Below are 72,089 nucleotides of genomic sequence, written 5' to 3' on the forward strand. Positions count from 1 at the left end.
CCAGTTTCTGAACTGTATGCCCGCAAATATGAGGAGCCTTTTTTCGGGGAGAGTATTTCCAGATCACCTTGGCATTCGTGACGTCATAACAAAGTCCTTCGAATCCTGCCACTCCATATGCCGTGCGATGATTCAGGCCAATAAAGATGTTATGGTAGAGTCGTTCATATCAGGCGTTCGTGAGCACGATTTTCAGATGTAACGGCCGTCGATTGGCCCTCAATGTTGTTCAAGGTGCGATTGATGTATCATGATGTACCAACAATGACGTATCGAAGAGTATATTTAAGTTGTTAAGTGCATTTGCGAGGAATATTGTTCACATAGAGAAGACAGTGGTAAAAGGCTTATTCCTCGGAGAAAAACGAGGAGAATAGAGATATAGATGCATTGATGTTTCGGCAACGTGGCCTGTATCGAAACGAACAGCGAAGCGAGTTCACTTCGCTATCTGTCACGTACTGCACGACGCTTGAAATCTGCGTTTGCTGGCAGTCACCCCTCGGCCCGCACTTCTGGTCACGCAGCCAGTCGCATGTTTCGTAGCCGGCCGGGGCATCGTGGCCGGCGAGACGGGCACTTGCCGCTGAATGTTACGGCGGGGAGGTCGTGGCGAGCCTACTTACTCTGTCAGATGATGATATGAAATACAGCATCACCCGAACTATGCGTTTGTCGTGAGTGGATGTGAAGGGGACAAATGAAGGAGAACGTACGTTGAAAAGACCAAATAGCCCTCGTCGCCCGGTTCACGAATGCTTAATGTTAAACTGTGGGTCTCTTTTGCGGATCAGGTAGAACCGTGGTGACGACGCGCTGCATGACATGCAGAGTGAGAGCTGTGTACACCAGAAGTGAGGCGTCTATTGCATTGAGAGGTAATGGGGTCCGTCGAGAGACGTGGTTTGATCAGGTGCGCTTGGACAGACGAGCCACTTAAAGGAAGGTGTAGTTAGATCGGCAGAGTGGGCGACAAAAACGAGATGTTTCAAAACCCAAAAATTGTGCAGCTGTTGGCGTGCTTTCATGGCAAGCGATAGATCCGTCTTTGTCTTGCACCTCCAGCTCAATTAGGGGTCAGACAGACGTTATCTCTTTGAGACGTTACGTTTAGGACAGAGTAACCAGGGAAGAAAGGAAGAGGTTGCCAAAGATCAGTGTGTGACAGTGGGGAGGGAAGGGCTGAAAACGGCCGTACATGCGTAACGAAAGTTGTGGACGGCCCGGGAACACCTAAAAACCATCTGACCCGGAGAACACACCGCGGCCGACCTGGATGAATGGGCAAGAGTGTGGTGCTGGACGCTAGTGCCTTCGTCTGGGGTAGCTGTCAGACCGACCGGGGACTTTTCTTGGGTTTGCGGGGCTTTCTGGGTTTGTAATGGGGCCAAGGGTGGATCATTTCGGGCCTCCTGCCGACCAAAAGAGCGTGATGTTGACTATCTTGAGCCTTTTACAGGTCAGATGTTTTCTTCTACGTGCCTTAACCCTCACCCTGGTAGGAGGGGGGGGGGGGGGGAGGGGATCATACATCCCCCCTAAGGTCTTTGAGGATGCCTCTCCGGCATGTTGCGCGATCGCGTCCAAGTTTTCAGTAACCCGTGAGGCATCTATTTGTATGTTTTAACGCCAAAGTCGTGTACCTAGCGTTCTGGTTTCGGAGCAGGTGGCGGTTTTGGGGGAAAACTTCACGACAATACACGGCCGACGCGTGCGACGGGACAGCAACCAACGATGCCGTGGAATGCGCGCGGCGGACCGACATTGTCACATTGACGTAGGCGATATGCCACAACTGTATGCTCAAAACACAAAAATACACCAGTTGTACTCAAAATGGAACACACAACACGTCTGTTAAGGTTTTGTGACGCCGCAAAAAAACCTTCATTTTATGTACAATGCTGCAAGGCTGAAAAGGTGCAATTGCTTGTAAAGTGCGACCTTGGACCTGCCATAATGGGCTCAATTGTTGAACCAACAGCTTAAAAATCTAGTAGCCAGTCGCGAGATGCCATTGAGACCAAACCAATGGTGTTTTCTGCCAATTCTGATTGCAAACGCGAGGGAGTTCGCATACCTCGCCCATCAGTCTGCGTTAGAAAAACGGTGAATCGAGGCGAGGATAACTGGCCATTCTTTTGATTTGATGGAAGTCCATACAAGACTCGAGAACAACGTGAACACGCGTATGGTCCGCCGATGACGTCGGCAACGATCTTCTCGTATTAGGCCCGCTTGCCGAGGGCGTGTTTTCAGCAAAGTCGCTCCAGTACCCGGGGCCATATTGCTAGCAGAACACATTTCACACATGCCAGTTCCAGACCCTGAACAAACCGGTTGTCCAAAGAAGCTTTAGTCTTGTAACATCTCCCGTGTCAGGAATGCATGAAAGCAACGGCAGTACCAGCAGCTTTCTATTGCAGAAGGGTAGAATAGTGCGCGCTAAAAGTGTCACTAGCAGTAATGCGCTTTCACGTTAACCAGCGCTGGATGCCACAGTTACAGCGGAGCGGCAGATGATCTTCTGTTAAGCAACCATCCTGGCCGATTGCAATTATTGGTGGTGACCCATGATAAGGTTTGAGGCTCAGCCCTGGTAGAATTTAGTCCGACGGCATTTCAAAGCATTGTGACTCCCCTCGCCAGATCAGATGGGGTGAGGTGATGACCTTCTGGTTTACGACTGATCTCTCCACCTCTCCGCTGCGCCAGGCGGGGGAGCTGCACAGGCCGCCGCGCCCGGAATGATGGCGTCGGTTCCCGTGCGTTGGCCAAACGCTATGAACAGCATGACTGCCCGCATGCACCAGGAATCTTTCTGAGCTTAAAGTTTTGTCTGTTGCCCGGTCAGCTCCTGTCGAAGCACTAAGACCTAACATTCGAATCTTTTCTAAACTGGAGACCGATTCGTAACAAATTTTGAGAAAACGCGGTCATTGGTTGTTTAAAAACTGATTAATTTCGCTACCTTAAATATTTAGTGTGATGTTTAGCCATCGTGCAAGAAGATAAACACGTCTTATGTGTTCATAATGCAGTTGAGCACCAAACGTTTGAGAAGGTAAACACGTTACGCATTCAAATTCGTACCACTACATCTCGGCATGTTTCCATTACATCTCAGCTTGAAGTGCTTCAATTTGATTCGTTATCTGTTGTTTTTTCTTTGATTGCAAATGAGCTGGGAATAAAAAATCCCGGAGATTAGAAGTTAAGTAATGGGTCCTTTCATACGATGATGATGATGATTTGGGGTTTTAGGGCGCATCGACTACTGTAGGTCATGCAGCGCCCAGGTGTCCTTTCATAAAGAGCACATCAAGTAAAGGTAAAAAGTTTAATAAGACTTTTCAATTTTTTAAGGAAAAATTACGGAGCTATGTAAATCACGAGCTACCAGATTCGTGTGTTGGGTTGTGTTTTGCGTCAGAGCCAACGACTGCTATATTGCCGAGACGCACCGATAAACATCACTTTATCAGTCGTGGTCCCATGGACTTAAGATTGGCTTTGCTTTGGAAACCTAATTTTCTGTGGTGGCTCGCTGAATTTTGGAGCTAATACAAAATTTAGACCATGGCTGTAAAGGTCGGTGCAAGTTGTTTATTTCCTATGACCTACCTGTGGGTGCCGAAAGTGCATTGGTACACGCATCTGGTGAACTCCTGTGCTTCTGGGGAAACCAGAGGTACGGGGTTCGAGTCCCTGCGGTGCCCGTCCTTCCTGCCAGGGTAAGAGGCATGTGACGCCATAGAGCCTCAACAGCTAAGTGAGCCGTAATGCAACAGTGACGACAACGACCTGTAACCTATCTTAATGTACGTACAAGTGTGATGGCTTTGTTTCCAGTTGAAGTCATAACTGTACCATTTTTGATAAACTTTTACACAACTCTAACTTAACTATCCAACTTTTATCAACGGCCAACTTTGTCAGCCTATGGATCAATACGTTAAGAAAGAAACGGCAATTGACAAACAGTGCTGAGCAGCGCGTCCAAATATGCGTTAAGTGCGCGTCGGCGAGTGGCCAACAGAGCAAATTTTAAAGTTGCTTGCCTTTTTTGGTGTAGTTCCTTAGAATGTTGCTTGTTGGCTAATTCGATTTTGAAACAAGATAACTACTTGCCGTTCATCGTACCTAAAAGGTGCGAGCAATATCTAGGTTATGTAAGAAACACAACAAAAAGTTAAATCGGATCACATAGTAATGTCGAACTGAAGGTAAGGAGATGACCCTGTCAGATTTAATTTTCCTGAAATACGCGACTAAAAAATATCATACGTCGGAGTCCGATAGACCTATTTAGATGTTAAACACTTCAGATGAAATATTTGGAATACGTGTTTCTGTAATCAACTGGTTGGTTTAAAAAAAACATCTTAAGCTTCCAAGAGTATAGAAAAGAAAACGGTTTTTCCAATCGTCCAATTCCAATTCCAGCGTGCAATTTTTCCTGCGTTCATTTTCGCGCATGAATGTCTAAAATTGGCCTGTTTGTGGTACCCTGGTAATCGACCCAACCTAGCTTGAAACGTCGACGTACCAATTAATTTTCACAACCGACATCCTGCAGCCCGTCAAAATTTGTGACAAGTGGAAATCGACGCATTTTTAGAGCTGCATAGTACATTTTGATATCAAATGATAAGGTACCTATTAAGCTCGTAACTCGGCTCCCTTACGACATGGAATGACCCAAATGATTTCGATTAAAGCACAATACAAAACGCTATCTTTTGTAGGAAACATGGCTTGAAGTGTTAGATGACTCGCTTTATAATATCCAAACAATATGTATAACACGGTAAAGATAACTCCAAGAGCTCTGACTAATGTCAGAATGCGAAAGCTATCATAACAAAGAATGTGAGTGTATTTTCGTGCTTTACGTCTTGTCACACAATGTCATGTCCGTGACATGGTGAGTGAATTTCCAGAAATAGAACTGATCGCCTAATTTGATCTCCAGCCACCATTGGAAGTAATATTTGTTGCTTGACCAATAGGCCAATTTCCAACTCATTTTGCGGAGACAGATTGTGCAAGAAACGGCACATCGTTCCACGCTGAGCGTGCATGAGTGACCGGGATCGTAAAATATTTTGTTTTAGAATAGCCGCTATCGACAACCATACTGTACGTGAATGTTGTGTTTTGTGGGGATTGTCGGTGCTACAGCCAAAAGCTGACTTTTGTGTAGTGCTATTGGAAAACGTTTCCTCCGTGCTTTACATGCGTATCAAAGCCTGAAAGCTTATAACCGGCGCTCCGATACGCACATTATTGGTTGCAATGTACTCGGCCCAGTGTGACGAGAGCGGCGTTTCATGTTGATATCATGATATTGGAGGCGGGTGACCGATCCTTGATACTTACAAGCGCCAGACATGCACTGTGATCTAATTTCGTGAAGCTGGGACACCGCAGCGTAATAAAGTTGGCTTGTTTTCAACATAAGGGATCTTCTAGGTCCACGTACGGGCGCAGACAGGGGTGGACCTAGAGAGGGTGGGAGGGGTGGAAGCAGGCATGAGGGGCACGTGGTCCCTTCGGTGGCTCGGGACCCAGAGGTTCCATTTGGATTGACAATCAACGGCCCGATTACAGGGCTCGAAGGGCCGAAGGGCTGGCCGGAGATCTCCAGCCTGAAGGACCGGGGCCCTGTGATGTCAATCAAAGGGTCTGTGGTGGTGAAAGGGGCCCGTTTGAGAAAAGACCTTCACTTGGGTCGAGATCACCAACAATCGGCCCTTTGTCGGACTAAGGCCCATTTTCCAAGCATGGACAAGGTCTGGGCCAATGAATGCCATTCAGAGGACGTCGCAAGTCGCATTGGTCGGGGTTCTCTTGTCGGACACGATATCCTCTGATCACAGTGTATACATACAAGGAAATTTTGTGCCGCTCGATCTGGCCAGAGGGCCATTTGGTACCCATCACAGCCCACCACAGGCCTTCTCCGTTGGTTCGGACCCTCTGAGAGCGACAGAGGATTGGTAGCAGTGAAAGGGTGCACAATGAGTCAACGAGACAGCTTAAGGGCTCCGATTCTCACAGGAGGCCTCAGTAACAACTGGGAGCCCTCTACCCCCTTCAATCAGTGGCTCTTTGAGTGGAACTTGGTCCCCTGTGCAAATTGTTTGACCCTCTGCGCCCGTATGTGATCTTTTTTGCATCAGTGAGAGCCGCTGCGTCGATCCGGCTGCAGCTGCCCCGGTGAGAAGATAGCTTGCGTCGGGGAGAGGACCGGTATACAATACATTCCCTGAAGGCCTCGGAAGGAATCAAGGGGCCCCGATTCCCACGCTGCGGGATGGTACCTGGTGAATACCTTGCGCTGGGATGGAAAAGTTCTTTAGCCACTGACCGGAAAAGGTAATATCCCTCCCCCTGGTGTGCTACCACCTATTAGTGTGTAGTACAGCGTGCTATGCATCATTATATCTACCATCCTAGTGTACTATCCACGTCCTCCTCCGTACCGCGTATCCGACGGTCTCTTCAGTTTGTAAAATCCATTGATGTCCTCTAGGAGCGCGAACGCAGGAGGAACCAGATTATAAGATGAAGGAAATTAGGTGAATTCCGGTAAACCTTTGAGGACTTTCATCAGGAGCCTTTATTGCGCTGTGTCCTCCCTTTTCAACTTACCCATACTCTCCTCTATAGCACATCATTCTCCAACGCTGTTCTTGTTCTCCTAGACTCTTCCTAAAAACATTCCTTCTTCTTTATAGTTCCACACAGCCCCAAACTTCGTTGTGCTCTACAAAATTTCCCGAAAACTCCGCATCTGTTTCCATTGCGCAAATTTCGATGTCACCTCCTTTCAGACACAATGTAGATACACATCGAAGCACAATGCACCATGCGTCACAGCATTTATTAGTAACCCATTGGCTCACATAGAATATCGCATAGCCCATGCCTGCCACAAAGTACACTTAAACGACCACACACAAGCTGCATCTCTGACCTGAATGTACGCGGTCCACCACATTTTTATGAACAGGAAACATGCCAACAAACCTGACCTAGCGGAGGAGATCGCTGTGCCATGCTAAAGCTCCCAGCATCGCACCTGAGACAAAAAGGCGGTTACAAAGCACATCTGACGCCCTGCGATGGTTTTTGATGCAGAGCGTCGGAGCCAGTGCCGTCACAATGACTTGGCTACAGAGCATCAACTCTGGATACCCAGTGGTATGCCCAGTTTAAGATAAGTTAGTTTTTCGAAGGAGGCGGCACCTGCTACATCTCGTCCCGCTGTGCGTGTGGGCTGCCCGAACCAGTCCTTGGAATTTGCAGGCCGTAAGAATTCTAAGATTTGTCAAGAAGTGATATGACAGTGTTTACGCAGCCCTTAATCGTGATAACACGAAGGTGACGGTAACGCGCCGAAGACGGTGAAACTACATCAGAGCTGGTGGCATGGTGCTGTTACTGACGACACCGCGCCGGATCTGTAGGCACGACGACAGAGCCGGCCACGACGGAGCCCGTGAACGGAGGAGCCCGTGCACATGGAAAACATTCAAATGCATATGAAATTCTAAGAGTGAAAACAGGGAGCCATAACAGAACGGCACGCTCGGCAGACAAAGCCATGGTAAACTTGGGTTTGCTTGTAGCTGAACCTGGGAAATTCCTTCCACTGTCTACAACACAAATCATTCCACACCTCCAAATGATTTATAAACGGATGCCTTACCCGTCCATGACATACGTTGGAAAAGGTTTTGATAACGCACATTTTTTCACACTTTGCGAACCCTGACAATATTGGGGTTAAAAAAACGTTGCAGCTTGTACCGTCGTGACAAACATAATATTCTCGACCATGGTCTGTCTTGTTCTACAGTCAGGCCGTTCACACCACACGAAAATCTCTACCTTAGGTTACCATTAGACGTCACATGAGGCGAAATTCGTGTTGAGATAAATCGCCTGGGTACACCCGTTTGAGATAAATAGGGCGGAAAATAGAAGTGATAAATACCTCAAACATGCTCGTCCGAATCCATGACACGTGACCGGAAAAGCGGAACAATTGCACTGGATGAACTAGCCTGGCCTGACATGATCTTAGCCTGAACTGCTATCACCTTAGCCTGAACTGACGTGAACTTAGCCTGAACTTACACGACCTTAGCCTGAACTGACATGTTTCTTCAAAATTCAGTGCTCAAAAGGTATAAACAAAAAATTACAAAATTTAGTTTCGTATTTTATGGTATGATCCTAACGGACAAGGATACGCTCGTTCGTTTCACCTAGTTACGCAGGTCTACGCTCAATATTGCTGGTATACTTGTTCTGATATTGGTTTGAAAATACTGGTTTCAGTTGGTCTGAGGTCACTGAAGATTTCAATGATTTCTAAGGCAATCTGCACTGCCTGTAACATCGTCAGGCATGTCATATATGACACATCAATACTTGGGTGCGGTTGCACGGAACAAACACTGAATTTTTTTAATTTGACGATTTGACTCTTAGATACCATGGACACAGCGTACTGTTGGCGCCGGAACGTTAGGGGCTCCGTATTTCTGACATCAATCTCGAGCGAACCATCTGGTGTGATTGTGTTTTTTCCTAGTGTGCGTTTCAGACCACATGACAATTTTTTGTAAGTTAAAACGCAAATTAATGGAGCGTTCCTTTCACTCATCCTGCTAGTAACAACGTTGAAAAATCGATTGTAGGTAAAGGCCACCGTGTGCATGTTCTGAAGTCAGAGACATAGCAAGGACATTCTCCTGGCGCAAAAGCTAGATACCGGAAGCGACGGGACAGGACGGGACTAACGAAACAGCAGAGCACACGGTATTGCATGACAGATGCCACGGTAGGACAAAAACTTAGGAGGGGGAGGGGCGGGACGGGGGGGATCTAAGGATTGAGTACAGAGGGCAGAAAGCGGAGGGCAGAGGACAAGACGGCCAGAATAAAGACAGAAGACAGATCAACACAAAACCCGTCCGCCCTGGCCAGCGCAAACTATAATGTTCTGTTCAAGACAAAACAGGACGGAACAGAACAGAACAGGACAGGACAGGACAGGACAGACCCGGCCATGACAGGCTCGGCTTTATGGGAGTTTTTCACCTTCGCCCAATGATGGGGCCTCCCCGAAAGATGTTGGAAACTAGCAGGCTATGGCCACGGTAGACACGGCATCGGAAAGCTCTAGTCAAGCTGCATTAAATAGATGTGATTGAGTATGGGGTGAACGTAATATCAGTCAGATCAATCAGGTCGCATGCATCTAATTAGAACGCCTAGCTGCCTCTTCTTATGTAAAGAACTAAATTTGCTAAGACAATGCAGATGGGTTCGGAAAGCTTTGTCAGAGGAGTACAAATAGTGGACGTCGCCAGGTGTGACCTGTGATGTCGTTTTCATCACTTGGCTTTTACAGCGCACTCAAATGCTGAGGCTATGTGGCGTCGCCTGCTTCCCATCCTGGCAGGAAGAGTGGGCACCGCGAAGAATCCAACCCCGTACCTCCGATTTCCTAGACGCGCAGCCCTACACTATCGGTGCCCATGCGATATAGCATGCCAGATCAAAGCGGGGAAGGCTGTTGTTGCACTGACCCACCCAGCGATATAAGGGAACTTTCATAGCTTTAACACTATTTAATGCCACATAGGAGCACCTTCAAAAAGCAAATGTGCTCACAGAAATCATAGTTTGACCTAGCTTGACCTTGGGTCAACACACGTGACAAAACAAACCAGAAAGTTATCAATGCACAACAGCGATATTGATATGCGATTCAAGAGCCAAAGGTCATCGCCATTGTCATTAGCTCAGCATCCGCACCAGGACATAAACACTGCCATCTAGTTCTTTGGCTATTCATCCCCTCAAAAAAGTACCGTTTACATGGGTGGCCGAAGGTGCTACCAATTTAGACTGGAAGGATAATCCAACCAAGGACCTCTCATCTGCGTCAATGCAATTTCTGTCATCACTCACAAAGCTATGCGGGATGTTGTCCTTTACATCTCATAGGATCATACACCCAGTGGTTTGTAATGGAGATCCTCAGTTTGGGAACTGACTCCAGTCGGTCTGCACCCTTTCTTTAAATTGCAGGCAGGCCTTCCAAACTGCGGACTGCTAAATTCAGCCAAATTCTCAATTATCTTGGTATGCAAAAAGCTCAAGTATTTCATCCATGCAATAACTCCATCTTGTTCATGTTGTACATTAATCTTTGCTTCACCCGATATCTTCAGCGTGAATGCACACTTTAAGTTTAAGTTCACATCTACGACTCATACTTGCGACTCGACTCAAATCAAGTTATAATGTCAGGACATATGTGCATGTTAGCCAGGCTTGTGTTTGACTCAAGCTCAACCATGAACGCACTCAGGAGTCAAAAAGTTAAGGATGAGTTGTGACCTGAGTCAGTTCACTGGAAAAAATGATACTTTGAGTCATGGGCTAATCACATTCTTCACAAATGTTGTGACCTTAAACATGAACTGATAATTTCTACCAATGTTGTGTGAGTGGCTGAAATTGAAGTGGCAATATCCAGAAATATGTTGATGGCTGAAATTGAAGTGGCCATATCCAGAAAAACAGCAGGCATTTGAAAAATCTCAGCCAGAAAATGGGGATGTATATATACTATACATTATATATATGCATATATATATATATATATATATATATATATATATATATATATATATATATATATGAAATAACTGAAATCTAGTTGAAATGTCAAACATGATATACTAAATATTTTTTCAACAACACAACATGACAAAATAATGCCAGTTTGCCTGACGTCCTCACCATAACCAGGTAACCATTTACTAAAACGCAAGATTTCACATATATATATATAAACATGCTAGCCAGAACTGTGCTCAACTCAAGCTGGATTGGGAATCTGCTCATGAATCAATCATCTTGGGGTGAGTTATAGGCTACAGCTGCTCATTAGGAAAAATGGTAGTTTGGTAATGACTTAATCACATTTGTCAACCATTTCATCAGCTGAGCCATGAGCTAATCATTTCCCACAAAGTTGTATCAGTGAGCAATATGGCTGAAGTCAATTTGGCAGCGCAAGGAAATATGGTGCGCCCTAGGCAAATCCATATCTTATTTCAGTGTCAAAATTAGCACGGTGCTGCATAAGTTATAAAACTTCTTGCAGCCTCCGCACAGAATTATTATCACAATTTATAAACAGAAAAGCCCATGTTGTTCATCTTGAAGTTTCCAAATCACAGCCAGAAACCAGAGGACACACACACACACACACACACACACACACACACACACACACACACACACACACACACACACACACACACACACACACACACACACACACATATATATATATATATATATATATATATATATATATATAGCAATCATATGCATACAAATGAGCCAGAGCTTGATATTTGATTTTGCAAGTCACGAGTGAGTCAAAGCTGTGTCAAATGAGTCACGAGCTGAGTCAAATTCCACAATCCGTGAGCCAGTCCGGAGCTGGTTCAAGACGTTCGAGTCAAACCCAAGTCTGATACTAACCACATCTCGAGACTAGTCGTTTCCAATGCCCTGTAGCCCAAGATATATCATTACCATGCTCAGCCGGTAGATAACACTCTTACGTAAATTACGCGCGAGAGTCTCTCCCGGCACGCTTCCCAAATACTTCCACCATCCCCCCCCCCCCCCCCCCCATTGACCACCAACCGACCGACCTCGCCGCGCACTAGGAGCAACTCGCATTCAAATGGAAATTGAGATTCCAAGATGGTGACGGCTTTCTATTCCCATCGAAAGAAACGAAATTCACGACGTCCACCTCTACACAGCCTCATTTTCTCTGGTCAGCCTTGGGTTACCGGGCTGCTCTGTTCAGCATCTATGCGTGCTAAACCCCGCCACCTTTAGGACGCATCGGTACTAAACACCGTTCCCGCTCTTAGTAAGGATACGTACTAAATATTCTCGAGGATGTGTTGATCCCAAACCCCAGTTCCTCGCTGTGAGCAGAGTAATTACAAGTAGAAATGGCTACAGAACATGCTTAGAGGGAAACTGCTTTAAAATCCTTAGAGTCAGATAGCATATAGAAAAGTCAGATAGATACAAAAGTTTCCGCTCAAGCCAAACAGCACGCGGGTATTTGTTTCCAACCAGGGGCGTAAGAATGTTTCAAAAATTGTGGGGGGGGCAAGTTCAGGGTGTACCTCAGGAACTTTTTCTGGAAAACAAGCCCGACGACCAAGGGGGGGGGGGCAGAGATAGAGGTTATCGCTTTTTTATTGCAATGACTGCTATTCTAGATATGCATCTAGAGCTGTTTCTCACTGGTGCACACTCTTGCCTATCCGACTCGTCTGTCATTCTAGAAATAAGGCTTTCCAACCTCCTAAGGTAGCTCTTCCATTTCAACGTTGTCTGTTCTGGGCGGTCAAAATTCCACGAGCGGGCAGGTATTTTGGGTCATTGAGGAGGCGTCTGTCATCACAGGATATATGCAAAAATATGGCCTGAGCATAGGATGGTGAGAATTTTGAAAGTGAAACAATGGCTCACAGTATAACAGGTTTTGCAATGCGCCTTCATTTCACCGGCTGATTTTCAAGAGATAAGACTTGTCGCGGCGTTTTAGCCGGAAACAAATTCGGAAGCTTGAAACTGCCAAAAACTATGTGACAAAAGCCGCAGAACTGGAGATTCTCCTCTGAAAACCAAGCCACAGAATGAAGACTATTCTGTCATATATTCCTTGTCTGAGCTCGCTCCCGCCCGCCGTCAGTGGCCCCTGTCCTGGCCCAGCTGTCTCCGAATGACTGACGGCGAACTGATGGCATAGGTGCTTCGTTGCACATTTCTGGATCAGCATTGCTGCTAACTGGGATGCAAAACATGTGTTGTACACATGCAACAGTACCTTTTTCCGAATTATCTTCCCTCACACCACACCACCCCAGAAAAATGCCGCCGGGAAGCTGTCTACTTTAGGAATGAATTGGCCCAGCGGACATTGAATTGCCCATCATTCAACGTAGAGGACTTGATCTGTGTCTGCGTGTAGGCAGAGGGTAGTCAGAGCCTTGCTAAGAGGAACACAGGGTTGAAAAAGCCCCCTTTATGGTGGTGATCCCCACACAAAAAGATATCCCCGGATATAGTTTGCTTGTTACGAGGGATACGGATTTCTTCGTTTCATTGCTATTTTTACGTTATAACCAGGACAGAAACCACCAGCTATCGCGAAATCAATTCTGTTTACATTTTTAACACGCGCCCGGGTGGCTGGCTAGACCCCCCTCGCTCGGGTGGGGGTCAATTTGACCCCGCTGAGATCTCGGGACCTAGAAGAGCTAGAGACACCAAATTCACAGAGTGTGTTGAACTGTACGTGAACTCACTTAGGTCAAAGTTTGAGGTTCCTAGGTCATGACCTTCGGGTCAAATAAAGCTAAACAAGGTCTAACTCCAGGTTGGTCTCTAAAGTGCACCCAGAACCTAGGTAACTGTAAGCAAAAAATCACATGTTCATTTAGGGTCAGTGACCTTGTTTGACCTTTTGAAGGCGGTGGTGGCCAAAGTCATACAAGACTGCTCTTAGTTTTGCATTTGAATAAGCGACAAAGATTACGCTAGCCAGTCTGTTTCTAAAAAAATAAATGTTGTCCTAGTTCAGTTTAGATCAATGACTTATTCTGACCTCCAAGAAGTCCTTGAAAGATGTATAATGTGGTTTCTGCTATCAGTAAATTCGAAATGAGCACCGGAAACAATCTCATACAGCAAGCCCTAGAGTCATAAAACAGGTTGGGTTTGACCTTGGTCTGACCTCTTTACCTGACCTTAGGTCAACGTAATTTGCTCATGCAATATTTGTGTTGCCTAAGAAAGCATCTCAGAGATGTATGGCTTCGTCTAACATTCCATTATTTCATCAGATTGAACGACTCCCTAGAAGTTGACTTCGCTGAAACCATGGTCTGACTTTGTCTTGCCATAGACCAGCGATCTTACAAAGTACACCTAAATTGTGTTACGCTAAACGATCCGCTATTTAATTTTCTACAGCTATGCAAAACATGGCGCGACTGCGTCGTGCCGTTTGGAAACATTCTGGAAAACCCTTTGGGGGGCGAGTCAATTTGACACCCACCCGAACGCGTGTTGAGGTCAATAAGCTGCAGAAATCAGGCGTTTAACGACCGCATGGAATAAATCACCGGTGTCCTTAATTTGTCACGGCTTAGTGGAGTCATTCTAAGCTGATAGAACTCAGAAGATTTTTCATAATGTTTTATCCGTGTTCTAGGAACATTACGGATATCGCGAAGGTAGATTGTAGATCGATATGTTTGATCGAAATTTGCGTGTAAAAAATTTGATTGTGAATCGAGTGGTCAACAATGTGTATTACCATCGCCAAGCCATGTTTGTCTGGAAATGTTTAAAATTCAGTTAGAATCTATTAGTGATGTAGGTTATATAACGTGGTTTTTAGCATGCGCGCTCGCAAATCTTAGCAACAAAAACCTCGACACCAGGCGCTGCAGTCTCCATAGTCCATTGAAAATGATGACGCCTCTGAAAGAAGTGTATTTGAACGCTTCAGGACATCAAATCTTACGTCTACAAGGCAGTCTGGGCGCATCTTTTACGTGTGCGTTTTTTAGACTAACGATAAGAACAGCTTGGCCCTTAAGGCACCGCGAAATGGTGCTGGAATCTGGTGGTGGAACTGGAAGAGTAAAGATAGATTTTCTATTTTTCGTGTTTCTGTAACTATTAATCTGTCCAGAAGACAGATTAACATGGCACCCGCCGTCTGATGGCACTTGCAGTGGCCGACGACGTTCGGTATTACGGAATCTGCAACCCAGACTATCGCTGTCCTTGCTCTCGAGGTTGTGGGCGGGCATGTTCAATCTTTTGATACACTTTTCACTAATCCATTCTGAAAAATGAAGGTTCTTAGGCAAACAAGGGATGGCCTTGCTTGTTTTTAATATTTCGACCTACTCGATTCAACAATAATGAGAGCTCCACTCTTCTCAACAACAATGAGGCCCCTTATTTCCTTCCTGGCAAGAAGCCCTTGAGTAGAACACTAAGGACACATTACCGGTTCCGGTCAAGAGCTGAAGGGCCACGCCGTCCCATCGCGAAGCATCTTCTGGTTGTTATTCGGGCGACACGGGGCGGGATCTCCTGGTCGATCTGGAGGCCATTAAAAGGGTATATCATATCACATTGTTCCCCTTCCTGACACTGGAGGCTTTCTGACCCGCGCAGTCACCCCCGGATCAGCACAGGAACCCTCATTGATGCAATAACATCCCTGATCGCCAAAGGTGGTCCGATAATTGTCACACAGGCTCAGGTTTCGTGTTTTTCTGTTGTCTTCAGAGATATTGAGGGATCCCTGAACATAGATTGTAGATGAAATGGGATCCTAAGCTTGTATTAACATTGCTAATCCATGTTCGTCTTAAGATGTTCGAGATTCAGTCAGAATTGGTTACTGATAAAAACTATGTAATATGGTTTTGAACATACGCGCTGGCAAGTCACAGCAACAACAGCCTGAGCACCCGACGTTGCAGTCTCCATAGGCCGCGTGGCGTTGGCCTACTATGACACTAGGTGATGGCCAATAAGCAAACGAAAAAGATGACGTATTTTGAGGAAGATGGCTGGTGGACTACTTACATCAGCATGTATATTTAAATATGGTGCAAAGGTAAACTAAAAACAACATTAATCTGAAAAGTGTGAGGGGGGGCAGTCAACACTGCTGCCCCCCACCACAAAAGTGGGGGGGGGGACATGGCCCACCTGCCCCCCCCCCCCCCCCCCTGTTCCTACGCCCACTGTTTCTAACCTCAAACTCAATTACTGGCTGGACGGACGCTCCCCATTTTTTTTTTTGTATTAGGCAGCAGAGGCGCGAGAACGTTTCAAAAATTGAGGTGGTGGTGTGAAAGGGGGGGGGGGCAGTCAGGATAAATTTCAGGATATTTTACCCATGAAGCAAGCCCGCAGCCAGGGGAGAGGAGGGGAATTTCGCCTGATTTCTGATCGTCGATGTTGGTCCTACTGGAAGCCGTCACATGCTCGGATGCGCTGGCACTCGCCTGATGACTTACTCTGGAAAAACCGTGCACTTGTAAAGGTTGAGAGCCACATGACCGATGCACGGTATGCCATGTATTTACTGCGAATCATCCCATATGCATGGTTTGATATTTGATTCGAGCCAATGGTACGAAAAACTACGGAATGAAAACGAAGACGCAACGATGAAAAATGCGTCGAGAATGCGTCGAGAGCTTGAGAATGGCATGCAAAATCAAACCAAATCGTTCTTTTCACAATGGTCATGTTTAGATATGAGTGCGGCATGGCTACGCAGGCCACCACGGCCGGCGGCAGGTGGTTCTAGGACGAGGCCGCATGATATGAAAACACCCTGCGCGACATAGTTGGAAAGGGGGTAGCTCTAAAGCGACGGCCGCCGATGACCTCATGATGCACTCACAGCAGTTCGAAGGGTGAACAGCGAAGGAGACTACCACGGGGGCACGGAGGCATTTAGGGCCCTGAAGACATCAATCTGGTCACGGCGTGTAACAAGATCACTGATTCGCACCAACCCAGCGACCATACGACTGATGAAATATGATCTCAATCCTGCGCCCCCGAGACGATCCTGGCCGCGAAATTCGAAATATTTTGTAGCCGGTCGAGGTAGTAGGCGGCGCCCCAGCCCAAGACTGGGAAGCAGTATGGGATGTCAGTAAAACATAGGCCTGGATAAAGAGTTCGCGAGCTTCGGGTGTGAGACGATGATGAATTGTATTTAGACAAAATTGGGTGGGGCTGCACTTTTTAACAAATTTAGATATGTGCTACTCCCAGAAAAGGTGCGACCGATGGTCGCTCCTGGCATCTTTGCAGACGGCGAGGAGGTTAATATTAGGTTGGATAGGTTAGGATGGAAGGATGAGGCTTTTGCCTCCGTACGGCTCATTTTCAGCGAATTGGCAGTGAAATAGGATTGGAGGACAAGGATGATTTCGTCCTCACGAGATTTCAGGGCGGGCAAACAGTCGGGGTGGGAGGAATCGCGGAGCTGTGCATCGTCAGCGTAGGAAGTCAGACGCCCGTGAGGCAGGCAGGATGGAAGGTCGTTCGTGAAGATGCTGAAGAAGATCGGACCCACCAAGGGCCCCTGAGGCACACCGTGGGACAAGGGAAGTGGAAGTGAATCACCACTCACCGCCCGCCGCCGGCCATCGTTATAATTTTTAAACCATCGAGGATCGATGCCGCACCACTGCAGCTTGGTCAAAAGCACGCCGCGGTCGACGCTGTCGAAAGCTCAATTTAGGTCTATGGTGGTGATGGCGACGACATGTCCAGAGTCGATCCGACACGTCATCCACTCCACGGCGTCGACCGCGGAGTCCTCTGTTGGGTGGCACGGCCTACACGCATGTTGTGAAGGGACTAAGAGACCGTGGACATTAGGATAAGCCGACAACTGCTGACAAACTTTTTGCATATTTTCGACAACATAGCTGAAATTGATGTAGGCCTTAAATTGCCGGCAACATCACGTGCACAGGACTTGCGGAGAGGAAGAGCTGAACCTAACTTTCACGCACAGGGGAAGGCGCGGTTGACGGTGGAAGAATTGACTAGAAGAACTAAGTGAGATCCTTATCCTGTGAAGCACCTCTTAAGCGCAACGAGCGGCACACCATCTACCCCAACAGCCCTAGGTGAAGACGATGCATGAAGAAGTAGAGAGTAACTTCTGCTCTACAAGGCGAAAACACAATAAACGATCCTGATTTTACAATAAAAAACGAGAGGCATAGTCTGAGTCCGTAGTAGCCAAGCGGTTGCGGCTACTACCCGCACTTCCCCTGGGATATATGGGAGACGCAAAGGATGCACTTCAAAACACTTAGTGTGGACCGAAGCCCTCCTCTCCCTGTTATGCAAAGGAAAAGCACATCAAGACAGGTCCGTAATAGGACGTGCCCCGGGTTACGGGGCCAGCCAACCCGAGGCGACACAACTACAGAGACGGCCGGCCGCGCGACCCGCGCATGGATCGATGCGAAATGCCTGGCCGCGGCCATTGTGCAACATGACAGACTCCACACGTTCGCCCCAGGTGTCCACCCCACGTGTATCCTGAATAACCGGAGGGCAATGTTCACGCCACTGTTATTCTCATCAGGCTCTGGTGCAAAATATCCGAGATGCTCAGTCAGATTAAGGAGAGATGCTTTAAATCTCTGAGCATTTTAAACTATGTGGCACGTTCTTCTCATCCCGGCATTGACCAGGCTGCTCGGCGGCACACCCATTGACCGGAGGAGAGCAGATTTGCTCCCCCTGCTTATCTCAAGAACGACTTTAAGTGTGTATTAAGGCCACAGGCCAAGATCAAATCTAGAAGTGTTTACTTTGGAGCATCTGGCCGTTCCTATAACGTATTTCATTTGGAAGTGGAAGAGTGGGGTGAAATCATTGCGCTATGACCAAATACGTTACATAGAAAGATATTAAATATCATTAGCGTCGTACCAGGCCTAGAGACAAGGTCACGTAACGTGCAAATGAGATGTGCATGTTAATTGTCCTGGTGTATGTCCACATATCCTTGGTATACATGTCTATTTCGGCCCATTATTTCCATCATATTTAAGCCATCTACACGCGAAGTGAAGGAGCTTAGTCGCAATTATGGCCAGCATACACGTGAGCAAGAGAAGTTAGTTGCTCATAAACTGCCTAAGGTTAATGTCAAGTGGATGACATCGGTGGTAAATAAGCGATTGGCTCGATTTTCGCGTTGTTTTGGACGGTTTAGGCATGCCGACGGAGCTGCCTGACACCCTTTGACCTCGCCCTCAGTCACGTGATCGTGATCAAGTTGTCAAGTCAAGTTGAGTTTACTTTTTGTTACCATGCTATTTGACTCGTCAATATTTCAGTGCGCAATATCGAAACAGCACAACAACAAGCCATGTGAACGATGAACTACCTGGTTCACATTTCGGTTTACAGATGTCAAATATGCTCTTTCGTTCGGCTTGTGTCAATTTGCCTTCGGCTATGCGCTTCTGTGAAAAATCGGCAAACATAAGCGTCACTATGGCGTCATGCACTTTAAACTATTACGGTCTCATGTCATTATTTTGGCACAAAATGTGGAGTTCATCAATTGACAGGTACTAAAAATTTCCAAGGACATTTCAAAACAGTTTTGAATTATCGCAAATATTGAACAAAGGGAGGGGGCAAATTTGATCACTCGAACAATGCCGGTGTATAAAAACACCTGTGTTTTTATATCGCGCTCTTGTTTGCTCTAAGGTTGACTTTCCATGTTTCATCTAGAACCCTGCAAACCGTAAGCATTCTTTAAACGTCATTTACTAAGCCGCGCTCTGCATCATCACAGGAATGTTCCGAACATTAACCATCCGTCAGCCTACTAACGGAGGCCAATGGACAGCCGCTGTCGGCTTGGCGGCAAATGCTTGATATCAGATATGCGCTTAAAGGTAATGTTTCGCATTCGAAGACGTTAAAGCAAGCATCGCATATGATGGAACAAGCACACTTATGACTGTTGGTACACTTTTTAAGTGAAAAAGACTGCTCCAGACCGCACAATTCTTTGTTCAGCAAGATGCTCCTAAATGTGTTATGGTTTGATTACGTTATCGTACTTTGCACAACATTGCTTGAGAGCCAATTGACGGCCGTTACTTTTGAAATCGCGCTCGCGAACGCCAGATATGAGCGTCTCAAGCAATTATACGTTTCCCCTTGATTGTCACATTGCCGTATGCCTTGGATGCCAAGGCAACTTTGAAATACTCTCCCCGATATAGTTTTCCCCAAATTCGCGGGTGTGTAGCTCAGAAACTCAAGGGGCTTAGGTCTTAAGAAGGGCAGGATTGTGAACAGCACCGAAAGATCTTCAAGATGGCTATTCAAGCTCAAAGCCCCATATATATGTGGGACATCTCCTTTTAGCTGCGACAGTTTTGCTCTCATAGTGGACATGTAACGCAGCTCTCCTACACCGCACAGCAGTTTTGTTTCGTGGTGAACCCGGGACCGGACGAACGCGCCACCACTTTTGCTGCCAGGTTTGCTGCAAGCTCTACCTGACGCGAGCGCCATTTCTCTTCGTGCCGTTATGCGGATGCAACATATTCATACTCCTCCCTGGCATCTGATTTCACCTGTGGTAGACCAACGTTGGCAGAAATCAGGAAGAGCACGACCAATGGCACCAGATCCAATCCGCTCGAGGGAGCTAGAACATCTCATGTCATACGAAGCGCACACATTGACGTACACAGACGGATCAAAGGCGTCAAAGGTGTCGGCAGCGCATTCTTGAGTGGACCCGTTACCCGATCACTCACGCTGCGGTACGCATCGGTCTTTACCTTCGAACTGGTCGCCTTTATCGCAGCGCGATGCGTTATTGAGGCGGGGGATGACTACATTGCACCTCATTTTGACACTCTCTGAGCAGCCTGTTGGCCTTGAAGAGCTTTAATCCGTTATGTCCTCGTTTACACAACATATTGAAAAAATCTCCCACTGCGTTGGACTGGGCTGGAAGAAAGCCACCACTCGACAGGATTCCCAGCAATGTTGGCATCCTCGGAAACAAGTTTGCAGACTCCGCCACAAAACGTTCTTCCCCGGCATCATGTGAACGCGCATTTCGTCTTCCAAATGACAATTTTTATCCATCCATCTTAACATTCCTAGAACGCAAGCGGTAGCACTGGTGGTATATATATATATATATATATATATATATATATATATATATATATATATATATATCTGCACCTCGCTAACCAGATCACACTGGCATGTGCGCAATATGATCTCCGCAGTCGATACGCTCAAAAAACCCTACTTGTCAGCAATAGACATGTGGTGCATCTTCCAGCCTCGTTCAGTGCGAATGCTGTACGTAAGGAAAAGAGGACGACTCACGTCAGGGGCAACGAGAGCGGGAGGCCACTTATAACGATGGAAACAACGCAACGTTGAGTCACTATCCTGTGGGACACCTTTTTCTCTGACTGAGGGCTACCTGACTGTCTGACTGACACGAAGCTGTCTGAGAGACACGAAGCGACGCGGACGCGGCAGTGTCAATTATTCAGAAAGTTGGCCAGGAGATGACTCATATGTACCCTTATGCCACAATTATTAAGTGTAGACAGTATACCTTCCACGCTGTCATACTGTTTCGTATGCCCATTCCACTTCGAAGAAGAAGGCAGTGGTGTGTTGTCTCGGATTAAGAAAAGTCTGGTGCGTGTGCCTAAAAATACCAGGTGGTCAATCGAGCTTCGGTTACGGCGAAAATCACTACGTTCTTTGCTAGCAGACCATGTTGCCCCAGAGAACACAGAAGTCGATGTCGACCGTTGTTTTAAAAAAAACCTACCTAGACACGATGCTAGCAAGATTCGACGAAAGTCGGATTGACTTGCCAGTTTCCTCGCGAATCAAAAGGCGGAAAATTATCGTTTTCCTGCCACCGGCCTGGGAAAGTACGGCTGGTCTATAGATAGCTTAACAGTGCAATAATACCCAAAAGAGACTTCATACACAGCCGAATCAGCCTCTCATTGCACATATCATCAGGTCCATGTGTCAGGCACATTTTATGACGAGGTGTAGACTTCAGTTCTCTACCGAAAACGCGTCATTACTGGCGCTATCCGTCGCCCTGAAGTGGATGTGGACCCGCTCGGCCCTGCTGGGGGAACTCCGGCTCTGGCACACGGCACCTGTCAGCGGGAGCTCGACCAAATTCACTAGCCACTTCAGTTGGAATATTGACGGGTGATTCAGCAACTGCCGATGTGAGAAAATGTGGTGGCTTAAACCTTTTCGTAAGCCGGTGCACCGGGGCCAGCACTTCTGTGAGGGGGTAAAGTGGTTAATGCCTGATATGTATGACGGCCATGTCAAACGTTTGGCCTCGCGGACCGCACGCCACGTGTAGCAGCCTGCTTTCTTAAACAATATGGGGTTAGACGGGGTGCCTAACTTGTTAAGGCCCTTGGACGCCGTCTTTCTGTACTGAACTCTCAGCACTCAGGGACCAATCTGACTGGGAGCTTATGGTGCACTAACAACTGCCACCCCATCGCGTGCTATCGTGTCAGAAACAAGGTTTTCCATACATCGTGTGGCTTACCACCCGCTAAGAGATGTTTACCGACAACTTTGTTCCATGTAGGCAGCCCAAACTCTGGTGCCTTAAGGTGGAGAACATGTTGCAAGTCAGTAAAATTCGCTCGGAAACCTCTGCGATCTCGTTGCAAAATTAGTGTCAAGAAGAGAAAGTGTATGGTCGTCTAACGAATCAATCTGAAAATGACCATCAGCTCCTGACTAGCGGGGGAGCACCGTGCCACCCTCGCGACCTTCTCGGCCCTCGGTCGCGAAGGGAGCCCGGCCGATGCCCTGGTGGGACCTTCGAGCCTCCATTCTCCGTCGGCGAACACCGACCAGGGCGGCGCGCGCTTGGTTGCGCGGCCGACAGAAGGGGAAGATGAGCCAGATGAGCTCCACACCCGGACGTCTGGTGACAAGGCACCGTCCCATGTGTAGACCGAGCTGAGCGCCCAACATCTCAAGGTTCAGGGCCGCCAGACGAACGTTCAGCCCCGATGTTGGCTGAGATGGAGGAGCTTACACCGGGTGTGACTTGTTTCTCGCTGACCCACAGGCGTAGGGCGCCGGGACGCCGATACAGGGGCCTGCGGGGAATGGGAGGGGGAGGGGGGGGGGGGGGGTGGACGGGCACGTGACCAGCGCCAGGCTGGCTGGCATCTGTTGGGGAAGGCGAGAGCCACGGCCCCGCTGCACCAGCGCCCATCTCCGTCGCCAGCCCTCACACCACCTGCCAAGTTCGTTTGGAGCTTCCTACCACGGTCGGCCTGCCTCGGGAAGTGTTTTTATGAACACAGGCCCTGTCACCGAATGCACTTGCGCTGATAGACCTTATTCTTTACATGAATAAGTAGCGGTGCCGCCGGCGACACTTGCAATGAAAGAAACGTACACACTTATACCAATCGACACAAGAACAAGTGCTGAGCAAACGCCCGGGACAAGGACGTCTTGGATTATGATGTAATGTCACTTGCTTCTCTTGTGTTGTCCTTTGCTCCTCCTCCGCTTCTCTTGCCAGGTGTTAGGCAACTTCGATCAGGCCGCCCTGGTGCCCGGCCTGCACGCCTCTGATGCTATTGTCAGCCAACAGGTGTCACTGTCGCCATGGTTGTTTTTCACCGGCTGGTACGCGGTGGAGGCGGCCGTAAGCGCGGCCGAGAAGCAGGGGCTCGTCGCACAAGGCAAGTGGCAGCGGCTGGAGCGGGGCTGGCGGACTGGCGGCGGGCCGCCGTGCCTGACGGTCGCCCGGTTGAACACGTGCGTCGCCCGCGTAGACGCCTGCTCCTGACGCGATCGTGGCGTGTGCCGGAGACGCCGGCCGCGCCAGACGACCTGTCGGCCCGTGCCAGCCACCCACAGCTGCGCGAGGCGCTGAGGCAGGTGCCTCATGGCTCAAAAGCTCTGTAAATTGTAGTTCGATGATGGGTGAAAGAGTGTTCCAAAGTCCTGCAATGAAAGAAAGTTTTTCGTGTGATTTGTGGTAAACGATTATCTGTGGAAGAAACTTTTTCTGCAACGATTGGGGTATACCGACACTGCAGCCATCGTTTCAAAGATGTCAAAGGAAGCATCATTGGTATTCCTGGTAGTATCTACGGTATCTGAGGATGTAACCGTCGAATTGGAAAAAAACAAACTACTATTGAAAGCCCTGCTTAATTTATCAGGAATAATCGAGGTGACACTTCTCACATGATGCACGGCGTCAGTGGTCACAGGTTGCTCAAGACATGTTAGGATGGGGTTGAGATTGTTCCAAAGTCATGACACATAATCGTATTTAAACTTTGGGTTCTTCCGGCGCACTTGTCATAAGAAATAGCAGTATGAAAGGGTTGGTAACATGCATTTATTGATCACAAAATGAACGCAATACCTATCACATTAGTTCAACATCTGTTAGTTAACTTAACATGTCGTCTCATGATGGCCAGATGAGACCTAGTCTGGTGCAAATGGAGCTTGCTGACAGATAGGCGAATGCATGTAAAGAACAAAATCACCATGCCGGCCTTCACCCATTATGTCGTGTCCCAATGAACTGACCTTTGGTATGAAAATTTAATTCAAACCTTTTGAGTGAATGAAGTTCTGGGATCAGAGTCCACGCTAAGCAGTGCTTGTTGTGTGAGCCCTGACCTCCACTATCCGATGGTGCAATTCCAGGCCAACGGCAGAATTTGGTTTAAAGTTTAACGTGACCTCATACTCGACACGGTCCGTCCAACTCTCGGACGGCACCTGACCTTTAGCGCGGCCGCCGCCACCGACCACAGATCATATCTGCAAAGGACAAATAGCGAGTGCCTCAAGCGACCTGAGCCCATCCTACCACCGGTGGGTGGGCCGGCAGGCAGGCACTTTTCCCGCTGTTTAATCAGGACCGACAAGGTTAATATTAAAAGCCCTAACAAGACAAATGTGCTTGCCCCGGAATGTACCCAGTCCAACAATTCTCACGTGCTCGCAGCTTGCTGGCTCTAGCTAGTGCGTATGGGTGCGATGCGGTCTCCTACCTGGTGCAGTTTCATGTAACGTAACGTTACGTGTCCTGTAACGGGGTGGGGTGGTAGGATTACAAACCTACAACTACCTACTACCAGTGTTTGGTTAAACAACAACAATGCAATATCTCAAATAATGATTACGTTAATAGTCATAGAGGAGTATGGCAATCTAAATCGGTATGACCAGTGAGCAGGTATCAAGCTGAAGTTATCACAAGTCTGAATGAAGAAAATGAGCTTTCGTGTTTGTCTGCCGGCCTGTGTCCTGAGGGACCCGTGCGCTCGAGCTTGCATTTTCCGCATCTTTGGCGCACCACCATTCCCTGTGAGTGCCTTGAATAAATTTAGATACATAATGCATGATCAATGTGCCGGTTCGCCTTTCAAAATTGCGGAAGTTTTAATGAAGGATTTCAACCCGACGAGATTGTGGCCGAGATGACTTCATCAAAGAGCGGGGAAGGGCTAACCTCGGGGTATTCTGCGACAGATCGCTTGGGTGCTTACGGGCATCCTCGTGCCCTGTACTTTGATGACAGTTTGTTTCCAAGTTTGTGCACTGAGGTTGTGCAGTGAAAATTCTGAGCGCTTTTAGCGAGCTAAGCGCAACAATGACTGAGAAAAGCCTCGTTCGTTTGCCTTGGCTGGTCGTATTGCGCGTTTGTCATTACAGTTTTTTTTTATTCTTGCATGAATTTTGTACCTGCAGTCACGAATGACTGCACACTGGACTGCACATGTGATTTGACACCGCACACCAGACTGCACATGCGACTACACTGCGCTGCATGTGACTGCCTGAATGACCGACTGCACCGCATGTGACTGCACATGTGCGTATGCACTTGACACGTGATACCAGTGCAACGCACATGTGGGTTGCACACAATTCGCGCAATCGTAAACCAATATCTGTAAACTGCTTCTGAGCATTTCTCTACAAATCTGCAGTCACTAGCCGTTTCGTACAGAGGTGCCCGCATGGGTGTCGCCATAGACCCATGCGTCGTCAAGGCCAATACAGGGCCCTGGGAATGGGAGAAAAACAACCATGGCATGGTGGCCGAGGGACACCTGAATTAGCATCATGCATTACACATACACACATACAGGATATAAGATAGCAGCAAATGGACGGGCGTTCCACCAAACCTCTGAGATAGCCAAAAATACACCCTTTCAAAGGTCTTGTCGCATCCGTGAAAGAGCTTATTACATTTCGGTCCCTCCGTGTAGTATCTTGCCACGAGCATAAAGACGTCGTTCTCCAGCGTCAGACCTTGGACAAGTGGAAAGCGACTCTTAACGTGATCCTTTTGAGTTACACAGACGGATATGATAACTGCTCAAGGGAAGGGGTGGGAGTTCACGACCACGGAAGTGCGTCATCGGAGACACATTGAGTGTGTTGTAAATCTTATCCTTGTTGAACGTGGTACAGGCCTTACGCAAGAGGTGCTATCTCCGAAGTTCGAATCGTTTAACTAAGGTTGACATGACGCAAAAAATTACGAAATGGTGGCTAAAAAACCAACATGGCAGACATACAACGCAGCGTTACCCGCTTGTATGTGAATGTGGCCAACCCTAGCACGCACAAACCTCCATGGGCCGGATGAACGTGGGGGTCCCCAACGCCAGACAGCTAAGTCTGAGGATTGGGTACAAATTTGTGAGAAAATTGGGTCCAGGCGTGGGTACGATACAAATATCAGGAACCACCAATTTGAGCACTGGTTCCGACATTGCAAAATATCTTTACGTTCTGAAATATAAAACTTGCGAAAATCTGACATGAAGATAAATTGAACAGAAGTGTACGGGGCAAAGCAAGGCTAAGGCCATTGAACATGTGCATTTGCCGGAAGATATGACTGAGAATGCCCAGGGAAAATGTCCAGCCACAGGGCCAACAATATATCTAAGGCAAACATAGGTTACCTTAGAGTTATGAATACTCAACCATCAACCGAACCATGAGCCAACAACAGGTAACAGCAGGAGTCCTGTTATGATTGGATTCGCATCAGCAGCCAGCACTCCTCATTCATCCAACACTGGCATGCCATGATACAGGCTAGAAACGGCCTGACAGCTCCTCCCCCTTATGTTCTTGGAATTGCTTTGTAAGCATTAAGATAAATTATCTATCATTATTATCATTAATATAACACGCGGCCGGGTGGCCGGCTAGATACCCTTCGTTCGGCTGGGGATGGGGGATGGGGTGTCAATTTGACTCCCCTGAGATATCGGGAACTAAGAAAGCTAGAAACACCAAATTTATAGTGTCTTGACCCGTACGTGAAATCACTTTAGGCAAAGTTTGAGCATCCTAGGTCATGACCTTCGGGTTGAATAATGTCAAACAAGGTCAAATTCCAGATTCGTCTCCAAAGTGCTCCCAGAACCTAGGCAACTGCTTCTAAGCAAAAGGTTTAAGGCTCATTTGAGATCAGTGACCTTGTTCGATCTTTTGAAAACCATGGTGACCAAAATCATACAAGACTTCTCTGAGTTTTCATTTTGAATAAGCGACAAAGATTACGCTAGGCAGGATGTTCCTAAAACAAAGTGTTGACCCGTGTCATCTTAGGTCAATGACCTTTTATGACCTCTAAGAGGTCAATGGAAGATGTCTAATGCGGTTCTTGTTGTCAATAAATTCGAAATGAGCACCACAAACTATTCCATATAGCAAGCCCTAGAGCAATAAATCAGATTGGTTGTGACCTCGGTCTGACCTTCATACCTGACCTTAGGTCAACGTAATTTGCTCATCCAACATTTTTGGTGCATAAGAAAGCATTTCAGAGATGTATGGCTTCGTCAAACACTCCGCTATTGTATTAGATTGAACGATTCCCTAGAAATTGTCTTCGCTGAAACCACGGCCTGACTTTGACCCGCCATAGGTCAGCGACCTTACAAAGTACGTCTAAATTGTTGATGTCACACGATCTGCTGTTTAATTGTCTACAGCTATGCAAAATTTGGCGCGGCTACGCACCGCCGTTCGGAAAACATTTAGGAAAAACCTTCGGGGTTCAATTTAAACCCCACTCGAGCGCGTGTTAAAGATACAATGCCGCGTGCTGAACAGCTGACTTTATGACATGCCTAACCATTTAGCCAATTCGTCAGCAATTTTCTCCGAATTAGTCCGTGGCTTATAAATTATTGTGAAAACCATGCCAGTCAGGTTTCTCGTCAAATTCACAACATTGATACTCGTCGGCAATTAGGATGTGTTATTTGCTTGTTACAAATGTTATTTTAATATTATCGTCAGTGACATCAGGCGTGAATACGCAGAAGGGTGACCTGACTGCATATAAGGATTGTGACTGCGTTTGTGATTGCCTGGTTACGTATCTGGAGGATAGCATGCAGAACTTTTCTGAAATTTTCAGCATCTACTCTTACATCAATGTCACGTATGCTCTGAAATGGTTACGTAAAGGTCATGTCAGGAAGTGACCTAGGCCAGTATTAGTTTTACTTTTAGGAAGTCTTAGGTCTAAACCGAAAAGACACATTACCAGTACGCCAGGACACTCATTCAATGGCAAAAAATATATCGATGACCTATCTTGACAAATATGTCAGACACCCTGTGTTAATATAAATCGCACTTATGAAGTTACCATAACATAACAGACACACAAGTCTATGCAAAAATAATCTCAAGAGACGTTATTTAGAGTAAACAACGTGAGCAAAAAAAAAACAACAGAAAACATGCTACTAGACTTGACATGGCCTTCATCCTGACCTCAGAAACACGACTGACCACAGTAAACATTGTCACGCTTTGCGGGAGGCATCGAATAATACTCCGTTTGTGTCTCTAGCTATTTCCACCCCAAGATACTTACAGGATTTGTTGGTACAACCTGCCACCTCCACCCCCCCCCCCCCCCCCCCCCTCTTCCCGTGAGGGCGAAGTTGGGCCGGGCCCCGTCAGTGACCGGGCTAAAGAAATGCATATGCCATTTAATAAGATGGAAACGAAGCTGAACATTTGGTAGCAGCTGATGCTCACAACTAGCTAAAATGCCTCAGACTGAGCGATCGATCGCTGGTTTTGCAGCCAGGCAGCGCCCTTACATGGAACTTCCGAAAGTAAGCTGATAAAACATGCTGAAATGTGTGCGCCATATTTACTCGCTCATGGCAGAAGAAACAACTTTGAAACAAGCGCTCTTTTGAAAATAACGTATTGTAGTTAAAGGCATTGTTTCAAACTGTGTGAGTGTTTTAAACTCAGATAAGTATGTTAAAGATAATTTTGTGCAGGTTAAGACCGTGCCATTCTTAAGACGTGGAAAATTAAAACCTTCCGGCTTCTTAACTAGACACCGTGAGCTTGTGCAGACTATTTCGTGCAGACTACTCTGTCACTCAGGCATACATGACGCCATAGAAACGCCACGCAAATACTGCCCCCCCCCCCCCCCCCATTGACCCTGTGGTGTTTAAGGCTAAGATGAAAATAATCATCGTCTGATTGGTACCTGGCCCACATCAGCACGATTTCCGGTACCGACGAAGTTCCCTTGGCAATAATAATGTTAGCATGCAGTTGAAGCATCGAGCAAGATTTGTTTGTTTATTTGTTTGAGGCGTTTCGGCCTGTTCAGACCATTTCACGCCTGGATGATGTTATTTCAAATTGGTGTAATTATGCATGTTAAGAAAGGGATTATTCATTGGCATTTACAAAGCTTGAAGCAAACCGGTAAGTCTGAGAAAGTGAAAGACAATGTTAAGCAGTTCAGGATGGTCATCGCCAAGGACGTTTTTTAAAGAAAACTCGATATTTTGATTACGACAAAAGGCCTGCATATCCTTGCGGTGCTGTTGATAATTTGTGCACTCAACAAGAATATGTTTAACCGAAAGTGGATGATCGCACGGCTGACAGTGAGGACGAGGTTGACTTAAGTATATGTAACTATGTGTGAGTGTAGCGTGTCCGATTCGTAGACGGGCCAGCACCTTCTCCTCCAGTCGGTCTTTACGATGCGTTGATGGCCAAGGGGTAATGTCTGGTTTGATATCATGAAGTTGTGTTCTGGTAGTATCGGTCCATCGTTGTTGCCAAAAATGTTTTGTCATTGTGCGAAGTGGAATGTTTTGTAGATGCATGATCAACAGGGATCTCCATGATATGTGGGTCTGTCAAAGCTTCCTTGGCTAGTTGATCAGCCCTTTCATTGCCCATGATGCCTGTATGTCCTGAAATCGATAGAAATTTGATATTCATATCCTGTGTGTGTAATATATGATAGAGATTGACGATTTTAACAAGGAGGTGGTGTGTGAAGTCTGGGTCAATAAGAGATTGTACAGCTGTCTTTGAATCTGAACAAATCACTATTGTCTTCGTTGTGTGGGTGTGTTGTTGAATGTGTTGCAATGCAAGGAAAAGAGCAAATAATTCAGACAAATATACTGAGGCGCCATCTGGTAACCGACAATTTTTATGGTAATGCTCAGTGCAAATAACTGCACATCCGGAGTGGTTATTGCCCTTGGAGCCATCGGCGTAAATAAAGCTGCTATTTTGATTTTTGAAAATTAGACGATTAAATGTTTGTTGAACATAACTTGTTGTGAAAATGCGTTTGGGATCATCAAAAAGAAACAAAACTTTCCGAGGGGCCCACTGCCATGGTGGTACTATTAAAGCAGGTGGCACGGAAAAAGGCGGTAAAGTAAACTGAGGAGTGGTACAGTAGACAGTGGTTCGAGATGCCATTGTAAGTCCCGAGCGACGTTCTGCCGGTCCTACGTAGTTATGGTGACTGTGAGGTAAGATATGTATGGATTCAAATGCTGGGTGACTGGGATTTTGTCGCACTTTTGTTATGCATCTCAATGTGCGTTCCATTCGTCGGAGGGCAAGAGGCATAACGTGAGCGTCCACTTCAAGCGCTGAAGTCGAGGAAGTACGCAGAGCTCCTTGGGCAACTCGCAAAAACATATTTTGTATGGTGGATAGTGGTTTGAGAGTGTGTTGGCTGCCTCCTGCATATACCACGGAGCCATATTCAATGATGGGAAGAACTAAGGATTTGTATAGACGTAATAACGATTGGCGGTCGGCACCGTATCTTGACCCAGAAATGCATCTAAAGAAATTGAGTCGTTTTAGGCATTTGGAGCGTACATGCTCCACGTGCTGTCGCATCGATAATCTGGGGTCAAGTACGATGCCAAGAAATTTGAAAGATGAAACGAAAGGAATGTAATATCCATCTAGTCGAAGCCGAAAATTGGGAGTACCACGCATATTTTTGCTGAAAATCATAACTGCAGATTTGGGAGCGGAGAAGCGGAACCCGTATCGCTCTGACCACTGCTGCACCTTGTTTAGGGCGGCTTGGAGCCGTGGCAGCGAATGGTCATATTCAGTGTCTGAGCACCAGATCGCGCTATCATCCGCAAAAAGTGAAGAGGAAATGCCCGATGGTAATGAGTCAAATAAATCGTTTATCATAAAACTAAAGAGAATTGGTGAGATACAGCTCCCTTGTGGGAGGCCGTTTTCTAGATGGTGAGTGTCGGAAACGGGGGATCTGCATCTCACACGAAATGGTCTGATGCCGGAAAGAAACCCAATAAGATAATGCGCCAAATGGCCTTTAAACCCTAACTGATGGAGCTTGAAAATTAGTGCAGGTTTAAAGACCATGTCGTAGGCTCGGCTAGTATCCAGGAATACAGCAGTTCTGCGGTGTCGATGTTTAAAAGAACGTCTGATGTCAGTTTCAAGTCTGATGGCATGGTCTATTGTGCTAAGATTGTGTCGGAAACCACATTGATTTTTTGTTAACAGGCAGTCTCGTTCTACAGTCCAAGAGATTCGCTTCACCACCATCCGCTCAAAAAGTTTTCCTAGACAGCTGGTAAGTGCAATGGGACGATAATTCGATGGATCTTTAGTGTCTTTTCCTGGCTTTGCAAGTGGAATAATGATGGTGTCTTTCCAGGCGTCAGGAAAGACATGGGTTGACCACAAATCATTAAAAACTGCCAATATATAACGAAGCATATCTTCTGAAAGATTACGAAAAAAAGAATAGTGTAACTGATCATGACCTACTGAGGTGTTGCCGGCGGATTTTATAGCCTTTTGTAGTTCCTAGAAATTAAAATGGTAAATTATAGTATTCGGTGTTATCGGAACCAAAACAATTAGTATGTAAACGAAAACGGGTTTGCGCAGTTTCCACAAATCCTGGTTGGTAATTTCCGGATGAGCTACACTGATAAAGGCTTTCAGCAAGAGTATTTGATGATAAGAGGTGTTGCCGAAATGATTTGGTTATTAATGCGTTAAGTGGGCAATAAAATAGAGGTGGGTTTTCCGGAAAGTGCTCGCACCAGTCCCCATAGCTGGCTTAGAGATGTAGCAGCAGTGAACTGCTGGATGTATGCTTGCCAAGAATGACGTTTGGCTTTCCTTATAATTCGTCTGGTTCGAGCACGCTCATAATTTCGGGCAAGAAGATGAGGTACATCATGGTGGCGACGAAAGCAGCGGAAAGCACGTTTCCGACGCACAATAGCGTTCTTAACTTCGGTCGTCCACCATGGTACTGCGATGCGGCGTGATGGGGTTTTAGTCAGTGGAATTGTCGCGGTTGCTGCAGCGTGAATAATATGTGTGATAAGGCCAACACCCTGCTCTGGTGATTCATAACAGTTTCGGTTCACATAACACAGTTCTTGAAATTTGGCCCAGTCTGCTTTTCGTAAATTCCAGCGGGGTATGGATCGCAAAACTTCGTCAGCGGTTGCGTCAAAAGTGGTGTAAAGTTTAATTGGAAAATGGTCGCTGTCGTGTATATCTCCCTCAACAGTCCAATCAAAGTATGTCGCTATTGAGGGAGAGCACAGCGACAGGTCGATGGCTGTTTCTGTACCAGTAGGGTAAGTGGTGATGAGTATTATTGCCTTTGTTTAGCAGGACTAAGTTGTGTGTATCAATAAAATCTTCAACCAAATATCCTCGGCGATCAACGGCTTGGGCGCCGTTACTCCAAGCTGGACTGTGAGCGTTGAGATCGCCGAGGATGAGAAAAGGATTTTGAAATTGAGCAACGAGTTGGTCAAGTTGCCGTAAGAGCTCCGTATTATTATAATTTGGTGTTATGTGTATTGAGCATATATCGATGGTACGGCCATGCAGTCGAACTGAACATGCAACAGCCCGAAGAGGTGTGTTAAGAGTGAGTGGCGTGTGCTGTTAATTTTTGACTGATGTACAGCGCCACCCCACCTTGGCGACGCTCGCCGTCCGTGGTGTCACAGCGATATAAAGAGTGATTTGACATTTTAAAGTTAGATGTGTCGGTGGGACGAAACCATGTTTCCTGCACGGCAATGATGATTGGAGCCAATGCGGCAAAAAGTGCTTTCATTTCGGACCATTTTGAAATGAGGACGCGACAATTCCACTGTAAGATGAAGGACATTTAGTGATGAAAGGATCCATTCTCACCGGATGATGGGAATCGCCCGAACGAAACAGACCGAGGCCGTCCCATCGCCACCCTCACCGATGGACGGGACCGGCGGACTTCGTTCGGGCGTGTTTCGACAGGTGTTGTGGTGGGGGGAGTGGAGATAATGTTCGTGTGGTGGTCAGAGGGTCCGGGCCGCCGACTGTTCATAGCCGGGGGGCTAGAACGCCGGACGGTCTGACCCGCACGTGAATCACGCACAGCTGGCGGGCCGGAACGCCGGCCAACCTGGGGACGGGGGTGTACGGGCGCCTGGGCATCCGAGCGTCCAGCCAGGGGCGACTCAACGGCATTTTTCGTCTGGGTCTGCGTAGTTGACTCAGCTGAAACCGAGGGGCGAGGGTTGAGAAGTTTCAGGGGAGGCAGATGGGTAATAGGGTCGGTCTGTGTTGCACATGTGGCCATCGTGGCTTTTGCTACTTGTGCATATGTTTTGCTGGGCTGCGACGACATTTTGGATTCAACGGTGCGCCTTGCTTCGGGGTACGACACACCTGTCTTTGCCTTTTCAGAACAAATTTCTTTTTCTTTTTTCCACGTGGGACACTGAGAAGAGTTGGCGGCGTGATCAGCACTTCCACAGCTCAGGCATTTCTGGGGTGATGTGCAGGCAGATCCCTCGTGAGGAGTCTCGCCGCACTTCAAGCATCTGGCACTCTGTTTGCAGTACTTGCTGCCGTGTCCGAACCGTTGACATTTAAAGCACCTGAGTGGATTTGGAATGAATACTCTTACTTTATAACGAAGGTAACCAGCGGTGAGCGAATCTAGAAGTCGGGTGGTAGCAAAGGTGACAACGAGCAGGCTGGTGTCGCGACGCTGACCATCTCTGGAAGTCGTCAGCCGACGGACATGGCAAACTTGCTCATCTCTGAGCTCCGCCAGGATCTCGTCCTCCGTCATGAAGCGGAGTTCAGGCGCGAAGATGGTGCCCTTACTGGTGTTTCTGGCATGGTGCAGGGAGACTTTTACCTGTTTGCCGCAAAATTCAGCTGTTTTGAGTAGGCCCTTGGTTTGTGCGCGGGTGGTTGTTTTAATGATGAGTGATCCGTTTGCTGGTGCTTCAATTTTGAGTTCGCATGGACCGCAGATAGCCCTGATTTGCTTTGATGGCCAAAAAAACATTGATCTTTCGAAACGACACATTTTCATCACAAGGTTGGACGACAACGTACGATCCGAGAGGATTCAGAATTGGCTCAGAGGGCTGGCGAACACTGGTCGTTGTCGAGAGAGGGTCAGCATCAGGGCGAGCAGGCACCGGAGTGGTCAAAGACGAGCGAGGGTCGGATCCGGGGGAGCTGGACGGAGACGGAGTCTGCTGTCCACCCACCGCGGTGGAAGTGTGCGTACTAACGGTCATGGCCTGGGGCGCGCGAGGGTCATCAGATGAAGTGGCAGCCAAAGCGGGGCTGGTAGCACTTTCTTCGTCTATATCCAGGGCATTATCAAGGTCAGAGGCCGAGTTTCAAGTCCGTGTCAGTATCATCCTTCTTGCGCTTGCTTCGCTTCCCCATATTAGGGGAGCGAGAAGGGAACAACAAAAACTAAGTGAAAAGGTGTGTTTGGAGCTAGTGCGAACGGAAAAGCGACGAGAACGATGATGCGAAAAAAGGACTCCTTGGCTGAGAACCGCAAAAGGAGCAAACCGCTTGCTGAGGTCGTGCCAGACGGGTGTGTGGCCACCGAATGGGTCGACGAGAGCCTGTCTGTGTTATCGCAACGAGCAAGAATCACGTTCTGTGCTACGTAATACAGGAAGTTGGGCAGTGGCACTAGATATGACGTAAATAAGGCCGGGAATCAAATAAGTTAAGAACAGTGGCATAACCGAGCATTTGAATGCAGCTAAGCAATATGAGACCAAGGATTCAGATGAAAGAAGCCCACAAAAAAGGCCAATGAACCTGCCCAAATACCGATATTTGAGTTCTGCCAACAGCGCACTGATAGCACGACACCTCTCGTGAAGTTGTATTACTATATGTAAGTAGTATCCAACTCCTCAGCCCGTCTGCCACAGTGGTAATTTCGCGTAACCAGTTTGGCAACCCCTCTTAATGCATGCAAACGATGCGCAACACGATCAAACAACGACATATTGGGAAGCAAATGCACTAAATAAAAAAAAATTGTGTTGTATGAGACAGTTCTTTACACTTTAAAACATACGAATTGTTACACGTGAGCTTGTGTCATCATATTTACTTGCTTGTCTCAATATCTCTAACTCTGGAGCTTTCCCGTAAGCCCGGCCGAATCGAATTGGATTCTTGCGGGCCGGACCGGACTGGATCAGATTCCAAATTCCCAATCCGAGAAGAGCTGTACGTAACGACAAAACTAGGACTTCGCCAATGAGGTCGGCTTGCCACATTAACATTGACGTACATTTGACTTGAATGAAAATCTTCCGTTTGTTACATTCAACACAAAATGATCACGCATGATGTATTTCAGAACTTGACACATTCGCCCGCTGGTTGCTACTATATCTCTGATCGTACAAAATACGGGGTCACCGTAGTAAATGCGTCGGTAAACCGGCTTGCTCGGAACTTAGGCCGGCAGTACCTCATTTAACTCATTTCTTCATGTCATGTGCAGCGGTGGGGCTCAATATAAAAAAAACAGCGGCATCAATGTGGCAATGAGCAAATCATGACAGCTAAGAATACCTTTCAGAAGCAGTCCAAAGACTTGCCAACCGCATAGCATTCATGTTCGAATCTACGGGGTACGATCAATACAGATAGTGCTGGAGCGAACCGGACACTAAACAGCCAGTGGGACTTGACAGCATTGGCGTTCAGAATCAGACCAATATTCAATCATAACTACCATGTGTAAGCTTTGCCATCGCTGATCTCTCCATTGAAATCGTCCAGCTCCACTTGGATGAGGCCTTGACCCCTCCTCCCTGGTCTGTAGACAGCTCATGGGTGAGTGAGGCTGTTGGTTCACGGGCAAGAATCCGTGAACTGCTCTATATCCTTTACCGTCATGGGTTTGGTGCGTCGGTCACTGAGTTTGGGTATTGGCTGTTTGCCTCAGGCACATTTACCTGCGGAGTTCACCCGCCTGCTCACCCGTTTACCCATTTGCCTGCCCCCGTCATATCACTATACCTCAGTCACATATTCCTGTGGAACATACAAGACCTTATAGCCCGGGCGGGTTCCAGGACAGATTCGCATAATATTTTTTACAATGTATTGTTTGTTCGCAAAAAAATTGCGCAAACCTTCGAATTGCATCATTGAAAAGCTCTTGATCGTACGCAAATGATTTCAAATGCAAATCTTTGTAAGCATAATGGATCAGGGGGAACAAAGCTTCGTAACGCTTATCTGTGTGTTAGTAAAACGTGTGTACAAATGCTTATATCGCATTCTTCTTGCACACATTTCCTCAAATACGCAATCTTGTGCATTGTGTTTCTTTGTGTACGCATTTCTTTATACCGGTTTTGTTTGCTTACGATGTTGTTTGCAAAGAGCTTTTTTGTGCATGCAATAATTCGCAACCCATTTTTGCGCACGTCCAGGTCTTTCACTGCCATCATTCGAATTCCAAAGTATTTGGCCGAAAGCGTTTAACTGCACGTTTAACGCCACATAGGTAGTGACCAAGTTAGCTCATAGGACATACGTTATCCTCAAATTCATTGACACAAAACTGTGTTAGATAAGATAACTTAACCGCCCCATAAGATCGGAATGTTGTCCCTAGATCATTCTAAATGCGGCGGCCGGATGATCAGTTCGTGCAATTTCAGGGACTTTTGGCCGAGACGTGTGCCAGACTCGGAAGGTTTTGCAGTTTAATGCCTCTAACAGTTAAAATGATGTGTTCTTTGCTACACTTTGCACCGTTCAGCACCCTACAATTATGAAAAACGTAGTTTGATTATTTTAGCGAGGACCCTAGTGGCAGAAGCTTATGTGGTGATCTGCGTGCAGATGACACACCAGAACACCAGGCCGCACAACCCAAACAATAGTTTAAAGCTTGGCTGTTACACTGAGGGTGAGGTGCACTTGAATCTTCTTGTCTCATGCTCAAACTACACTTCAACATCAATATTAATGAGTTATCAGATGGTCGAGAAACCATGTAGCTTTCATTTCGCTATTCTCACTTACAGGTTGATGCAGGTCGCGGTTACACGCGTATCACTTGAGCAACAGATATCGGTATATGCATAGTGGTAATGTAGGGATAATGTAAAGGTAATATCGATTCTTGCTTCCAATGTATTGTTGAACTGCAACATGACGAACTAATAAAAAGTTGAATGTTAATTTGTTGCAAAGTTTTGGCAATGCATGGGCAGATTTTACCATTAATTCAGAGACATATTAACAGGTTTTCCTTGTTAAACCCAAATGACTGTGAAGGGGCTAAATGTCCGTAGTACCTGCCTACAGCTCTATTACTTTTATCACACAGTTATCCTGATTAAGATATCAGAATACGTATATATGTATATATATATATATATATATATATAATGTGTAATTATGGCCCACCGTTGACTAGTTCCAGCTGCATAGGTTTTATGTTCCAAGTGCGCCTAAACGGAGCCTTAGCCATCTGATGGTGTTGAATATCGAGTGCGACATTTAACGGCTGGGGCTCTAACCAACCGTTCTAGTTGCAAATCGGAGTCTAAAAGATTTCTCAGCGCCAATGATTGTAGTTCGCAAATAGCTTTGATACGCCCGAAACAATCCAAGGAGAGAGCCAGAATAGGAACGCAAATCAGTTCGAGCGTGATGCAATCACTGAGCCGCGCACGTGTGTCAGGAAAGACGAAACAGTTGGGACAGTACAACACATTTCGGTAAGGCAGGCGAACATCGTAGCTCCCTTATCAACCAATGGCGAATACGTTGTAACGCCGGTGCGTTCTTTGCCTCAACCGGGAGCTACAGCGGCTTCATTTGAGAACAATGAAACCTGACATGGAACAGATATGACGATGCCGTGCTTTAGCAGAATACGGTGGAAAAAAGACCAACGCTGTTTTATGTGATGTTTCTCCTGGTGATCGTGCTTTGAAGCATGGCAAGCAGTATCTTGGTTAGTGTGTCAGTGTCCCGGAACGAGCTGGACGCGTGTTAATCTCTGTATGGTTTCGCAATGCTGTTTTCTGGCTCGATGTTTCGTTAAACTAGTTTGGAAGCCAGGCATGTCGATAACAAACGTGTGCTGTTTGTACAGATGAAGCGGTTCATGCTGAAGTGCTTGCTAACCTGCAATATCAAATATGGCTCCACCACCGATGGGTATCTGGAAGCGGGGATGATGGGGACACCGAACTATGCTTATTGGGTGTTTGGCGCAGGATGATGTGCCAAGGAGCCTTTGAGCTCGTTCGGCTGGTTCCCAATGGAGGGTTTTGGAAGTGATGAAATTGGTAACATTGTCGGTAAATGGCGAGTGTACTGCGTGATTTTAAACACTTCTTTGCGTTGCGCCAGTTGTGCATATATTTTAGTTGGCTTTCCCAGAGAAGATTCAAGTTTTCTAGCCTGAGGGCTGAAACAAATCGATCAGATAATTATTTTGAGACAAAATGAAAACGCTCCCCGAAAACTCCATTTACCATGTTAGTGCTTGATTCTGCTGCCGCACTTTGTGCTTCACGTGTCCCGGGCTGCTCTATTGGTAAAACCATTGCTTAATCAATGGAATGGGATTGACCCTCCTTTTTGTCGCTAATCCTTGTTGTCTTTAAATGCTATCTTTGGAATCATGGACTCACTCTCTTAGTGGACCCACCAGTTTTCCTTAAATATGAATGATACTGCGGCAGGCACAAGTGTCAGCATGCTCTCCTGATTCATATGGGACGTTTATTTTTTGTCGGAAGCTCTCTGTTCACGCTGCAACAGTTCTGGAAACATTAACTGCCGCCAAACACGTTGCTGTAAATCAGTGCCCAATGAGGGATTGATATCGTCTGGTGCTATGACACCGTTTTTTCATATTTGTAGCCGACGACAAAGTGGAAAAGACGCAGTGAAATTAAACAATGTTGATTGGATTAATAGGTGATTAGAAAATAATTTCTATTGGCCTGCCAATTCTAAGGAAAATAAGGAAAGATAGCATTTTGTTGAGAGCCTCCTCGTAGCCTTACAACGTCATTTGCCATTACATCGGTTATGTAAGGGTTGTTTTGTCGCGACCGCATTGGTGCTAGATGGCGAATGGATTTTCTTCCCCCGAGCCTTGGATTCACTGTACTCACAGAGGAATATGATTAATTTGCGCAGGTAAAAGGAGATCCAGCAATGGACACCCATGTATAAAGCTCAAGCGTCAATGAAGTGAGCACCACGGGAAACAAACTGTAACCTGTGTTCCACAATGACATAGGATTTTGAACAGAAAAAGACACATTCAAGATCATTCAGCGCAGTTTACAGCCCTGCCTTTCTTCAAACCTAAACCCCCCAAGTCTCTGACTATACGCCCGCGGAGATACGTACACTATATTGCTTTTTTTTTTGTTAGGCCACCCAGACATTCGTGGCGTCATAATATTCTTATCTACATCCTACTATTTCATTAGCTATGCGGCAATCAAAGCCAACAAAACTAAGTTATCGAGTCGTTCATATCTGGCGTTTGTTAACACCATCTCCAGATTTCACGGCCGCCAACTGACTTTCTGTCAAAGCTGTGCAAGGTACGATGACGTAATCAAACCATAACGAATCGAAGAGCATATTAATTAATCAGAGAAATTGTGTGGTCTAGAACAGGCTTTTCCACTTAAAAATATACGAACAGTTATAAGTGAGCTTATTTCATCATATTTGATGCTTGCTTCAATATCTTCCAATATGAAACATTCCGTTCAATAGAAGTTGTGCAAGGTACAACGACGTAATCAGTGTCAATCCATGCCGTATTGAGGAGGATATTGACTAAACAGAGAAACTGTCTAGAGCAGCCTTTACACCTAAAAGTATGCCAATAGTTAAAAGTGAGCTTATTTCATCATATGTGATGCTTGCCTCAATTTCTTCAACTGCGGAACATTCCCTTTAAATCGAATGTTTTGTGTTTAGTTTGACAACTGTTTAGTCTGGTGCCAAGTCGGCCAAGCATTCACACTCCTGTAATTGCTGCGAATGGTTGCCTGCGGGTAGCTGCTACGTCATCAGTTGAAACTATTGCACGATAGTGGTCTGATGTTGTCGCACGGTGTGAGCTTACATTAAATGAATGAAGTGGGTGTAACAGTCTGACGAATGTCACTGCGTATTGGAATATCCGGGGCAGCGAAGGACGGTTTCTAAACTCGTATCCACTGCCATCGTCCGCGAAAACGTTTGGATTACGAGTCAAAACAGTAAACCCTTGGGCAACCGCACAATGACGCTTTCCCATAAATGCCATGGTAAAGCCATTATAAAATAAATAAATTGGCCAGCTGTCAAGTGTATTGACTGGTTGCAACCGTTACCGAAGACCATAATTACATTCACCATGCCAAGAACTGTCACATTCTACCTTTCAAAAGCGATTTTTTAGGATTTCAGAGCTGAAACTGGATTTTATTGAGCTTTTAGCGGGCTTTTACGATGAAGCGGAACCAGTGAGAGAGCGCATTCTCCAGCAACTTTTTGTACGTCAGTGAAGTTGTTACCGGCTGGCTTTTCAAGCCTTCAGATGCTGTGAGCTCATAAAGCAGACGCACGATATGTTTCTGGGATGGCCTGCATGCGAAAGGATCGGGTCTAGCTGAAAATGCTCAGTTAAACATGAAGAAAATTACACCTCACTCTCCCGACTCGAGCCGTGATTTTCTTTTTCAAGCACACTTTCCATTATAGCTGTAATCGAGGTTGTTGTCATCCCAATGCATTTACGCGCATTTGCACGATTCGGCCGATTAACGTCACCGGGGGTACAATTTTATGGTCTTTTACACCCCTGTTTCGATGAAAGTGAAGCTTTATCAGATTTTATGTGCATTTTCAGTCTATTTCATCAACTTCGGCGCTTTTTATTATCGTGGGACCTGCATTTTTTTCCATTAAGATTTAGCACTGAATTAGTGAAAAGCCATGACGAGATTGCAACACTTTAAGATAGCTTTTGCCGACAATTTCATCGGTTACCATGGTCGACCGTGTGGCGCTATTTGACACACGCAAGGACGCTTGAGAGCGAAATATGGAGTACAAATTGTGTCTCTTGTTGGAATTGTCAAAGATGATGCTTTTTCGAATTGCCAATCATTTCTTTGTGGAAGAAGGCTGTTACGCATTATGTACTATATTGTCAGTGAAACGCGATCTCTGTCTCGGAAAGAAGCAGTAGCGCTTGAACATTTATGGAGAGGTGGGGGGGGGGGGGGGGGGGGGGGGCGTATTTTCGCCTTGTTCCTTTCCGTGCACCGTCATAGATTTAGTGTTCAATGTTACCCGAATTCGGAGGGGAAGGCCTGTCCCTCTAATCCGTCGCCCCTGGGAAGAACCATTGATGGCCTGGCTCCCGGTTGGCGGTTTGCGTTTAAGAAAGAGCGCGCCACTGACGGTTGACAACTCTGTATTTCCATCATTTATTTGTCAAATGTCATGTTATAGATAGATTGAACAAAGGTAGCATCAGTGACGCAGGCAGACGGGACACGAGCCGCCCTCACCACACCATAGGTTCCGAGGGGTCAGGAGGGCCCGCCGGGGCTGATGATCAAGGACCCGATTGGAGGGCCTGGGGACACGAAAGGCTAGACGGAGTCTTCTTCGGGGACCCAACCTGCGGGACGGGCCCCCCAGATGACAGTCAGAGCGTCTCTTGCGCCGTTTGGGGATCCCTGAGTCGATAAAGGCCTATATGTTACCCAGGCACCGCCAGCACCGCACAGTCGGGTCCGTATTGGTATGAGCCCGAGGGCCCATTTCCACAGCAGCGACAAAGCCGGGGTCGGCGATTTACACCGGTCGTGGCTCCCGTATCTGTCAGGGACCCAAAGCGCCTGTCAGACGATCCTGTATTGGCAAGAGGTCCCGAATCGACCAAGAATTGTGTTCTATGTGGCCCGAAGACAGGCCCGGGAACTCACCCAAATCAATGATCAAAAACTTGATTGGATGGCATAAGGGCCCGAAGGGCTGGCTGCAGATCACGCAAATGATCGCGGCCCGTTTAGCCGTGACCCGAAATATCAGACAGATGGTCTCTTACACCGATTGAGAACCTCTGAGACAATGCAGGCGTCTATGCCGGCCAGAGACAACCAACGACGAAAGGCTCCGTGTCCGTATGAAACCTGGGATTCCATTTCCCAAGCAAGAGCAAGGCTGACTCCCACGATTTGCATTGTTCTGGGTACCTGAGACAATAATCGGGCGCCCGTATCGGATCATGTGTCCTCGGTACCTAACAGGCCGTCATGTGTCAGCAAGTGGCACCGAGTAAGCCATGGTCTTTATTCAAGGAGGCCCGAAGAAAGGCCATAAGGCCTCTCGGAATCAAATATCAAGGGCTCAATCGGAGGGCTGAAAAGGCTGGAAGGCCTGAAGGACTGGCCGTGAGTCACGATAGGGACGCCCTTACCCGTGGGGTCCGTGATCTCAAAGATCAGTCAGAGGGCCTATTGCATCGATTGGGGCTCCGTGGGACATTGTGGGCCTCTATTTCGGCCAGAGTACACCAACACCTAACAGTCGGCTCCGTGCCGTTCTGAGCCCTGCTGGCCCATTTCCCAAGCACGAGCAAAGCCGTCCCGCGTTTACATTGGTCGGAGTCCCTGAAATAATAAGGCTGTCTGTCAGGGGATCAACAGTGGATAACAGGGGATATCGAAAAGGGCCTCGAGCTCGAGCAAGGACCTAGAGTCGGCTAGGGGAACATTTGCTGAACAGGTAGAGTGGCGAGGCCTCGAATGCCAGAGGGCCTTTTGCGTCGGTGTGGAAACGGAGCGCTAATGTTCGTAGATTTTCACTCAGACTGACATGTCAGCGCTCTGCGAGTTTCATTTTACACTCCACGACTCTGGGTTTACTATGGTGGCTTAGTTCAAAATTACACACACTAGTTGCTGAGCACTTAGCCTCATTGTGTGCTAGTTCAGTTCTAAAATAGTGTGGTCGCATGAGCCCACATTGAAAGGGAATGGGTTTGGCTACGCCTCTGGTGCATGTGTTAAGTATTTAACAAATACGGCGGGTGAAAAAAGCTACGCACTGTCCGGGTCCCTAACAGCTAGGCAGCCCGCACTGCGCGTTTTACACTGTTGGAGCTTTTGCCGTCCTCAGGCCTGAATCTAGCACCGGGGCGCAAGGAAGCCCATTTGACGCTCGGCGGATGAAGTCGCGTGCCCAGCACCGAACTAACCATCTGAACTGGCCTTGGGGATCGTTCGCCCGCTGCGCCAACTCTGCCAGCTCCTGCAGAATATTCGATCCCTGCAGTTTGTCTAGACCGGGGGCATCTTTGGCCGGCAGCAATTCAGTCACTCAGCTTGGCAACTCCGCCGGCATCGACTGGCCAGGAGTCGGTGGAGGGAGGGATTGAATGGGGGGATTAAATGTCGCCAGTTCTGGCGCACTACGCTCCGTCAACGGAAAGACCTATGCGTTCGTCCAGCATGTCATGAAAGTCCCTGCTTTCAAACACCACGCTAACAAGGTGGGCGCGTGACCTCCAAGGTCCAGCCCAATGCCGACATCATTCATACGGTACTCCGGGTGCTGAAGCCGGCGGCCAGGACCATGGACCCGCTGGAGTACATCTGATTCCGCTTTTGCGTCCACGAGATGACATTGCACGGTCGACAGTCGTATAACTACGGCCTGTTGTCAAGCGAGGAATATCGTTGTTAATTGATCCGCTGCATTGAGGTTGACTAGCTAAAAGCTTATGAACGTGGATTGTAGTGCGCCCCTAGACGGCTTTTGGTTTTGGGCTTGAGCAACTCTGAACAGGTGTTTGCTGGGCAAAAGTGGAGCAAACCAGCGATACCATTTGCATCATGAAACTAGCAACCGTCAGGGTCCAGCTCTGGTGAGTGACTAGGCCCCAGTGTGCATTGACTTGGCTGTTCCCGTTCGATGGAGCCGCGCGAATGTGCCTGGCCAGCTCCGGGTCGGGAGCCTGGCCGAGGAGCTTGGGGCACCATTGCTTAGCTTTGCAAGCGTTAACACTCATGGTGGGCACCGTTTGGCGCCCTAACAATATGGCGAGCACCGTTTTGAAACGTCGAGTTTCCTTATAATGTATACCACTCGCACATCCTCCACACTGTGTCGTGTAAAGCCTCGGCCACTCGACATTCGACCTGTCCGCTGCCGAGATGGGCGGACTGAGAAGCGGACCTTGGTGCCGCGCCTCGGGCCACATGGTCCCGCCGACTGGTTAGCTGGCTAGCTGTAACTATGCAGTTGGACGCCGTGACTTGCTTCATGGCAAGGGGCCCTCCGTCGGCAATCTGATGCTGGTGTGTCACTTTGGCATTTTGTATATTAACGTTTGGCCGTGTTGCGTTGAAATTACACGCCTGTGGGGGGGGGGGGGGGTATTTCTCAGAATTGATATTGATTTCAATACATGATTTACAGATCAGATGACGATTAGATCTGAATGACGTTGTTATGACGTCATGAATGCCAATATGACTTGAAATACTTTGCCTGATATACCTTTCCTCATTTTCGCGGGTGTTTAGCTCAGAAACTATCAAGGCTAAGGTCTCAAGAAGAGCAGGATTGTAAAAAGCATGGAAAGGCTTTCAAGATAATTAGTTCAGTTCAATACGCCACATAAATGTGGAACACTTCCTTTAATTGTTCCATAACCGCCAATCGAGCGTTCAGTCCTCATTAGTTAACAGTCATCGTGCTAACATTTCGTCGCTGGTGAAACTCGACATCGCAAGGTCGTACATATTGTATGTGAATGGTATATTTGTACCTTGCAGCTTTCAGGTGTCGTTCAGCTGGGGTCTTGTATAGATATACTCATTGTATAAGTGAGATCGAAGCTCAGTTTTTGCAATCGACATTTTGATGAAGGATGGGTTCCCTACGTTTGGTTTTAGCTTTGCACCTAAGCTAAGCTATAACCGCCAATACCTAAGCTAAGCTATTTCAGGGCTATGCGATGAAAGTGAATGGATAACGATCACTTGTGCAGCGGTGCAGCCGTGGTGCAGGACTACATGCTCTTGAGAGCGCAATCACCGAGACTTAGCCCGCACAGGGACCCTCCGCAGGGCATTTCCCCGGCGCTCTGACGTGGGGCTCACCAGGAGACATGACCGGCCCATTCGTGGATGGCGCGTGCAGCTTGCCCCAGACAAGGGGGCATCGCGAGAATGCAGGATAAAGAGAGAAAGAGTATAAAAGGGTGGATGAAGGATGAAAACTGTGTATGCCACCTGTCATTTATGGTGCTTAGCGGTTTACAAATACATCATTCATTCTTCTTGCACGAGAAATCCTTTGATTTTAAAATCGCAAGGGTTTTAGAAAAAATTCCATCCAAAATGTCATTATTTTAAAGCCTCTGCTTGCAACGCACTGTGCACTGACGGCTTCAGCTTCGTTTCCTAGTTATATGACACAACACCTCTTTCCCAGAATTTAAACAAGTTAACGTCCTCAGCGTACAACGTTTATTAATCTGCACGTGGCTAATAACTTATCGGCCATGCCACATGTTGCTTATGTTTTTTGCTGTAGAGAGGCCCTGGTTTATGTTCCATTACGAAGCGTAATTAGTGGGTACACACACACACACACACGTGCCCTGCCATGCGCACCATGTCTGATCACGCGTTCAATACATCGAAACCCTCTCTGACCCCCTGTTGGGCACCGGCCCGGTTTATTCGGGGTCAGTGTCGAATTAGATGCATGTATGCGTGTGATTACAGTGATGCATCGAATGCCCTGTGTGCGGTGCCCGTTGTAATAGGCCAGCACACCAGGCGACTTCGTTCTGGCTCCAGGTCAGATAAAAAGAAAAAAGTGCAACTTCAGACTAGCTTCTCATGCTGAGCCCCGGCACAACGCTTCATAATGGTTATCGATGTGCTGAGATGGCTCGGAGGGCACAACGTTAAGGTTTCGTTGAGCTATGGTCCTGTAAAGATGTACCCATTGTACAAATGAGACCGCAATTCGCAACTCTCGTCATCTATGCGACTCCTTAGGAACGACAAGTACGCAAGTTCGATTAACGCGCATTCGGAAATTGTTCTAGAGTTCCGGGAGAATGTCGCAGTGACTCATTCAGCCGTTGCTCTAGAGTTGCGAAAGAATGTGGAAGTGACAAGCTTTAAGGTTTATATGAATGTTTCAAGGTGACGGTCACAGCCCCCTTCCGGATGAGCTGATCGCGCCCGGTCACCCGATGTACCAGCCGGTTGGCTTATGGCCTGCCGCTGGGCATGGTTCGCTGATCTTCAAATTTGATTTGAAACCGACTTAGAGAAGATCAAATCGATTTCGTTTTGGAATCTCAGCCGCAATAAATTTGTACTTTACTGCATATCAGTTGAAAGAAAATCGAAGGCAGCATGTTTTTAAAATTGTAGTCTCCAAACCATTTTCGCTGGAACAAGGTAAAAATAGAGTTTGTGACGTCATCGTGTATTTTCATCCGCTCCTCTTTCCTTATCTGCATGCCGTATGACTGTACAATTTGCAAAAACTTGTTTTGGGCATGTAGTTACATCAAAGGGGTGTTTTCATAAGATTTAAAGGGAATATTATGCTGACCGATTTGGCCGGTCCATCAATCTCTGGCCGATTTGCCGTGGAGAATAAAACAAGAATGTGTAAGATCCTTACCAGCAGGAAGTGTCATATTTAAGTACTATTTCAGTAGAAATACGTATACAGATCTGCGCGCTGCTTATGTCTTTTTTTGCCACGCGGAAATAACCACCTGTGTGCTTACAAGCGGTGCGTCACTTACTACCTACGCAAGAGTGACGTATGCATGCCGCTGTGAACACTAAACGGTGCCATACAGGTGGGCGGTAATGCTCGACAGGTCCTGCCAAGCAATGTTCGCCACGCTCCACGGCCCACTCCGCTCTGTGCCTGGACTCATGAGTATTAGCATAGCCGCGAAGGTGCACAAAGCCACGCCTCCGTCGGCCATCGATTCCGACGGTTTCACGGCGCGTCGACACGTCCGACACGTCAGCCGCCCCGTCGTCCGCCGGCCGCAGCACCGACCGCACGTGCGGCGTCGCCATCGCACGCGGCGGGAAGCTCTGGGCGGTGCGTGCGCGACCAATGGCCGCTGACGAGGCCGTTGACGTCATTAGGAAACACGAGCTCGATGCGCCGGCACTGACGCTCTGCAGTGAGCCTGCAAGATTGTGATGAGCTACGACGTAATGTAACATCGAGTGATGCTGGCTGATGACGTAACTAAGCATCTACGCGCGACCTGCTGCCTACAACGCTATTGGTCGGAGCATTGACAGCGTTGTGATGTTGTAGCTTCGTGCACCCATTCTTTTTCAGAGCCAGAAATGCACACCGCATTACTTCAGCACAAAGTTCTGACGAATATTATGCGGGCGGCCTATCAGACCGCTTGAGGCCTTTACTGGCCAAGGAAAGTCGCGGATGTCCACATCGAACGGTAAAGCTGCGGATAAGGAGCAACAGTTGGGAAAACACCTAGGTAGGAGCGGGTATGAGGATCAGTACCAGGTTTTACAAGCACAGATAGGAGTCCAGTACACACGCTGTCAAACGCACGACTTTCTTAAATGCGAATTGGTTACAGCAGTATCACACAAACAGAAATTTTAGATATGGTGCTAAGTACTTGAGATAGCTTAACAAGTGCTCGGGTGCAATGAGCGGCAATTGGCATCCCCCTCCCCAGCCCCTCTGAAGTTCAAATAAGGTCATCGACCTAAAATAAACATCCGATATCTCTAGCTTAGAAGAGATATCTAGATTGAAGGTAGTTGCACGAGATCTGAGGGCACTTCAAACACCAAGCGGGAGTTAGATCTTTCTACCCTGTTAATGTCGTGTCTCTAGCCCTCTTAGCTTTTGAAACGCCAGGTGGGTTACATTGACCCCACCTCCACCCCAGCACATGGCATTCAATCGGCCATCCGGTCACGCATTAATGCATGCCATTCGGTCGCGTGTTGATGCATGCAATGGTTGAAGACAAAGTTCATAAAATGGTCTCAGGAACCATTCACCCATGGACTGGACATAACACGTGGGACAATTGTAACTAAAATTATAATCAACACAGTTGATATAGGAAAAGGAAAAGCCAGCAGGGCCTGGTTGTTTGACATTATGAGTTCAGAGTTCCTGTGCTGTGCCAGCGTTCGTCAATATTCCTGGAGATAGTGGTTATGGACTGTGCACTATAATGGTTTTTTAATGTTTGTGCAAACATTGGTCACATTAACAGTACTGAGCGTTGCAAGATGGGCTTATGCTCACTCGCCAGGATAAGGCCAGCTTGAAGCGTCGAGTACTGTCGAAACAACGCATGTTAGCAATATAACGTCGTGCAACCAGAACTTCTGGTGTACCAATGGTCGTTAACTCGGTGTACGACCTCTGAAGTCATAACGTTAGCAACGCATTTGGGCGGCACCAAGAGGAATCATAATCTTATCAGCAGTGAGCAGTTTGGCTGACCGTCAGTCGATCAGCTCCTTCTTAAGCTCATGTCTGCAAAAAAAACTCTTATTCCCGCAGGAAATGCACTCCAAAGATGATTTCTAAACTGTTCTTTCTACTGATTTCATTCTCCAGTGCATATGCTTATGTCGTCCCCGGATTGTCTGCCACATCCAACGCCGTCTTCCGATTTGTCGTGAGTGCTTAGTTCTTGAAAGAGCTAGCAATTTCGCAACTTTGACGTGGTTTACAAGGTCAAAGGTCACATCCACCTTTATTCAGATACACCTATCTCATGCAGTTTGACTAGGGCTTTCCAATGACGATTTCCGTGTGCCTCTAGCTTGCATAGCTTCAAGATCTTTTGCGCTTTTTTAGACCCCCTCACGGGTCGAAGACGGTGAAAACGCCAGTAGTGCGGGTGTTAAAAATACACCTTTCGCATTTCAAAAGGGCAGATAAAGTCCCAACACACGATACAAATAATCAGTCTGTTATTCCTAGCAACTGCCACACGATTCCTGAACGTGGAACCAGGGTGGAATTCCCGCGCGCTGATCCGTGCATGCTCATCCATCCGCGAGTCAGGGATGGCAAGATCAAAGGGATTTATCGCGGTATATGTATCTAGCTATCGGTAATGAATCGTGACCGGGCGAATACAACAGTGCGAGCCTTCACGGTCACCAGTCGAGCCGCAAACGCCACAAACATCACTATTAAGACAGCTCAGTGGCAATCTCGGTGGTGTGTTTCTGACTCTCAATGAAATTAACACTTGACTGCAATCAAAGCACCGACTTTTTCCCGCTGCCTTCAGACTTAAAGAAATGCAATCGGTAATTCAGAGTGATTACGAAAGTGCATTTCATTTGGCAAGGTATGTGTCCAAGGATGAGGATTCATCTGCGCAGTTTCTTCTAATGTCTCAGTAAAACTGTTTCAGTGGCCTTAGCTGACAGCCAGGTGCGTTGGCATGTCGCAAACTATTTCGCCTCTGCACCCCAGTGCGCTGGATGTAAGCGTGCAGCAGCGAGCACCAGTGCGTGGTGCCGGCTTCTAACGGATTTTCTTAGTATAGCTGACGGCGATGGGGTCCTGGAAAAGCAGGGGCAGTAGACATCGGTGCACTATATAAGGTTTTTAAGAAGCATTTATAGAAGCACCCCTGGAGCGGAACTGGGAACGTTGGCAACGGGCAGGTCAACTTTGTATACCATGTCTGGCGGGTGGCACGTGCGTTAGTAGCGTAGGTACGGGCACAAAAGTTGTTCCTGCACAGATCTTAAAAGTTCACCATCGCAAGCCGTTGTGGGTCGCTCAATGCACTTGTGTCTCATCAGCTCCATTATCTTGTGTGGATAGCTGATATGTATGATTTACAGAGTGAGGATACCAAGTGAGTATGGGGAATTTTTTCAAGCGGAAATGATAACATGCAACAGGGAGGTGTGGAATAGTGCCAAAGTGTATGAAAGGCGTTTAAATTGCATGCTCATGGTTTGAAAGAAAAGCGTTTGACACAGTAACCTCATCCGCTTTGTTTATGTCTCAATTATTATGTTTGCTGCGCTGAGTGTGCAGTTGGCCATACGTGCCACGTGAAACGTTGAACATACACGCAGCTGCATTTGTTGCTGAAGTCTTGCAACACGGTGGACACCGCGGTACCATTCGCTCTCAGAGAGCAGTGAGAGCGATGTACGCTGGTCGACCCTTATTATATTCTATCCAAATCGACTCACTCAGCAATGTCATGCAAACAATGCGGAGTTGACTCAGCCCTCCCCAACATTTGCCTACGGCCTCGCCTTGTTTGCACGCGGGCGCCGCTGAGCCCATGCGAGCCATGCGTGTAAACGGCTGGTTTAATGACCAGTGGCTGCCCCGCAGCAGGCCACCGAGGCGGGCACGGACACGAATATGCGTACCGCTTCAGGCCGCCATGAGTTTAAGCTCGGGTCAAAACCCACGCAGTTAAACCAAGCAAGGCACTAACAGGACATTCCAGTAGGCCTCGGTACAGTTCGCCTGTAACGAGCGCCGGCTGTTATATGAATGAGCTGGAAGAGAAGAAGTGTGCTTACAGCCGACTAAAGTGAGAAAATTACATAACCAGAGGACGTAAGTGCGCAGACTTTTGATATCAGTGGGCAACGCCTCTTAGTTAACTGAATGTGTTTATGTCAAACAACTTCAAATATCCCTTTTACAGCCATGCCTGGACAGCTGTCTGCTCATGAAGCAGCCAATGCGTGTCGTTTGCTTGCCGCTACTTCTCTTTGTATCATTGACATGGCTTGTGTATTAGGACGACACAGTGGGTAAGCACGCATACGTACATGAGTTCTTGTAAAATGCTCTAGAAGCCATGGGACATTTTTTTAGATCGTTAGTTTAGTATATCCCAGTATGTATGCAAGCTCAGTGTTTGGACGGTGGAACTAGACGTGGGACAGCCCTCTCCAACCCCTTCGATTACTGGCGTTCAGGTCGGTAGCAGTAGCAGGTCAGTGACTGGCCAGCTAAAAAAAAAAACAGCACGTACTCTTCGCAGCTGTTCGTGCAGTGCATGTGGATGGGCTGGACTCTGGAGTCGTACCCATGCCAGACTTCCAGTGCCATGTCATGCCAGTCATGCCAGACTTCCAAACAGGGGTATCTACAATTGGCCGAGTAGAAGCCCGAGTGCTTCACGCCAGAGTGCTATGTCACACTGTATAGCTGATAAACCCAGTCCCCCGGTGCGGCAGAGTATGTCGACAGGTCCAGACCACTGGCGGAGAAATTCAAAGTGGTACTGAGCTTGTGTCCGTTCTGACCCAGCTGCAGCAAGAACTGTCTGAGGTGTGGTACAGGGATGCGTGGGAGCATCTGAATCTTGAAGTTTTAGGAACACTTTTGACACTTCTGGCACATGGAGCACGTAGGCTTTTCTTCTCCGCCAAATACCTCTTCCTTCGTAAAAACGTCGAAGCAGCCCTGCAAGTGCACTTGACTCGTCATGGATGGGATCGGCAGGCTCAGGTCTCGGAAAGTGTCAAACGTCACGTACGCATGGCCGCACACCGTGCACCGCACTGTGGGCCTGAGCTGTCGAACACTGAGGTCAACGAACTTCGAGCTCTTCAGGAACAAGAAACGCTTCCGGCGGTTTCTGCCAAGCGCTGAGGGTGTCATGATGTGGGTGGGAGCATACAATTATGCTATTATTATGTAAGCTATGTAAGTTATGTTGTTATGTAAGTCATTACAGGAGCATAGAGTTATGGCATGCATACAGGTATGGGAAAATTCCAAACGGATGAAAATGGGCGGAGTCATGTGTGCTGTGGCATGGGTCGTATCATTTTGTCTTTGCGTCATGTGTAGCGGATGGGGATATTCACCAACAAAAGTCACCAAAGAATACCAGGGTATGCATGTATACTTTTCAAATTATAAGGTAGCCTTTTTCATACGAAGCCAGAAACATATTTCGTCGCGTGTTTTCTTAAGCATATCTCAATTTGTTCTGTTCATGTGTAAAGAGGTTGCGTTCATTTCTGTGACTTTGACCATTGTCATGTCGAGCGATATTGGTTGAATGTTCTAATATTTCGTCGTGTCTTAATTGAGCTTACACCATTTCTCGTCCTGATGATGATAAGCAATGTATCGAAACGTTGAAAACTACATAAATAGCACTGTCGACTGCTGATTTTTCCATAAAGCTTTCCCTATTTCTTACTATCCCAGGATGTTTTGTTCATGAGACTAAGTACACACACACACACACACACACACACACACACACACACACACACACACACACACACACACACACACACACACACACACACACACACACACACACACACACACACACACACACACACACACCCACACCACACCCACACCACACACACCACACACCACACCCACACCCACACCCACACACACACCCACACCACACCACACCACACCACACACACCACACCCACACCACACCACACACCACCACACACACACCCACACCCACACACACCACACCCACACCACACACACACACACACACACCTTAGGCTGGAAGTGGCCATTTCAAGACAGGAAAAGCTTATGTCACCTCGAGGCACGGTGCACGCCCCTTTCCGGCCGGGAAAAGGGGCTCATCGTGAGATCAAAAGAGCCCATCAAAAGGGCCGGGAAAGGGGCTCATCGTAGGATCAGAGAGGGCTCTCCCATGCCTGGAAAGAGTTCATCACAAATTAAGAAACGGCTCGTCTCAAGTTCGGTAGGGACCTAGTATAGGCTGAGAAACGGGGAACGCTACGCTCGGAAAAGTTCCACCTCACTTTTTGAACCTAGGAAGAGCCCATCTCTGGTCAAGAGTGGACCCATCGCAGGCTCAGAGGGCCAGTCTCCCATCTTGAGCGCAAAAGGGCCCTCTCAGGTCTGGAAAAGACCCATCGTAGACTCAAGTAGGGCCCTTCTTAAATCATGAAATAACAAGCTTTAGACTGAGAATTTGGGCCGCTAACGTCCCGGAAGGGCCCATCTAAACACCTAAGCCCGAAAAGAACCGATCTCAGATCTCACCAGCTCCATCTGAAACCAAGGGAAAAGCCAAAGTTTTGGTCAGAAGAGGTGGGGACCGCACACAGTTTGATGAAGGGTTCACGGTGAAAAGGCACGCCGAAATATCTCCAGATTTGGCTCATTTTATTTCTGGGGCCCAGTTTTCTTAATTTGTCATCATCATGCCGACGAATGCCTGCATTAAGGGGGGGGGGGGGGTAGTGAATTTAACACTTAACAGACCCCTGACCTTTCGCGGACAGAGAGCCCCGCAAGAAGAACACCATAGGGCCTCATTGCCTTCCCCGGGCAGGGGATGAAGAGAATTTCCGCTCCAACTCGCCATTTGAGGTGACTGCTATTCAAGAGACACGATGGCTGGGCCCCCTGGCCGATCAGTAGGGCCGCAGAATGATGCATCATGCATCGGTCCCTCCCTGACGCTGAAGCCCCTCAGACCAGAGCAGATTATCCCGGATCGACGCAGGGGCCTCATTAACCCCAAAGGATCACTTACCCACGCAGGGGGTCTAATGATTGGCAGGCCGCCTCAGTTCAGTTTATCGACCCCTGACCGAAATGGGGTGGAGGTCCGAGGTCACGCGCGTTCTTGGACCCGTGTCTGGCGCAGGACTCCTTCCCTGTCTCATTATAAACCTTTTCAGTGTCGTTTATTCTATATCCTTTCATTATAAGCGGGTCCGGTCAACTTAAGAGGGTTCCTTACATTTGGGGTCACATTCCTGTCCCTATTCAGAAAACAAAACCGGGGCCGACTCGGCGCCCTTGCCAACCTAGGGTCCCCTGTTATGCGCACCGCTCTCAGGTCCGACCCCCTGACCACCTCAGCGGTCACTCAGTACCTCAGGGGCCCCGATCAATGCAAACGGTCCCCGGACTAACAATTGCAGACCCCAGGATTGTCCCGGCTTTGGAAATGGACCCTCGGCCGGCAAGGGAAAGACTTCGAAAATCGTGGTCGCGCGCTGACCGGTGGGCACTCATTGCGCAGGGCCCCTAATCGGCGAAAAATGCCCCCCTGATGGTCATTTGCGGGCTGGGATCCATTGAAAGAGCCATAGGCCAACTCTTCTAGCCCCCTTATCGGGCCCTTGATCGCCGATCCCGAGGAGCCTTAAGGGCCCGTCTGGACCAAAGGGAAGACGTGTGTGCCCCCCCCCCCCCCCCCGCGCCTGCGCACCGCCTTCAACTTCAACTGATGGGCCCGACTCAGAAAAGAGCCATTTCCAGATAAGAGATGTCCATGCGAGTTTAGGCGATAAGGGCATACATGTCGTTCAGACATCTTCAGTACCGCACAGTTGGCTCCGTGGCAGCATGGTTCTGAGGGCCCATATCGCAAACAGAGACAAAGCTGGAACCGGCGATTTACATTGGTCGGGGCCCCACAGCGCCTGACGGTGCTGTGGTGGCAAAGTGTGCTGTGCTGGCAAAGGATCCCAAGTCGACCAGAGACAGTGTTCGAGGAGGTCTTAAGAGCATGGACGACCCACCGAGTCCGATGACCCAAGGCCCGATGGGAGGGTCTAAGAGTACGAAGGTCTGATCGGAGTATTACAGGGCCCACTTCCCAATCAGCTACAAAGCCGGAGTCAATTATTTTCACTGTTCGGTGCCCCTGTATCTGTCAGGGGCCCACACCGCCGGTAGAGGGTCCTGTGCTCTCAGGGGGTACAGAGGCGACCGAGGGCAGTGCTCGATGAGACCTGAAGTAGGGCCCTGGTGACCCATCGGAACATGCTATCAAAGGCCCGGTTGGAGGGCATAAAAGCACGAAGGATTGGTTGTAGATCATATAAAGACTCTCGGCCCGTAGGGTCGTTACCTGAAATATCAGTCAGAGGTCGTCTTGTGCCTTTTGAGAACCCCCTGAGACAATGCGGATGTTTAACTCGGCCAAAGACCACGAACGCCGAACAATTGGCACCCTGTCAGTCTTAATCCTGCGAGCCTGTTTTTCAAACAGAAACGTGACTGGAAACCACGATTTTCATTCGTCTGGGACCCAGAGACGGTGGTTTGGGCCTCTTTTTCGGTAAGGGGCCCACAGTGTACAACAGAGGGTCATGTCTAGGCTAGTAGCTCCTAGTCGGTCACGGACTTTGTGTGAGGGGGTCCGAACAGGGGCTGGAGCGTCTCTCGGGACCAAAGAATAAGGATCTGATGGAACCCGGACCCAGCTCACTTTGTCAATTTGTCAGTCAACAGCTCAATACCCTCCTCATTTGCCATTACTTTATTACGTCACCATACCTTGCCAAACATTGATTGAGAGCCAACTGGCGGCCGTTATATTTAGAAATCGTGCTCACAAACGCCAGCTATTAACAGCTCGACAAACATATTATTATTGGTCTTAATCGCAGCGTAGCCAATAGAACAGCAGGATTTGAATGAAGTTATAGCGGCATGCATGCCTAGGTGACCTTGAAATTTTCGCCCCCAAAAAGTCTGCAAATCTTTGTGGGCGTGTAGCTCAAAAACTAGAATGATTTAGGTCTTAAAAACGGCAGGGCTGTGAAATGCACCGAATGATCTTCCATACGGTTGTCAGTTCAAAACCTCAGATAAATGTGGATGGTCCCTTAAAGCTGCCGCTGTTAAAGTCCTGAGACATGTCCTCATCACTCATTTACGCTGCGGGGCGTTACTCTGACACGAGGTCACAGGGTAAGACAGGTGCGCATGTGGGATATGTGGGATATTCTGGCTCGAACCTCCGCATTTCATCCTGCCATCTGGATTGACCTCCTGAGACACCGTGACACTGATAAATGGACATGCTTCCTTTCCTATCCTCACACCTGGTTATGAAGATAAATGTGTTCTCATGCCTCGTGCGTCTCATATTAGTCTGTGTGGAGAGGCATTCTACAGATATAATCTTTCTTCGTTTCCAGCGGAATGTTCTGACACAACGGGCATCATACGTGCTTTATTCCGCTCCTTGCATAGCTGAGTCTCGGTACATGTAGCTGACGTTTTCAGAAGGGGACCGGGGATCTTGTTACTTGTGAGGTGCGCCCAGCATCAGGGCCCGCATCCACGTCTGGCAACGCAACAATTCGTCAAGTCATAGCACTCGCGTGAGACCACCTTCCGTCCGTTGGAGCTAAACGTTCTGCGTTTATTGAAAAGTTGGGCGACAAAGATGTAAACAAAAGGCGTGGCAGAGTGATATCATTTGGGTGCATAAGTGGATCTTTCTCATGTTTTGCCCTGAAATGAGATCCTAGTTAGTTCCTTAATCCAGTGGATGGAACAGGTGGAAGGACGTATCCCTACAAAATTTGGCGTCATAAAATTGAACCATTTTTTGGCTTGCCCATCTTCTCAACTGCGTGAGAGCCACCGGTAAGGATGAGAAACCTTGACCATTTGCCACGCTATGCCAGACCACAAAATGATGAGCAAATGCACTCTCTCGTGGAAAAATTATGTAATTTAATGCAGCATTTGCTGTTTGTTAAGCAACAATCAACGAAGAGCTACATTCGGGAAACTAAAGACGATTTACGGTATCTAGGTGCTTCTGTGCAGCCCCTCTGGATTATGTTGTGGTGTCGAGATGCGCTTCACCTTGATGCTAAAAAATGTAACGTGCTTGTGATAAGCGTGATAATTTTTGTATTGTCCTACTTATTACATCTCGGATGTTAGTGTACCTTGGATTATCCCTCAACTCGAATTGCACACTGCGGATTTGCTTCACGACTTAAATCATTCGGTGAATTTGCTTCACCTAAGCTGTCCTGTTTAAACGGGCTAAATTTCAGATGTAAACATGTGGTCTGAAGTGATCTCGTTTTAAGTGAAAAGTCAAAGTCGACTTGGCCAATTTCCTAAATGCCCCAAAAGCACATCCTGAAAGGGGTGCCCAAGGTAAACACAACTGAAGCGGCCTCCTTTCAACAGTTGACGATTGGCACCTCCAGGTCGTTGAGCTGGTTATGGCATCAATCTCGAGCTTTCTGTTCGTCAAAGTATGTTTATGTTTGATTTGAAATGTCAATGCTGAAAAAGGTTTTGATATGTGCGCATAAGTAACTGGCATGGTTATTTAGGGTACACATGGTCGACTATTTGGCCATATTTGTTTTTATAGACGGTATGTGTCGCGCACATGACTGAAAGCCAGGAATCATGCAGTCCTTCTCAAGACTCCGCGATACCTGACGACGAGGATTAACTGGTCGAAACGTTTTGTGCATACCAACAAACACACCGGGAGGATATTCCCGACACATTCGTCATCGGTATCTCTTTCGAGCCAGGAACAGAACGAAACTCCAAAAACCAAAATGCTCCTCAAGCCTACAAGCACTGGTAGCTGCGGGACTAGTGCAAACGACACATGACACGCATGTTCCATTCAAAGCGTTGTTTGGATATAGCACATTCCTAGATGTTCACTGAAAGCAGCTGTCCGGTATTTTTGGCACCGCATACCCACCACGCATTCGCACTCACAGGCTGACTAGTTAAATGTTTTAAACGGCATAAACTTCCACAAGGCCTGCAAAATTACGTTAAGCTATAAACTCATATTGCTTGTGTTTCGCGTACAGTGGTACATCCTGACGCGCGCCTGGCCGAGGGGGAGTAAGTTGACCTTCCCCATACGGTTTTTCGAGCGTAGCTCAAAACTAAACGCACGCAGCAACACAAAATTTCCTAGTTCTTGTTCATTCATCAATTTGGCATCCTCTATGCAAATTTTAACGTAAAGTCTTCCAAGATCAGTGGCCTAAGTCATGTCAAAGAGGTCAACCTCTGCACAAATTTTGACACCACGTTTCTTTTTGTGGGCCATTTGCCATTGTTCAAATTTGGTTAGAGTAACAGAATATGATAATGCCAACAGCTTGCAGATTTCAGATGTTTTGAAAAGGTGAGGTGAGTGCCTGATTTGTTGTTTTTCTATAGACAAATGGTACTTATTTACATGCGCAATCATCATATGATCACAGAGCACGTAATCTTGGCCCAGGTCATGACCTACCTCTAAGGGTAGCTTCTGCAAAATACATACTGAGCCCCAAATAGGCAGTTTAATTAGCTAATTTTGGGAGCGGAACTAAAACACTACTAAAAACATGTAATTTTATTCTCAGGCATGATGTGTTCATAATAGGTCACTTAAGAACAATTAAGTTTATATGAGATCATCCAGGGCAATGACCTCTGTTACCGATAGCGGAAAGGCTAGATGAATGACTGCAACGCGTTATTAGACGCGTGTAACCACGTCCTTATCTTGCTTGCGAAGCCGATGAATTTCATGTACGAATGTTCTTGTTCTCAGTTTGTTACAAAAGCGTAGCCAAATGTCGTAGGGGCTATGCATTATATAGACAACAGCTATGCGATTTGGGGTACCCTTACACGTACGACACACGATTTCTGACCACAGTAAGGGATTGCACTGGTCAGAGAGGTTCAGTTAGCAATTCAATTTTTCATTTGGATGGTTTTATAAATTTGGCCCAAGTTGACCTTTGATGACCCCTGGGCTGCTTAAACATCACATGTTGTGCCTGGAGTACTTTTGTTCCGCAGTTGTACCTAATAAAATAAAGTAACTCAGGAGCACACCAGGAAAAAGTGTCGTTCGTGTACTTTATTGGTGGACCAATTTTCAAAGGTGAGCTGAGCTAACCTGATCAATGTGGGAAACGGAAACGGTCGGAATTTACCCCAACAATCCTAACGCTTATTTGCGTGCTCTCAATATCCGTCTCGACGCATTAACATAGGTTTTAACTATGTTTACATTGGCGACTGCTTAAGAACTTCCGTACCCCTTGTGACCTGGCATTTTAATCTAAGGTCAAAATTTGCAATCCTCGTGATTTGACGGTATCTCTGTTTTTCCCACGGAGCTAAAATCGCTTTTGAACTAGGGTGAGAGTAAAAAATTCCATCGCAAAAAGATCGTACGGGAGTGAAAAAATCAATTCACAAAAAATGAAACTTATGAGCTCGTGACTGATGCTTCAGCAAACAGAGACATCTGTTTCAAGTTGGCATGAACGTAATATCAGGAACCTGGCAAAACTGTTTTGTTCTTTAACATCTTAGGCCATTGAAGTGAAACAGAATACATTAACACGCGCTCGGGTGTGGGGTCAAGTTGCCCCCCTCCCCTGAGGTTTTTCCACGAATGGTTTCTTAACGGCGTGGCGTAGCCGCGCCAAATTTTGCTTGGCCGTAGAAAATTGCACAGCGGATCGTTTGACATAAACTTTTTAGATGCACCTTATAAGGTCGCTGACTTATGACAGGTTAAAGTCAGTCCATGGTTTCAGCGAAGGCAATTTCTAGGGAATCTAGGGAATCAATCTGATACAACAACGGGGTGTTTGACCAAGACATACATCTCTGAGATGCTTACTTAGGCACCACAAATATTGAATGCTTAAATTACGTTGACCTAAGGTCAGGTATGAAGGTCAGACCAAGGTCGAAACCAACCTGATTTATTACTCTAGGGCTTGCTGTATGGTATAGTTTCTGGTGCTCATTTGGAATTTATTGACAGCTGGAACCGCATTACGCCTGTTCAATTGACTTCTCAGAGGTCAGAACAGGTCATTGCCCTAAGATGAACCGGGTCAAACTTTTTGTTTTTTAATGAACATGCTGCCTAGCGTAATATTTGTCGGTTATTCAAATGCAAAACTCAGAGCAGTCTTGTATCATTTTGGTCACCATGTGCTTTAAAAGGTCAAAAAAGGTCAATGACCTCAGATGAGCTTGCGACCTTCTGCTTAGAGACAGTGGCCTAGATTTGGGGGGCGCTTTGGAGACCAACCTTTAATTTAACCTTATTTTACCCTATTTGACCTGAAGGTCATGGCATAGGAATCTGAATCCGTAACCTGAGTGAGTTTACGTATAGGTCAAGACACCCTGTAAATTTGGTGTCTCTAGCTTTTTAGTTCCCGAGATCTCATGGGCGTCAAATTGCCCCCCCCCCCCCCCCCACCCGAGCGAAGGGTATCTAGCCGGCCAACTAGGCGCGTGTTGAAGTATAGTGATTTCATGACAGTATTATGAGCATACAGAATTATTAACACCAATAATTCGCTGCTGCACTTTTCACTTTCCTGCCACAGCACTTTTAAAACAAAACAAAGCAGAACAAAGAAATCCAATAACAAAATAACAACAGAAAATTCAACAAGCATAAAACTCTCAAACAAAAAAAAGCTTGGACTCCTACACACCAGCCCATCACCAAGTCAAACACAACAGACATACCTTTGGCTTCTGTCAAGGTAGGGTCAGGGAAAACAAATAATTTGTCACTGTTTCTTACAATATGCCAGTGCTTATTCCATGAAAGTAGCCTATGCCTAACCTAAGGAGGCCTTACTTCATCTGATCCTGTCTAACCTGTTTGTATCACAGCAGCAGTTGTGAGCTACTGATTCTTGCACAATTCGTATTGCCACTTGTCCTGCACTTGACCGACTTAACCTGACTGAAATAGCCCATATGTTCAACATCATCTCAACTCACCTATCTGTTGGCAGCAGCACTTGTGATAAGAACATGACGGAGCTAATTCTTGGCTGTTTTGAACTTGCATTGTTATTCAGTTCATTTGTATATGCTTGTTGGCATAAAAGCTGACATCACACAAATCAGAACACTTTAAATCACTTTGAACAACCTATTTTCATTGCCATGGCTAACCTATGTCAAGGGCAGTAATGGGTATGCTAAACAAAACAATCTCTCTTGTCCAAAAGAAACATAACTTTCAGATGACCATGCCAGCATTGCTGCTTGCCTTTTCAGCTGCAGCAAAGGCATCCATTTAGGCTTGTTTATTCATATTTAATGACAAAGTTTGAGATGTTGGCTTCACATTTTAAATTGGATGGTCTATTTGCTACATACTAATAGTTAACGCATATTTTAGTTGTTATGCAGCCTAGAGTATCCCTGTGTTAAAGATATAGTGCATATATGCAGTAGTCATTTGCCGGTCAGCAAAGCATGACAACTATAGAAAACATGTGGTTAAAGCAGCCGTGGGGACCACTCAAGGAAATTTGGGGCAAATAACCAAGAATATGGAACAAAACAAGCCCATTGCATGCCTTGTGGCATCATAATTTGTCATATGACAAAACTCGATGAATTAAAGCAGAAAATGGCTGACTGGTTACCAATTATGTGTTCAAAGCAGGTAAGGTAAGCAATTTGTTTGGTCCACAGAAGACTTATTGGCTTTTCTTGCTCCCCAAAGCAAAGTCAGTACCTTTTGCATGGTCTGCTGGCAGACGGAGTCATCCGACTCACTCTCAAATATAAATATAGTCATGCCCACCAGCCTACGAGATTAAAATGTGGAACAAGCAAGAGGTGTGCACGATGAACATCTCCAGAGGGCAGAATTTCGCCATCAAACACTTCTGTATTAGCTGCGTCAGGTCTGTCCCAAGGCTCTGTATGGCAGAATTAGGATAGCCTTGCTAGGTAGCCTGGTGAGTTAGACACTCGAAAGTTTTAGATTTATCATTATTGAACACCGCAATGAACCGAGGTTAATGGTTAACGGTTACGGTTACAGAAACGGTTAACCGAGGGTTTAAGAGGGCAAAAATGGCGGTAAAAATAATCTCCGTGCTTTAAATTGTCTCCTTTATTCCCTGTGAATTGTTCACTCTTGGGTGCATATCAAACATGTTTGGGTGGCTGGCGAAACAATCCATTTTATGTATGACATACGTACAAGTTTGCAGTTAGAGCATCTTGCAGAGAAATCAGTCAACACTTTAAGCAGCAGATGGTACCTCTGTAGGCAATCGAAAAGGAACGAAGAATAAAGTGGTACCATACTCGCATGATACCAAGAAAAACAAAAGAAGTTAAATTAATATAAAGACTAGTACTTTTCTGGCAAAATTTTGTAATCGGATGACTTGACTTAGGATCTGTTGACACAAATGCTCAAATGGTGTAATTAATCCAGCAAATTTAATTCAGAAGACATTGCTTGAATTTTCTCACTCCTGCACTTCGGGAGTGATGCAATTTAGTGGTCAAGTTTCCTTGGGAAAAAGAAATACGTGGACTAAAATTATCTAACGGGTCTTGCTGATGTTTGCACCAGGCTCTGTTTTCGTGGTGTGGAAGTGAGACAAAAAAAAAAAATAGGGGATGCGCGAAAACCTTGCATTTGGCACGCAGTTGCAGATTGTGATGCATTTTGTAAACAAACTAAACTTAATGCGTGCAAGCGGCTGGAGTCGCTCGGGTTCTTGGGCTTGGAGGTATCTGGCGCCCTTGCTCTGTGCGTACATAGACATGATTCAGATGTAGGTGAGGCAGGACATAGCCATAGGTGTCCAGGTTCTGTGGAGCCTCGTCTATGCTTGGTGGTTTCAAGTGAACTCGGTTTTGGATGACATCTGAAAACCTCAGAAAGGGAAATATGGGTTCGGCACGTGCGATTAGACAATGTGAGGCAGGAGTGAAAAATTTATATAAAACATGGAGAAAGGGAGTGAAAAATTCCTCCTCAAAGGGTGCTGCTTTGCACCCATAGTCGGCATTTCTAGGACACTGGTTTTTCCCATACGGGGTCCGGAAGTTCGAGAACCCAGGGGAGGTCAACCTCCTTCATCCCAGCCGAGGCGCGGGTTAAGGCAGAGACAAATATTCTGTTGCAGAAGTAGCAGGTAGATCCTCCTGCAATGACCGATTGCTGTAGAGGTAACAAGCACATTCACCTGCAATTAGCGTTTTCATGGGCTTTACTCATTTAAGTTTTTCAGTCGGCGTTGCACTCTGGAATGTCTTTGTCAGCTAAATCATAGTTTAGGTTGAGTGTTTCTTCCACTTCATGTGCACACAAATGGCAAACCAACGCTCAAGAACAGCATGTCGATCATGTGCCAGCTCCAGCATTATACCTAAACCACTGATATCACTTAACACGCGCTCAGGTGGGGGTCAAATTGAATCTCCAAAGGTTTCTCCGAAATGGTTTCCGAACAGCGCGGCGTAGCCGCAGCCAATTTTGCATAGCTGCAGATAATTAAATGGCGGATTGTTCAGTATCAAACATTTTAATTTACCTCGCAAGGCCGCTGACCTATGGCAGGTCAAAATCAGGCTATGTATTCAGCCAGGTCAATTTCCAGGGAATCGTTCAATCTGATGCAACAACGAGACCATAGGTAGGCTAGACGAGGCCATACGTCTCTGAGATACTTTCTTAGGCAATAAAGAATTGAATTAACAAATTACATTGACCTATGACCAGGTATGAGTGTCAGACAAAGGTAAAAACAAACGTGTTTTATCACTCTAGGCCATGCTGCATGAGATGGCTTCTGGTGCCCATTTCAAATTCATTTATAACAGGAACTACGTCATAAATCTTGCATGGTCTTTTTAGCGGTCAAAATAAGTCACTGACCTAAAATGACCCAAGTCAACATTTTGTTTTTAGTAACATGCTGCCTAGCGTAATCTTTGTCGCTTATGCAAATGCAAAACTTAAAGCAGTTTTGTATGACCTTGGCCACCATGACCTTGAAAACGTCAAAAAGGTCACTGACCTTGAATGAGCACGCGATATTTTGCTTAGAGCAGCTATCTATGTTATGGGTGCACTTTGGTGACCAGTCTGACATTTGACATTGTTTGACCTCATTTGACCCCAATGTCATAACCTAGAAACTCAAATTTTGATACAAATGAATCCAAGCACAGGATAAAGCATCCTGTAAAGTTAGTGTCCCCAGCTCTCTTAGTTTCTGAAATCTCAGGGGGGAGCCAAGTTGACCCCCCCCCCCATTCGAGCGAAGGGTATCCAATTGGCCACCTGGCGCGTGTTTAAGGGAGTGTTGCACATTTATATGGGGTTTTAAACTGAAAGATACATACTGAAGACCCTTCAGTGCAGTTCACGTCCCTTCCCCTCCTAAGACCGAAATACCTCTAGTTACTGAGCCATACACCCGCGAAAATGCAAAGAGCATTTCAGGGAAAGCACTTGAAGTACGCCTCGGCATTGCTGACCACACAATAACGCCATTCTTAATCAGTCATTCCATAAGCCATTCGGTAATCTAGGCCGATCAACATATAATGGTTAAGTCGTTCATATCTGGTGGTCTTTAGCACGATTTCCAGATATAAAGGCCGCCAATTGGGCCTTAATCAATGCTGTGCAAGGTACGATGACGTTATCAGTTAAAACTGTATTGAACAGCACATTAACTAGGCAGAGAAATTGTGCTGTCTAGAGCGGTCTTTTTTACTTAAAAGCATACCAATGGCTGTGACTGAGCTTGTTTCATCAAGCCTGATGCCTGCTTCGGTATCTTCAGCTGTGAAACATTCTCTTTAAAGGGGATGTTCCACATTTGGAGATTTGAGATGAGCGTCATACATGATGGAAAAAGCTTACTTGTAGCTATTGGTAAGCTTTCAACGTTCAAAAACCACCCTAAGTAGTAAAAATTCAGGGTTTGTAAAAATGCGCTCAATTACGTCATCGTTTGATGGCGTCACGGAATCGTTTTGTAACGACAGCAATACTTGGCAGCACCTGGCAGCCAGACCTCAAGAATACCTCGAAACACCCGAAAGCTCACACGAGTGGTCGCGGCGCCGCGTCGGGTGCCGGACTAATGCATGGCTTGTTTGTGAATTTTTTATCTTGGTACTGGTCGTAAGAAGAGTTTTGGTGGGCTGTTTGACATACACAATGTAGCGATCGCCAACTTTCATGACAGATTATTAATGTCAAGGCACGATATGCTGTGAAAACTGTCATATAGTGTCATGAATCTCTTACCGAAGCATGCCAAGGACTGTTCAGGACGTCAATACTGTATTGTCGACCTAGCATTGCCTGCAGTGCTGTAGTCCCGACATTGGCATCATGTGATGTGCACAGTAGGTACTTGCCTTATAATTTGCAGCTAGAAATGCAGTTGCATGCAAAAATCAATAAACCTGTAACGTCGCTATTACCTGATTGCCAAAGCATTGTTATTGCTATCGCAAAAATTGTACGGTTGAACTACCAAGAGTGCTTTTCTTGCGTAGGATTATTTATGCAATTGCTACTTAACCAGGTCCGTGAAGTTCGCGATTTATTCAGTGATTTATTCAGCGACGAGTTCCGCTTTCTCTGAAAAGAGGTCTCAAGGTCAATTGTGACACGAGAGCATCGAAAGTTGTTTATGTTTTGCAACATCGCATGCCCTTCAAGGTCAAAAGCTGGGTGACAGGATGGGAAACTCAATATCACCAAAAATGAACGGCCTGTTTAAAAACTATAAACATCAAAATATTTACACGCGCGAGAGCTAACGTCCGTCAAAAGTCCTGACCTATCAAGGCGACCCTTCCCGGTTAGACGCGTGCTCAAAGAATGAGGAACTCGATATCACCAAAAATTACCGGCCGATTTTAAACTTGCAAACATCAAATAATGTTGGGTGATATCGAGTTCCCCGTCCACTGAGCCGGCGTTTGACCTTGAATGGTGACCTTGAGAGGTCAGGATTTGTTGTTGGACGCTAGTTCTTCTTGTGGTGAATATTCCGATGCTTGTAAATTAAATATCGGCCAGTAATTTTTGGCTGAATCGAGTTTCCCGTCCTTTGAGCCCGCATTTGACCTTGAAGGGTGACCCTGAGGGGTCAGGACGAAATGCGTCGGTAGAAGAACGAAAAAACACCATCGGGAGAAAAAAGACAGATTTGCCGTCGCGGCTTTTTTAGAACATCCGGGAGAGTGCCGTTTTTTTCGGTGCCGTACTTTTTGCAGACAGTGGCGTCCTTTTTTATGACATTGACCAATGGCCTGAAAATATAGAAAAATGTCCCGTTGACGACGAGTGCCGTACGACCCGAAAGTGTTCCCGCTTACGTTCGCGACACAGATTTAGCAGCGAAATCATACTAACAGCCAATTACCTTCCACGCATTGTATCATGCGTTACGCATCATCGTTTTTGCGAGTGTATCAGCCGTCATACTGTTTTGACCATAAGCAGAAAATATTCTGCAATAAAGCGACGATCGTATGACACTTATATGATGACATCAATGCCAAAGTGACTGAAGTAATTTCTCAGTGAACTTTTCCCACTTTTGCGTGCGTGTAACTCAGGAACCAGAGGGTTTTGGGACTTTAAAAGAGCATGGCCGTGAATTGCATCAAAAGGTCTTCAAGATGGTTATTTCTGTTCAAAATCCTAGAAAAATGCGGAACATTCGCTTTAAGTCTAGTTGAGAACAGAAGCGCATCAAAGGTGTTAAGATACGCTAGTTCTATGAACACCCAGTAATTACCTCACCTGTTGGCTCTTGACGGCAACGTTCCACTTTTGAATAGTTTGGGTCAGATATCACATATGATGAACCTAGCTCATTTGTCACTATTGCTTTGCTTTTAAGTGTAACAGGCTGATCTAGACATAAACATTTCACTGCATAGCAAATATGTTCTTTAATACGTCATCGTTTGGTGACGTCGTGGAACGTTTTATGACTTCAGAGAGGCTGCCAAAGTGGCCGTGCAAAGTTACCACCCAGCGGACTGGCTAACTCCGCTCTAGGACTCCAACTTCTTGAGAGGTGTCGTGGTAGTTGATGTGGCATTTCCAGAATTTGAAAAACATAATAAGATATAATAAATATAACATAAAATAATAAAAATGACATATAATACAAAATTTGAATAATAATAGTAAAATAATAATAGGTGGCTTGGCCCTTTCTGGTGGTGTGTTTTGATAGACATCCGGGATTTATATTGTTCACCTGTGCTCGTATGCTAGGTTATGGTGATTTTCCTATGGTATTGGATTACAAGCTTTATTTATATAAAAACTGGAATCACCGTCCGACTTCCTGTACTGAGTTGCGTAAAACGTGATTCGTGCTTGAAACTTGCACTGAATGCATAACATTGGTTGAGAGACATTGTAAGTCCGCTGGTTCCACAAATCGTACTCACGTAGCCAAATCTGAATAACACAACAATTATATATGGCTTGAAGATTTGCATGCTACTTAGCAAGCAAAGGACAATTTGGGTTTGTTGATTAAGTTTCTACCAATGTTTGGGTGTTGGTAGCGATATGTGTAATTCTGCTGTGCCAGTTGATTTTTGATAATCTGAAATGCAGATTTTTTTTGTTAAAAAAGAACTAGCATCTTGATGCGAAGCTGTCAACAGTTTGCAATACAGTTCACTTATTGGGGCACGGCGAAATGCGCCCACCACGCAACACATGTCATGACAGACTTGGCGCATGCCTAAGGTAGGGTGGATGGAGAGTTTGATGACGGTTGAGATGGGGCTCTAAGCGCAAACGCGATTTTTCTAAGAAGGCATGACTTCAAGGAGGCCTGCGTGTTGGGCGTGAGCCCCGGCAAGACCTGAGGGTGGAAGAAAACTGCTGCTGTGATTGGAGACCCCTTAGTATACGGACGGTGCACTTGCTTTCAAAGCAGCAACAGTTTCCCTGACAGTTGAATGGCATTGCATAATTGATCGTTTCGGTTGTGTGCATAATGTTGCAAATTGCGGTGATGAAAGAGGCTTTTGGTGAAAGGTTGTCTCCTGATGAAGCTACTGGGTATGAACTTTTTTACCATTTCATGCCATATGGTACAGCGTTACGCTGCTGGCGACAACCTTGCCTGCAGAAATTCTCTCGGCGACAAAAAGTACACTTTCACCACCTCTGCACCGGTCCAGTATTTAGCTCCCCTGCGTTACAACATGTGGTCAAACAATTTTCATACATGATAACTACTTATGGTGTTGCTGACATCGCTGAATCGTGAGCACGTAGCGAAGCTTTTCGAGTTGGAATTGTTATGTTCCTTTTCGGCTGTTTTTACTCAGTTACTCCTACTCCCGCTTTGATGAGACATAATTGCCTGGCCGCTTGAACGTAGTGAAAACGTTCACGAATGAATACAATCATAACGGCCTGCCGCTCGCAGGCTCGGCGCTAGCTTCACTGCGTCATTGGGACGTACTCGGCATGCCGTTGTCAGAGTAGCGTCTGGTCTCATTTCTAAGCCAAACAGCCGGCTTTAGAGGTAGGCAGCTGTCCTTTGCTTGCTGGCACGGCACCCAATTTCGGTACGCTGTATCCGGTCACAAAACACTTCCACGAGGTACTGTGAACGATGCCCGCGCCAGCAACAAAGAACAGAACTGACAACGACAAGCTGTGCTTTGCGCTCAGGAATGCTTCATGGAATGGCGCCGAAACGGTGCTTACGATCTTCCGTCGCGTATGCTGTAAGCAGTAGACGCTACTGCTTTTGTTCGCCGCCCAGCACCGTCCTACCATACTTTACATGGTAAGGCGTACGTGTAGACAGGGCCGAGTGACACGCGCCATGCTTCTCTGGAACTTGTCTTACGGCCGCCCGGCACCAGGCCTGGGCTGTGACTCAACCCTAACGAGCCGGGTTGGGCTGGGTGTAAACGTGAATACAGATTCTAGGACGGAAACTAAAGGAGAGCAATTACAGTAATGAAATAGATCAGTGGTGCTGTACGGCTCAAACAAAGAAACATAACTGCTTACACCACAAGCAATTTACAATAAGGAAATGGAATACGTTCAAATCCAGTGCAAATACAACAGACCATCATGAAAACACCTGACTACATGCGCAATGTGTGCGGAGAAGACGAGTTCAAGCCATGTATATGCGGGAGATATATCCGTCAGGCATATCGGCGAACGCGCCGTCTGCAGTTCTGGATTTATTTTGCATCGGTATACCCCATGAGTCGACGTTTCGCGATGAAGATCGGTTATGGCCATAGCGTAACGCTTCTAATTACAGTTGCTTATTCATAGAAGCAGAGTGTGCAGATGAGGACTGGTCGCAAATATTGGCGCACTAGTTCAGAACAGACGGAGTTCTTCCAAAAATTATATGGATGTTAGAAACGTCTTCGTTCGTGAAAGGTTTGCACAGTTTTCATGGACTTCAGTCATTTGTTTGTTGGTAGCCAGAACTGTCACTTTTTAGTTTCGTAAAACCCGCAGCCATCCCGCACCAGAAGCTTTTTAATCCACCCCTGCCCCAGGAAAGTGTACCCAAAACGCCTCCATGAGCCAGCCAATGCTATGTTTCGGTTAAGGCTCACGCGCACAGCTTAAAGAATATTAGAGCCAATATTAGGGGCGCAAGAGGCCTGCAAATATATTCATTCCGGACGCTTTATTTTGTTATGGCTTATGTTGACAACTCTTCGTTGCATTCCAGTGACACATGCATCGCGTTATCATAATATAAGCTCCAAAGCAAGAAGTAGCAATTCCTCAATCACTGAGGCCTAGGTTTATACCATGGTGTACCTTTGTAAACAAGGGCTGGCCATTCCAGGCCAAAAGGTTGGTACTCCGAACCAGCCAAGTTGTCGGTCATTCAAAGAAAGGTTGACGTAAGCAGCGAATAGTGCAAAATGGATTGCGTCTTGCATTTATATTCTTCATGGAAAGAATATCTAGAACAGCCTTATCCATTGCCAATAGGCACCACAGTACCATCCTGTCTAATTCCGTAGTCAGCAGTGGGCACATGCGTGATGGTTTATAGCACTTGCCTGTGTCCAGTAACAAGACTGGGGTCTTAGCGCCAAAAAATGTTATTCTAATACTGGATTTATACCGTAAGTGCCTCCAATAAGGATGCCAACACGGGCAACAGAATTCCACCGGTCCTTCAACCCAACAACGGTATGTACCACAGGGCAAATCAGTGATGCAGACATGGTAAACATGGTATTTGGTGAAAAACGAGTGAGCCATAAATGACTTCATGATTAGCATGGCTTCACGTGACAAGCAAATATGAGCTCGTCCGTGCGTCACATAAAAATCGCCTTTGGCTATTTAGGAGCTGACGAAGTCGACCAGCCTTGTTGATTTCCTGGCGTTCATTTTGTCCATGGATGCGTTCGTTTGAAGCGATAGCTCGGATGTCTAAGCTTTCCTCGTGGTGAGATACCAAAAAAGTACATAAATACAGCGGAAATAAGTTACTGCATGTAAGTTGCATAGTTTGCAGTAAGACTGGATTAGTGGTAACTTGCCGTGAATTTGGCGTAATAGTTTGGAATACCGATGCAGGCTCGCGCTTTCACTTCGAACCTGGCTTTGGGTGGTGTTTATTGTTCAAACATTCTCTATGTCGTTGCTCCATGATGCATAATATGTTCCAGCCCGCTACTGCTTCTTATCTTGACCTGCGACGATTTTGTGGTATGTACAACATCGAGGGATGAAGCTTTGCAAAATCAGTTTAGGTTGACTGAATAGGTCAAAAGGCGAACTTACCCGTAAAACTCTGCAAGATGGGGTTCTACCTGCATGTTGTCAACTATTCAACGTTGAGTGCTGGGCTGCTTCAAATGATGGAGCCAAACCCCTGACAGTGTCTATCTCTACTTTCGTTTTATTTCAGCATGGTCCAAACTCTTGTGTTGGCATTTCACTCTCGCAGAATGTATAGTTATAAAATTGTGCGTAGCAATAAGAAGCATGGTTATTAATCTATGGCAGGCTGCTCTTGAAACTGCAGCAAGCATGTGTCACATGCTGTTTTTAAGGCGTGCAATGCACAGCTGCAACACCTTGAAATGAAATGGTACCTTCTAATTTCATCGTTTTTGTGGAACGACTTCTTCCTCTATCAACATTTATTACAAATAATGAAATGGATGCCGGGGCTATCCGGCCTTGCGTCGTGTTGTACAATACTGATAATCCGTTCCGCCTGTTTCAGTCGCCCAGGCAGTGTCGCCATGACATTGGGGATTCCGAGAAGATATCCTCTTTTTGCGTCCGCTTGCCGCCGAGGAGTGGTCTTGTAGCCTGTTATCGTCTCTGGGCAACCAGTCCCTCTAGGATCGGTATGTTGCAGGTGGACCCCGTGAGCAGCTGTTTCGTCGAGTAGCAGGCTGTGGGGGCGGAGCGGTTCACCGGGCTATGTGATGGGCTCTCCGGGTCCAGTGTGCCGTCAACACCATGGACGGCGCTGTCCCGCCGCCACGCTCGGGTCGTATGCGGCTACCCCCACAGTCGTTCGTGCCGAAGTATGTGTCGGAATGAATCGATTTGCCGCAAATCTCCATTTTGGATCCACATAACCTTTGCTTTTGACATGTTTTTTAAGGGGTTTAAAAATGACCCAACATCTCCATCTCCATCGAGAGGCTTTGAGGTCAAGTGGTGCAACTTTTCGCCCACACAATCCAATGTCAGGGCGCTAAATTTCAGGGACACAACAATGATGTACTTCCCACCCTTGTTGTTGTACATCCGCAATCTAAGCCATTGACCAGAGCTGCCATGGCACATGAAATGCTCTTACAGCCAGGATATGCATGAGTTTGGGTCGGGCGCTGTGTTTCGATATCCACCGGGCCGACAGTCAGTCCGTTTTAAACCAACCCCGTTTGAGACGTAGCTCCACAAGCACGTTTGCTCTTCCTTGAAGCAAATTAATCCTCAGTAAGACTTC

The sequence above is a fragment of the Pollicipes pollicipes genome, unplaced genomic scaffold (genome assembly GCF_011947565.3).
Source record: "Pollicipes pollicipes isolate AB1234 unplaced genomic scaffold, Ppol_2.1 Scaffold_3447;HRSCAF=4054_pilon_pilon_pilon, whole genome shotgun sequence".
NCBI classification, from domain to species: Eukaryota; Metazoa; Arthropoda; class Thecostraca; order Pollicipedomorpha; family Pollicipedidae; genus Pollicipes; species Pollicipes pollicipes.